The 67,051-nt window shown below is 42.7% G+C and overlaps 1 protein-coding gene across 2 annotated transcripts; it reads right to left on the reverse strand.

The window, feature by feature from the left end:
* Positions 1-1,744: 1,744 nt before the first annotated feature.
* nrip1b (nuclear receptor interacting protein 1b) lies at positions 1,745-40,225 on the reverse strand. Of its 2 annotated transcripts, XM_072374309.1 has the most exons (3): positions 39,905-40,225; positions 26,122-26,244; positions 1,745-8,162 (listed from the first exon to the last, which is right to left on the reverse strand). In XM_072374309.1, exon 3 carries the CDS (start codon positions 7,713-7,715, stop codon positions 4,089-4,091), a length of 3,627 nt encoding a protein of 1,208 aa, XP_072230410.1. In that variant the 5' UTR covers positions 7,716-8,162; positions 26,122-26,244; positions 39,905-40,225; the 3' UTR covers positions 1,745-4,088. The 2 variants fall into 2 exon arrangements, with proteins under 2 accessions (XP_072230410.1, XP_072230409.1); XM_072374308.1 differs by lacking the exon at positions 26,122-26,244.
* Positions 40,226-67,051: the final 26,826 nt, after the last annotated feature.

Below are 67,051 nucleotides of genomic sequence, written 5' to 3' on the forward strand. Positions count from 1 at the left end.
TCACAAAGAGGTACATCTTCAAAAGCACATGCCCCAGTGGGAGGACCGGTATAAGGTTGGGAAAACAAACCGTTCTGACCTCTTTTCACAGAGCAGGAGTTTCCCCAGGTGTTTGCTTCAACCTCTTTATTGTCTGACTTCAGGCTCTGCTCTATTTAACCCTCATCCAGCCTCTGCTGTAGTATTACCCTACTAAATACAGAGGGATTCTTTGTGGTATCTATAAGAGAAGTGTGGCATTTTATTAATATATTCTGACTTTATTACCTTCCAAATGGGATCATGAGACCAATAAAATGCAAATGAAAAGAGGTTTTCTTGAGCTGTTTGCATGACATTTGAGGTCAAATCATGTGCTTAGAGTTCAAACACTTGTATGTGGAGAGGGTGATCAAACATCTGTGAGTTTATTTTTCACACCTATTACCATGACAGCATGTGACAAGTGTAAGCTCTGTATGGCCTCCATGTGAATAAACAAAGCACCTACTGAGAAAGTCTTGCATTAAGAGCTAAATCGACATGCTTAAAAGTAGTTGGTGTTTAAAACAGTTCATGCATTCCCACGTAGATAAACCCCTGGCTGAGCACGTTAAGTGCAGTCATTAAGTTGTTTGTCAGAGAATAAGCAAATGAAATGGCAGGAAATCATTTTTGGAGACCTCACAACTATGAAATGTCTGTTGTGGGACTTCTGTGTCCTTGGCCTACAGTTGAGTCAACGGTGGCCATGTGTGCAGTGCTCACATCCTTCTGGCCTCCCGCTGAGGTCAGGAAATCAAAGAGCGAGCCACAGACAAACAGTCGATTGTCAAGTTTTACACCTTGACCTCTGCTTAAACTTGCACCTCCGTCCTTTATGTTTGCCGGTGCTTCAGCAGTCAGAGGAAATCAAGATTATTGGTGGTTCAGCCTTGATAAGAATCTTGAAATGGAGAAGTTCACGGAGGGGAAAGGTTACTGAGAGTTTAAAGAGAGTGCAGTCAGTCATGGGGAGGATTAAATAAAAGGGAAGTCAAGGCTGAGGAACTGTGCTATAATTTCAAAAGTGCTACACAGACAAAAAGCTATCTGTTTGCTAACTGGACTTAATATACAAACCCAGAGCAAGGGAAGTTTAGCTTGAACTCATCTTGACCTTTTGGAAGTCTCACGCTAAAGGCTGTTTTTCTCATGTCAAGAAAATGATGACTAAATGGACGCAAAAATTCAAGAATTAAGGTTCTGCATTTGCTATACAATGGCATCTATTATGGATTCCAACTAAAAGATATGTTCCATTTGCATGAGGCAAATCCTTGGGCATTTAGTGTACATCTGGTGACCTTCATAAGTACTCCCTCCTTTCAGTGTCTTTCCTGCCTTTGTTAAGACTCAGCATTGTGGTGAACAGCAGCCAAATGAGTAAGTTTTGGGGCAAATACAGGACATCCTCTCACTCCACTATAACAGACCAGTCTTTGATTACAGAAAGTGCTTTTTGGCTTTGATGTCTCTTTAAAATAATAACATTCTTGAATGTGAAGCCAGAGTCTGACTTGGCCCACGGTGGAACATCAAGATTCCCTAAAGGTCGCTTTGGTTTATCAAGATGTTCTTTAAAAGTGGCCACTCGCACGAATTTGGAAACATTTAAACTCACGTAACGCCCCAAGTAACATCTAACAAATCTAATGTTCTTCCACATTCCTTTTGAGAAAATCATTGCAAAGTGGAAAAAGAGGAACACATCCATACTAGGTCATGCATTTTAGTACTTTATTTTTGAGATATCAGTGCAAATGAACACCAAAAATGAAAACATAAAAAAAAAAATGAAATAATGTCTCAGGTCTTCACATGAAAAAAACAAACATATTTTATATATATATATTTATATATATATATATATTTATATATATACATATAAATATATATATATATATATATATTTGCTGCTACAAATGTATTTCTTAGATGCACAATGCAGATCTATGATTGTACGTCAATCCCCCACTAGAGCCCCGTGCTCGTTCACAGAGCTTTGTTAACCAGTAACAGAAAATAAAAAGATAAAAGAAAAAGAAAAAAAAAAATCACAAAAATATTCAATGCACATTTATTTTTCACACATTTTTTAAAATCAACTTGCCCAACAGTCTGTGGCTATTTAGGGACTGCTCATATTCTAAGCCAACCTCTCTCTCCCCTGTGATAAAAAAAGACCTATTTTAAGACTTGACATTTTCCCCCATCACCAGTAGGGATACACAGGTAGTTCCCATGCGTCTGCATGCAACAGGCAGCAGTGAGGAGAGTCAGACATTATTACACAACACAGCGCAGAATTAGATTATCATTTACCACATAGAGACACATGCAAAGAACAAACCAGCCAAAAAAAGAAAAGATGGGCATAGCATCCTCTGCTAGTATGTACACTTGTACGCATATAATTCGTATTTACAAGTCAGGGCATTAAAAACTAGGGTAATATCTTTTTTTTTTTTTTTTAAACATTACAAAATAGTTATCTTTCATACTGAAAGTACTATTTACACAAATATATTCAACCATTGTGAAAATGTTTTAATAATCGAAGAGACGCATGTCATCAGTAAATGTATTAAAAAGATCACAAGACTAAATGGACAAAGCAGAGTGAAATCAACTGAACAGAATACAGTACGATCAAAAATAAGGAGCTAGATACCAGATATCCCTCAAGACACGAAAAAATGTCTTGGTGATTATTCGGGTGGGGGTGGGGCAGGTACACATATCCAGCTGCTTAGAAAACGAAGAAGTACCTGTGGTCGTCTCTTTATTATCATGCAATTCTTTTGACATTTTATGAAGAAGAGATTGCCACAAAAATAAAAGATGTCCAGAAACCACAACAGTTCAGAAATAATGAAAAAAAAAGAAAGAAAATATATCACAAATCGTCAAATTCTCAACAGATAACAATACTGACATTTTTTCATTACATGCCATTAAAGTATTCTGAAAAGGACACCAAGAACTCTGTTTCGATAGTGCAAACTCTAGGTAGTCTGTATTTGACATGAAAAGAAAAGCGCCGTGTGCTTCACACTCTGAGTTTTTGTGTGCATAAAGAAAAGTGGTGTGGGTTTTACCAGGATGGCAAGATAAGTTGCTCAGACAATGCTGCCTTTTAACTGTTGCTCTAGAAACCTGTTTACACACAGTTGCTCAACTGTAATCACCACACACGCTCTGTTGACCCATCTGCTCAGAACTGCACAATCTGCAAACATATTACCCTGAATTTGCACTGTCGAATGTTGGCCTTAAAGGTTCAGCTCAAACAAAAGCAAAACACAACGAGTTGTTACCCTTTAAACCTCCAATGATATATTCTTTCTCCAATGGTAAATATACAGCACCATGAATCTGGAGGAGAAGCAACGCAAAGCATTCATCAAGGCAAGATCCTTGCTGAATATATAGCAGCATGAATTTTGTTTTCAAGGTCCTCCTTTGAATGAATCTATCATGTACATTGTTGTAATAGAGCGCTGCGATTGGTGGAGAACAACTTTATTTGGAATTCTATATAAAATGAGTGTTCGGTCTATCTGAAAATGTTCTGATGGGGAAAATAAATAAATGTCCATTGAACTGAGCACTAACACTTTTTGAATCATCAATAATAAATGTTGCTTGAAATGTTCTCTCTTAATGTTTTATGAGAGGCAACAAAGAGGACATAGGAAAAGAGATATGTATATAATTCAGATAGAAATCCTCAAGTGTAAAAGAAGAGGAAATTGTAAAGGAGGACTCTTCAAAGAAATGAATGCCGTGCATGATACGTACATGGATGGAAAGAGCTAAATTTGCGATGTCTACTTATTTTTGGTTGTATCAATTAGGTGTTTTGCTGAAATAGACCTCTTTTGTACCATTCCATGACCTCACCATTTAAAACGGAAACAGCAGTACAAATATGCTTTTCAATTAGAAAAAAAAAAGAAAAAAGAAACAAAATATTTTATAATCCAACCAATTTGGCAAGTCATTCAAAAAAAAAAAAAAAAAAAAAAAAAAAAGAGTCAATGAATTTGATTCTGTTGATATAACTTCTAGTCAGATGGCTGACTCAGCCTCTGGCTGTCATGGCTGTGCTTGTCATTGTGGGATGGGGATTGAGGGGTGGAGCTCAGACTGCGTTCATAGGCATGCATGTCACTGATTGGCTCTTCTTTAACTCTGACCGCAGACTGGGCTCCCTCTGCCTGATCCCTCACCTCCTTCCTCAGCTGAAGGCTGCCCTTCTGCAACATGTAATAAAGGATGGGATTGGAACGCGAGAGCCGTGGAGAGTCTGGGTTTGAGTCACAACCCTCCTCCTCCTCCTCTTTCTCCTGACTACACCACCGAACAGGGCTCTCGGGTTCTTGTTTGACTAGAGTATGGGGGTCCCGTTTTTGTGTGACAGGCCATGGAGATGGATGGCGGCTCCATGGGGTGCGAACGGGGCTGTCACTTGCAGGAGGGGTGGGCAGTGGTCTTAAATTACTTGGAAGCCCTGAGTTAAGGGAACCATGGGGGTGCCAGCTGGGTAGGTGGAGGAAGTTGAGATTATGGGCAGGCTGGCTGAGAATGTTACCGTTAGCTTTGCCATTGGCCTGCAGGACAGAGGGACTTGGCGCCCCACGTGGCTGCTGGGACAGTTCCTTCAGACAGTTATCAGAGAGCAGCAGCTGTTTGAGCACATTGAAGCCTCGACTCTCTCTGGTGAGGGTTTCACTTGGTGGGCTCCTGTTTAGAACCTCCTCTTCCTTCAGACTCCTCTGCAGGTCAGGCTCGATCTGAACAGCAGAAGAGGTGAAGATGTGTGTGTTACCACTGTCCACTGCTCTTGGAGAGCTGATATTATTCAAACTATCAGTCTGTTCAGAGCAGACACGTCTTCTCTTTGGACTGGGGCTTGGGTACTCCCTCTGTTCCTCTTTAACCTGTCTGGACTGTGACTCAGCCTGCATAGCAGCAGTGGTGTAATAGGTAGCAGTCTGTTGTTTAAGCAGCTGGCTGAGAAGGCCATATTTTGATATGACCTCTGCAGGCCTTGGGTCTGTTTTTAAGTCCTGCTGAGAATCTGAGAGGGGGCTAGTCTTCTCATAGCCACTCAGTCTCTTTTTTCCAGTCAAGTCGTCAGACTTGACAAAAGATGGTCCTACCTCATCTGTGTGCTCTGATTTGACCTTTACCTCCAAACGGGGCCCATTGGAGCTGTCACAGATGATGGAGGCTGCGGGGCTCTTCTCATAGCATCCCGCTGCCACCTCCACACTCCTCCTGCCACTCCCACTGGCCCTATCTTTGCGACCGGCTGTAGCAGTAGCTGAACCGGTTCCGAGAAGGAGCTGCAGCACGGTGCGCCGCTCTAGGAGGTTCTCAATTTGTGAAGAAGAAGGAGGAGAAGACTCCTTGCCACTGAATGGTGTACCACTGCCTGAAGCTCCGTCTGAAAGTGGCGTAGTGGTGGTCCTGTGGAGTGGAGCATTGAGCCTTTCCAAGAGGGCAAGAGGCCTGCTGGCATCTAGCTCCTGGCCCAGAACTTTGCCAGAGGGGATGGGTGGGGAGGAAGAAGTCGTGCCACAGTGAGCCAGATTCTGTAACAGTTTACTGGCACTGAAGGCAGGCTCTGATGCCTTCTCAGCAGGGAAGGTTTTAGACTTACACAAATCAAGTGGGCTGGACTGGACATTGGGGGATGGGTAGGAATATGGGGACAGTGCACCACTTGGCTCACGATTAAGTGAGTAGACAGATTGGGCTGGGGCTGCAGGATTTTCCAGGGGGCTTTCTGTTCTGGTCTCTTCCCAAGGCATGTGCCCCTTTTGCTGGCTTCGAGACATGGTGGCCATAGTTATATCAAGTGGTATATCCTGTTTACTTTTGCCCTTATTAACCATTTCATTATTTCTGCGTTCAAGAAGAAGCTGCATGAGTGTGAGTTTAGGGTGGGGTTTTAGGTCTGGGCTCATCTCAGGCTCCTTGTTCTTGGACACATTTGATCCTGATGGCTCTGGCTTCCACTTGTTTATTAATGATTCTGTTAGTTTATCCAGAGAGGAGGTAGAAATAGAAGAAGAGGAAGATGAAGAAATAGCAGAGGAAACAGAGGAGACTGCAATAGAGGATGGTGTAAAAGGTGTGGTGGAAGGCTGATTAGAAACTTGTGGAGAGAATGTAACCGGGGTGGAAGAAAACACTGTGGTAGAGGAAGAAGAAGAAGAAGAAAAAGTTGAAGTGGAAGAAGGAGGGGGTGTATTTTTGGGCCCGGTGTCTATACTGACACGCCCTCTCATGGAGAGGTCAATGGGAGAACAACTGGAGTAGGAGCTCTCTGCATCACTGCTGTCCTTGGTAAAACTCCTCTCCTGGGTGGAGCATTCACTGTCCGATGTGACTGAAGAGGAGCCGCTCGGTGGCAGAATGCCACCAATGTCCTCCAGGTGCCCATTCTTGGTCAGCTGCTTCTGGTTGTTGTGGTTGTTCAGTAGCAGCAGCAGCAGGCTGCTGCATGTTTGAGGGGGGCGAGCTGGACGTGTGTCAAAACCTCGCTTCTCCCTTGGAGGCTGGCTGTGAACGTGGCTTGGAGCGTGTGGGGGAGTAGGTGGGGAGCTTTGGCTGTGGCCACGCAGCAAAGAGGGGCTCTGTGGGCTGGACAGGGCCGTTCGAGGGAGTGTTGTTGTTACTGTGGTTGTTGTTGTCATTCCATTTTGGTTTGTTAAGGAGTTTAGTGTGTCTGGAGTGCCCCCCACACTTGGTGGCCTTTTGTCTTGACCGTGCTGCTGGTTTGCCATGGCAGCTAGTCTCTCGCTGGCAGATCTTCCTGAGAGCTGGGCTTTGAGTGCATGCTCTCTGGAGTACTGCTGGAGATGGGCTTCACTGGACAGCAGCAGTGCTAGTTGACTGCAGGCCACACTAGGCTTGGGTGAAGGTGCTGGACTAGAACGGATTTTCACCATATTAGCCACTGCCTTCAAACGCTCTGCACAAGACACTGATTCAGTAGCTGTGGGTGCAGCAGGAGGAGTGGCGCTGTGTGCTGACCGGGGTGACTCTGGGGGCCTGTCCTGACTGTGTCCCCGACGACTATAAGGGGTGCTGTTATGGTTTTGAAGTTTGCTCTTTCTCATTAGGCCCTTCAAACGGCTTGAAGCTGTCCCATAAACAGGTTGTGGCTCTTTGTCTGCAGGTGGTGCTTTGGATGGTGAGGAACACTCACTGGGGGACTTATTAGAGTGCTGAGACATTGCCACACTCTGAAGCCGTGAGCTAAATGACTGAAGCAGGGAAGCCAACAGGGTGCTCTCTCCAGCATGAGGAGACCCCTCGAGGGCTCCATTTTGTAGTCCTCCTACTTGGCCATTCAGTTCCATTGGGGGTGAAATCATCCGCTGGTTCCCCGGATCACTCCAAGCTCCAGAGCGCAGCAAGCGGGCCTTCTTCAGGTGTTGTGATGAGCCTAGTGTGGGCCCATTGGTTCCAGTCTTAGGTGCTGTTGGGCCATGGTTTGGTAATTGGAAGGGCCCGCCCACCTTGTCGCCCTGCTCCTGATTGCTGTGGGCAGCCTCAGACCTCCCACCTGCCGTGGCCCCAGGCCCGGCCACCACTGGATGCATCAGTAAACCTTCCAGATAAGTTAGAACAGCTGAATCCTTGTGTGTCTCAGGGCCAGGCTCCTCCCCATGAGTCATGTTCAATACTCAGATCCCCTCGTATAGCTCAGCAATGCTACTGGGAAGTAAATGTCATCTAGGTCATCTGGTTGACAATGGGATGCACTTCTTAAATACCAAAAAGAGGGCAGGCAATTGCACCAGAAGAGGATACAGGATACACTGGCTGGACGGGATCCTTCTCTGTAGAGGGTACAATCAGCAATGTTGCGAAACAGCAACCATGCTTGGAAGCAATCTGGGGCAGGTGGGCCTCCCAGGCATTGTTGTACGCCTTTAATCGCTACAGGATCTCAGAAGGTCCAGCTTCAAGCTTATGTGAGAAGAGTGCAAGGAGTCAGCGGGATTTCACCACAGAGATGTTGATACATTCCGTGGTTGTGGATGTTTGGGATTTCGGTCCTACGGCCCGGCTTTGGTCCTGTCAGCGGCGCCTTTCAGCTCTCCAGATCTCACAGGGGGGACCTATGGGAGTGATTGAGAGAGAAAGGAGGTGGGTGGGGGGGGGATTGTTGGGTAGGAGAAAAAAAGAGAGAAAAAGGAGAAAACGTGTGAGAAGCAGGGATTTGCACAGCACTATATCACATTCATTTCACCACCTTGTCTGCCATCTCTGTTACTTAGCAACATTTCAGATTGACTGCACACGGCTCTTTCTCTGCTCTGCACTCTTCCCTCACAGCCACCCGACAGACGACAAATGTAGATTAGGCTTGATTGGATCCAAATTGAAAATTCAAACCCACTACCTTGAAAACATTCAGGTCTTGAGCAGTAAGCCTCTCACAGCAAAGTCTTTCAAAAGTGAAGGGCCTTGTGAGAGCTGTGCATAATTCTTTCTGCAGCTTGTCATTTCAGTGGATTATCCCCCTCCACCACCTCCTGCTCCTTATGCACTTGAGCTGCATCTCACACGATGCAGCCCACTGTGGAGCAACTTCCACCCACCCACTCACCCACACAAGCAAGTATTTAAGAATTCATGCTTAGATACATGAACGAACCTAAGGATGAGGACATACATAGATGAATGTTCATGCAGAGTCTCACTACTGCTTTGTCCTGGCGAGCTTAGCTCTTTTGACCCAGAGCTGTTTTTAAATCAGAAGACAAAAGCAAAACTCAAACTGACTCGATGTGACGGGAGTGTAGTTCAAAAGTACAGTACAAAAGCAGTGGAGGAACATTGTAAGGACATGGCTAACAGACAAGCCGCACTCAACTGTCAAGTCTTGGTGTGTTTTTAGTGTGTGTATTATGGGTTGCTTAAGGATCAGGTGCACCTGTCACACCCTACCATTGTCAGGAGGGCATGAACAGTGACACCAGGGTGAGCATTGTGCCAGTTGCCATGACAGTGTCAGCAGTGCTGCCCTAAGAGACCTCTGCTCTGAACCCTGTCAGCGTGGTTTCCGTGGATACAGGACACCTCAGACAGTCCTGGCCACATCTCATAAAGGTTAATTAATACAGAGTTTCCACCTCGCCTCAGCTGCCGCCCGTGTCCTTTCCCAAAGCCGTCCTCACCTTTCGCGTCCGCTGAGTGGACTAACATAACAGGTCACATGACAGGACAGCAGCCCTTGATTATGACGAAAGGCCATGGCAAATTGCTCAGCCACCAGCTTAAATACTTCACAGAGAGCTGAGGCAAGGGCTAGAAACAACCAGGCACCGGCCTCCTAATGAGGCTGAAATCCATCTCCAAGGCCAAGGTTCACAGGCTGTGACAGGATCAGGTCATGACAGTCAGGGCAACTGGGTGGCACTTTTAATGCCACCTTGGAAGTAAAAATGGGATTAGATGCTGGATTTAAGTTGATCAGTGTACAATTAAGTCTGAATAGCAGAAGTAAAACCATCAGGCCATTTTAAGACGTCTTCAAACCAAAGGTTCACAAGTTGGCGAGAGTCTTTAGACTGTCTCGCTCAAAATAGAAAAAAATGAGTCAACTGATATTGGCCCATCAGCATCGATTACAGTTTAAGGCCGTCTTTAAACTGCTGACCTTAATCTGAACACAACAAAAGCCAACCTGGTCACACTGGACCATCTGACGTCTGCTGTCATGTTAATCTTAGATGCACAGGATTATGACTATTTTCCTGCCAGTGAGCTTATCGCTGTCATAACGGGACGGCCTGTAACACCATGTTTGATCAGCGCAGTAAACAAGTAAACATGTTTACCTTCAGAATGGCTTGGCAAAGTGACTAATATGCTGTGATAGAGCCCTCTAGTCAGTGAGGGGAAAAATGGAAATGGAAAAGAAACGCTGACACAGTTTCAACATGGGGAATTCTGTTAATCTCTCTGCTGCTGGCAGTGAACCTTTGGAATTACAGTTGACCTTGTCTATGTTTTTGCCCAAAGACACTTCTATAAAGAGCAGGCAAGGCAGTAAAAGGATACTATGACACTGCATTATATCAGTTTAAATATACACAACACTGCTACTGCATTCACCATTTCATACAAAATACTCTTCAAGTAAAGCGAGGACATTGAGTCTGTGTCAAAAGTCCTGCTGAAGCAAAGACAAGAAAGTCTGTTCACCACAGTGACAAAGCACTGCTAAGAAATACATGACCTTAATATAGGGATAGCTGCCCTCTATACTGAGCTCCTAAAGCATGCAGCCTTCCTCCTTTCCTCACTGAGAATGTGTGCATTACTATTACATTATCTCCCCCAGTGTATACATTGAAAATGACCTTACACATCTGTTAACATGTCATCTCATTGGTGGTGGCACCCAAAAAGCCTGACCTCCACCCCTCCCCCACTGCGGGACACCACAGCACCAATGAGCTGCTCCACAGTTTCTGTGGTGATTATCCATTATCCTTGACAATGTCAGCCAATGACAGAGCAGGCACCATTCTAAAGTGATTTTTACCCCTACAGTCAGCCACACGCGGGAGGGAGGGCAAGTGACAGGGGAAGGCTGAGGCTTCATCATCCCCTGACTAGTTGATTCTTCATCTATTTCTCGCTTTCTCACTCCTCTGCTACTTAAAAATGGCACAAGCAACAGGAAAGGTCACCGCCCTCTCAGCCTCCGTCTTGAATGCAAAAGACGCATGGCAGTACCAGAGGGCTGAGGAAGATGTGCCAATGCAGATTAATTCCATCCTAAAATCACAGAGAGCGATTATAATTTTCTTGGCTGATTCAGATTTCTTTCTTTTAAAGGTCTGGCCTCCCGATCTCTAACTGGCAGCATACCAAATCCTTTTTTTTTTTGTTGTAATTATTGTTCTAATTGAAAATCTAATTGTCTGTTTATAATGAAACATTAATTCTCCCTTTGTAACTGGAAATCTAAAAAAAAAAAAAAAAAAGAGCTACAGCCTACTGAACAAAGTTATTTGTCCGAACAAACACAAGTTGGATTGTGTGACATAAAACAAGATAAAACAAATGTAATGGCGTTCCATCCAAGAAATATCTCCTGTAGATTTTGGGCACAGGGGATTTATCCCATTTCTGAAACCTTTATTCCTGACTATAGAAAGTGACTGGTCATCTAGTGCCAGGAATTCATGATACAAATGAAAGATAGCAGAGGGGGCCGGCTGCGTGCTCTCACTAGTTTGAATGTTATCTGCTTTGCCTTTGTCAGCTTTGTCATTGGCACAGCTTGAAGCATTGCATTAAGTTAGTTTGCCCAAACTTTTTGGAGGTAATTCCTTGGCAACTTATTGTACAAACTGCAAGCCTGCAGTCTTTATGACTCACAGTGGAAGACATGCTAGCGTGCCATTGGATTTCTCTGAAACTGATCTGCCAGTCACTTCTCATAGCCAGTAAGGCTGAACATTGGTCAGTTTCCTGCTGAAAATGTGAGTTTCATTCCCTTCTCTGCCCTATAGATTATACCTCCTCCACAAACCATGGGCACAGGGACACGAATACACCAGGTAGCGATGCAGTCGTCTTTCATTTCACAAAAAGTGAGATTCTAAATTACCGTCACCGTCAGGAATGGTAATTCTTTTAAAATGTATGAACAATCAAAAGAATTAAAAAAGGGGGAAGAGCCAAAGGAGCAGCAGATAAAGTCAAGGTCATTCATCCCGCCAAGGCTCTTCCACTTGATGCAACAGCTGGTGTCCATGCAAAGCTCTGGGCGTTAATAAAAAGTGACAATGCTGCCTGAGCGGTGTGTATTACTAATGTCTGACACCAGCCTGGCAGATGTGTTCTCCCTGCATTTAAGGGGAGTCAAGGTTAAAGGAATTTAAAAGGAGAGGCGATGCCTAAACACTATTATATCATGTAATCTGCAGCCTAGTCCTGCTGCACATACTCAACGGGGTAGCTCACTTACACATGCGGCGTGACCGCTATTTGCAAATTCAATATGGTCTGACATGATTAAATAAGACAAAACATAAGCTCCCTGACCAAATGCGCTTCTTCCAAGCCCTCCACAAGTGAGCGTGTGCGCGAGTGGAAAGTAGAATTAAAAGCTCTTGTTCACCTTGAGAGAGGTTCAACAAGCGAGCAACATGCTACTAAACAGCGGGAGAGCTAGAGCAAGTAAATGTTTCTGCAGATAAGTCAGTCGGGACAAAATAATGCTGAAATAGAGTATGCACAAACATGCATGCCCACACAATGAGAACTAGGGCGCTGTGACCCACTTCTTTGGTTGCACTGACCAAACAAGTCATTCACAGTGCACACACTGAAACCCATAGATGTACAGCGCCATAAAGGAAATATGATACATCAGAGCTGAAAAGTTAAGCAATGTGGGCAATCTATTGGGAAAAAGCGCCCTACTCAGAACAGACAAACAACAGTGCATGATGGCCGAATGCTAGCATTTCAGAATTGGACAAAATGGGACCTGACTGCAGTTCTTGGCCTGCATCTGGCCTTGATGAGAAGCATGGGGGCGGATTTTAACTTCATTTGAACTCATCAGTACAAGGAGTTCTCGGGGTAGAGAGAAAGGGAGCGTAGAAGAATTCATGCACGCAGATGAGTCATCTAAGTGTTTCAGAGCCCAGCTGAGTGGCGGAGGACTGAGAGATGATATCACTGCACTGTATCAAGGACCTGGACAGTCTTTCGCCTCATTTTACATGCTTTGACTTTCATGGATGTGCTTACAAAAATGTTTGTGTCCATAGTAAATATTTGTGTGCCATTTGGAAGACCCACCCAAGGGCCATTTCCTGAGTGGCTGAGAATTAGTGCATCAATTAAGCACACACACATTCTTTCTTAATGAGCCGTGGCCGCCATCAGTCTACACCTGATTCATTTCTATTGGGCTCTGAGGTAATCTTCTGCTTACATCGCCTGTCCAAAATGGTGCTCGTTTCCCTCCTAAAACAACACATATTTTCTAATTGTAAACACTGGTGCTGGAAATGGGAACAGCTGATTGCCCCATGGCCAGGATGCTAAGAGGCAGAGCTAGGCCCTTGAAACAGACTGCAGTGGTGATGTCTGAGGGAAATGGGCCACTTTGTAATCTAGATCAAATGTCCCACTGTCAGGCTGCCCTGAAAGCTGGATGAAACCAGCTAAAACCTTGGCCTTTAATGAATCATTTCCATAATATCCTTGGCATCCCTCCTAAGAAGGCTATTGCTGTGAGTCAGCAAGATGGTTGCCTTTATTGGGTTAAAGTGAGTGCTGCTTTTTTCTTTTCACTGAGGATGGTTTGGAGTATTATAGTGTGTGACAGAGGTCTAAGTGACAGAAAGAGAGGAGGATGCATCTCTGCTATCATTTTGCCTTTCATAATGCTCTCATTGACCCACTTTCTAGTTTTTAAATCATTTTAATGCTTGCTCTGAGTGAGGTTGGAGAATGATATTAAAGGGCACAATGAGTTGTGAAGGGACATTCCATTAGATCATCAAAAATATCCCCCCTATTGGATTCGATTCCTCCTTTTACCTCAGAAAGAGCACAGTCCTAATCAAAGTTAAACAATTAAAGGAATCTTTTAAATCAATTAGACACATTTAACCCAATAAAGTATAAAACAATTATGTGTAACCTTTCTCCAAGATTATCTGTCAACCTGCATCACTCCATTTGGCAGGGCAGAGCCGAGTACATGCCAATAAACAGCAGACTCGAATAAGATTAGTCCTACACCTGGTCCTGATGCCTGACCTGGTACTCACACAGATATACTTACTGCTGCCGCAAAAAACACAAAAACATCTACACTCCAAACACTCACAACAGCACCCGAATCTAAATTAGTCACCAAAACGACCTTTAAATGTAAGTTTGAAGCTTGATAGTCAGTTGAGGGAGGTACAAATGTGTTTTTTCACCCGTTAGTTACATTTGCAATTTGCGAAAAATGTTTTAATTTTTTGGCAGGATCTCCAAAGGTCCCTTACAATTTAGGTCTAAGAGCAACAATCCATAGTCTATCTGGTGATAGATGTGAAGACACAGCTATCACAGCTCGAAATGGTCAAGCTGACACTCGCATTGAAGGCTGTGACGATATAACGGACTGAGCCTCTTAACTAATCATTCAATTACACCTAAATAAACAAAGCGCATGATGCAACAGCAACGGAATAGAGACATATAAAGCCTGCTGCTAAAATGTTATTAATGGTAAGAAATAACTGAGTACCTGCTGCTGACTGCGCATGGCAGGTGCTTTAGATAACAGCAATAAAACACTATGCTAGTGTTAGCGTCCGGCCATCTAAAAGGGCCTTGTGTCACTGCACTCTGTTGTTACACAACCCCGAGAGGATCCAGTTGTAGGCTTTAGACAAGCATTCTCAGCCATGCAAGCTAATGTTTCAATCATCATGTGATAAGTCTTCAGTCAAGAGAGGAAAAATGAGAAAAAGTGATTTTAATCAATAATCCTGATCAATTACGGTGAAGATTACAGTGGAATACTTGCAAGTGTTAACCTGCAGGCAAAGACTGTTGATGCAGCATAAAAAGCCTCCTTTTAAAAACGAGGTGTCCTAGATAACGAACAGTTCCACACGACTATAAAAAAGGTTAATTGTTAATTATCAACAAATTCTATTAAATATTGTGCTTGTATGCTCATCCGTTCATTTGACACCTATTTCTCATTGTGCAAAAGAACGAAGAAACCTTGAAGTACACATTTACTACCTTTGTTTGTAAGATTGGACATGAAGATGACAACAGCTGCTTTGGTTTTCCATATAAAGGATTAATCAACACTTGACAAGAGATTACAAACTTTCCCTTTTTTTCGTAGTAATTCTGATCTTGAAAACTGAGGACATCACTTTGACCTCTCGGAAGGTGTGGGGGTTAATTTATATACTTAATGAATTAAGTAACAATCTTTAAAAAATAAAAATCAATGATGGAAAATCATCAGTAGCTGCAGGTGCAATCCTAACTCTGAAACACGTTTTTCTACAATCAAAAAACACAACCGTGAGTCAAGGTGTGAAATGCCCGGCAAAGTCTTTTCTTGATGTGTGCCAAGATATCCACCCTAATGCGGATAAATCCATGTCTTACGGAGACCCATGCAAAACACCCTTTTTTTTTAGGCTTAACCTTCTCCTTATATCTAAGCCTCCAACCTCATCAGCTTGTCTTAACAGCTAACCCACAGTGGGCAGCACTACTTACTAACTACAATGGGGTCACGTCAGTGCTGGAATCAAAAGAAAAAAGAAGAGAGGCTCCGTCTGAGCTGCTCTTTGTCTGTCCAGGATATGTGGATATGAAATAGTGACCTGGCCAGGAAGTCACTATTTCAAAATACATCTTATCTAATAAAACTTAAGAAATATGTTCACTTTATTCTTTACGTAAGTGTCCCAAGCAAGAGTCGACACCTTTTATGTTGATTTTGGTAAAAAACGATGGTAAGATAATTCATTCACACAGAGGTTTAAAGCCCTTTTCACACATGCAAATAGATACAGCTCAGAGATATCGACACATCGCATAATTAAATGAATAAATAACAGTGCTGTTCAAACTTTTTTCCTCCTCTGTTTAACCAAGGATAATTAGCTGCTGCTCAGAGTAATCTTTTCACATCATCTGAGCCAATTTAACAAGAAAAAAAATGTTTTGAGCTCAACTTCTGCTCTCCGTCTGAACATCAGCTGCTCCCATCCACGGAGGTTTTGTTTAACACAATGCAGCGCATTTGTTAGCCTGATATGAATTTTCATGGCAAAACAACACGTTGTTGTGAGAAAACTGTAACTCTAGAAGGCCCTAACAGCTTTGTGAGGCACTGCAGCCTAACAGCAGTGACTGCACAGAGAAGGCGTCCTCAGATGAAGCAACCATCACATTCCTCTCAGCTTTGTTACAACTATTACTGTTACCGTAGTGCAATCATCAAACTCTCACAAGTGCAACACTGACTGCTCAATAAGCTTAAACTTGTAGAACAGCGATATTTCCAGCTACTTCAGTCCGCCACCGCTATGCTTTACATGTTGCTGTGAGAACACAGCGACTCAATGAGGACTTTCTCAGACCTCACTTGATTAACTGTCCAATCTTGCGTAAATGGCAAATACTGTGCGCGTTGTTGCTCTTGCTGTCACTTTCACATCCATGTCTGAATGAAAAATTGACGAAGATTTACAGAGAAGTGACAACACAGATTAATGAAACCATTTATGTTTGGATCTTAAGTCTGAAAAAGGGCTTAATAAACAAGTTAATGGATAACATAAATGGAATTTGGCATCTCTATATAGGTGCGACTGTGGTGTATGGTTCAGGAGAAAATGTATTTAGACCATTAATCATGCCCCTCTGCATTTAGAATGAACCCTTTTAAAAGAGGAACGAACTGTGCTTCGTTAAGTTTAATTGCTCGTATTCTGTTACTGAACGGAGGATTCATGATTTTGGCCAGATGAGTGACACACAGTGAATATGCGATCTCTCTTGCGTTTTGACAACACAGTGCACGCGCTCATTAGTGTGTGACGAACAAACTGAAGTGATTTATTTGCACATACTGTACATATATATATATATATTAAACATTTAAATATATATTTAAATATAATATATATTTAAATATATATCTGCCAACCAGCCAAGTAAGACTTTACATCCATGTTGCCCTCTAATCCGAAATAATGTCTAGATATTAAATGTTATCATATCAGTATTATCCTAATACACATTTGCCTAAGTTTTTGTTACCATTCGTATTTGAATCCTTGAACTATGGCCTCTCACTACCTCGTTATGATTAATGTAACCTTGAGTCCAACTTAATGTTTTTCATATATTAAAGAAATTCCCTCGACAATGAAACGGATGAGAGAACAACAAGATATAATAAGACATGCAGTCACGGCAGGCATGAAAATAATAAAGACAATATCTGAAGAAAAGACTGTCCTCTATTCCTTATTTGCTTTAGTCATCTGTGAGAAAGGTGGTAGGGCTTATGAGCAGAGACATAGTAGTAAGTGGCTCTCACTTCTGGTTGTCATTATTCACCGTACACCTGGTTTTCCATCTACACAGAGGTTAATTGCAATTAACTGCCTTCACCTGGCAGTACAGGTGTAATCAGTCCCCGATTGAGCAGCGAGAATGAAAACTGGCAGCACTCTGGAGCCTGAAGACCAGGACTGAACCTTCAGTCACGGTGACTTAATGGAAACTGTGAACTGAATTTTGCAGGCTTCTTTGTTGCATTGGAAGTGATCAGGTTGTCTTTACTGTAACCAAGATAAACCCACAAATTGTCATCCTAGATGCAGACCAGCACGGGGCCAAGACTTGCAGGAAATTAGTCTGACCTCCCTCAGTCAGTCCCTCATAGCCACTGACTATTAAAATCAAACAAAGACAGATAGACATAGGGCAGCACCCAACTCTGCAACAAGCATTTTGCTGTAATGAAGTAGATCCAGAAAAGGGGGGGAAACACTATCATGGGGGATGACTGTAGTAAAAAGTGCTCAAGAGACTTTAAAAAAAAAAGAAAAAATCCACACTATGCAAAATGCTAACACACCCATTCTGCTGTGGTTGGGAGGTGAATGCGGACACACATCATGCTCCCGTACCTTGTCATCCTTAGCTGTGGAGGCTGATACAGGTAAAATGCAGTAATCAATTTGCTCTACTGGCAGGAGTGCTCCTTTAGAATACTAATGAGGCTTCTGCCCTCCCCTCCCCTCCTCCCCCTCATCATTCTAGCCATCCCTCCTCTGCTGCCACCTCTCTCCCTTCTTCTTTCCTCATTCACCTTTCTCATGACTTGACACCCCCCCCCACCCCACAGTGCCCCAGACCTGACCAAATGCTAAAGGAGGGGCGGAGTGTCTTCTGCACAGATAACTGCTGCCACTAATCAAGCCTACGTGCACCGGGGCGTGGGATTAAAGAGCTTGCACAGCTTGACTCAGGCACCGAATGGTGTTAGCGTTCTCACGCACGCACGCACACACACACACACACACACACAAACACACAGAAGATCAAAATAAAAACCTATGGGGAAGCCAACGGCGTCTTGTCCCAGAAACGCACGCATACACACAAGCCTCAGATGAGCAAACAACACAACAAGGTCAACTTAAAAGCTGATATTAGGTGAACATTCTCGCACTATAAAACAACTCGCACACACACAAGGAGATTAGATCTAAATTTACTCCGCCAGTCAAAACGGGACTCAGTGGCGAGCCACCCATCTCTATCTGGCAGAACACATGTCATGCTGAGAGCTGCAGTGTTGTGCGCAACCAAAATGAAAAAGAGGAACAAACTTGACTGTGAATTGACAGGATCTGAATTCCCGTTTAGGTTTCATGTGGCGCGATGGCTTACAAGGTGTGTGTGTATGGATGTGTGGTTGCTGGGGTCTCTACTACATATCAAGTACATTGATAAGTTGCCCTAAGGCTGTAACAATGCATCCTCAATGTTATTTTTACACACACACACACACCTGCCAAAAACAAAACACCCAATTCTCAGGTTCTCAGTGAAGTTAATGTCTGTTTTGGCCAAATCATGTGTGAAAATAATGTCTCAAGCTTCCCGAACCGCTCTTTCAGAATTTGATCGTGATGAATCCTGACAACATCATCTTGGAATATGCCTTTACCATCAAGGAGAAAAAAAATCTATTGATATATGGTCAGGTGGTCAAATGACTTCCTATTTTGGGGATACAAAGTTGCTGAACCTAAACCTGATCAACTGAAGCAGCCCCAGATCATCATGCTGCCCCCACAGGCTTATACAGTAGACCCAATGCAGCACTTCATAAGCTGATCTTCTTACCATGATGCTTTTTGGAACACGGTAAATCTGGACTCACTGGACTTTTTTCCACTGCTCCAGAGTCAAATCTTTACACTGCCTAACAAATGGTTTCGATTAGCCTCACCAGCAGGGTTTCCACTGCTGCTTTTGATTCGTAATTGGAAGATGTGAGTAAGAAGAGGTGAAATCAAACTGTATGAATTGGAAAAAGAAATGTATACTCTTGCTTTAAGAGTCTTTAGCTGATTTCGAAGAAGACTTGATACGTATTATGAGGCAGGGAAACAACTTTTCAAATCCCGCCTGACCTGGTAAAGATTTAATTACACAACTCACCAGGCAAACAAAAACTTGCATATCTTCCCAGATACTATCGAATATTCACAGATATAATATTGGACATTATGGTAATTAATCAAGAGGAGCTTTATCCATTTTCCACTTGTGGATGTCCACAGTTGTATTGCTTGTATTTTCTTCCCAAAGGGTCCTCACATGGTTTGGACAACTTCCTCTGCTGTGGTAGAGCTTGTACAGCCTGCAAACTACACAACATTTAACAATAACCAGCTGGCTACACAAAGCAGCCTAATTTATTCCTGTTAAACCAGTTCTGGAAATGTGTTTGACTCACTTTTGTTTATTTCCGGCATTTAAAAAAAAAAAAAGAAAGGAAAAAAAAAAAAGCACTTCAGATTTTCTTTGACAGTGAATGGAAGCCAAAGGCTTTTTCCTGCCAATAACATGACTTCTCTTCCAACTGAGGGTGTGGAAATGTTCTTTCTTGTGTTATTTGTTGTGAGTTCGAGTGTTGATTTTTTTTTTCTTACCAAACGTTCAAGTGATAGCTGCTCACAATCATTGAGGATTTTCTTCAGACCATATGAGGAGTTTCAGCAGTTTCAGAATAATACACCTGACCCTTATGCCATAGACAAACATCTTTTCCACGACCGCAGGCTGCATTGTCTAACATGGCAGTTTAAGGAACGAGAAGGTTAAATTCATTTAAACTTAACTGAAAAATTCTCATCACTGCAGCACTTTTACAAAGGGACGCTATTATCTATTAGCTAAGTGAAATCTGGGGTTTTTTGCTTTATTTTTGAGCGGGCAGAATATATGTGTAAGTATATGTGTATATCTCTGTGTGTCAGAGAGAGACAGGGAAACAACGCCACCCTTTGCATCAGCAGGGATATTTCATTATGTACATAACGAGTACCATTAATCGCTCTTAAGAAGAGGACACAACCTCACCTTGGCAGTCTCACACACACAGCGGGATGGTGGGGGGCGTGGGGGGGTGTCGGGGGCGGGGGCATGGAAATATCTATAATGCTGGAAGAAATTAAAATTCACCACACTCAAGGACCTGCCGCCTCCTTTTGACCGAGCATGCTGCGACCCAGGGGTGTGTGGAGACAGGCCAGCAGTCATATAGGAGCTGCTTGTCTGATAGACGCATGAAAGTAGAAGGGAAAAAAAAAAACCACACACACGGAGGCAAAGACGAAGAGGAAGGGAGGAAATAAATATAAAAAGAAAAGTGGGGGAAAATGCCGCAGTGGCGGTAGCCAGCGGGGGATCGTGCCCTTGACATACTGACATGGGTGAAAGAGGGAGGGGTTGGAGAGGGGCACTGTCATGTGACACTCTTGTCAAACGTCAACCGCCTACCCGCTCGACCACCTGGTAGACCCCCCCCCCCCCCCCCCCCCCCCCCCCGCCCTTCATCCCAATATTTCGCCCACCTTTGTGCGACCTCATCCTTTCCTGACCTGACGCTGTCACCCCCCCCCCCCCCCCCCACCTCCACCTCTCTGCAGTCCTACCATCCCATCCGCCCCACCTCTAACACCCCACCCCCCATGCCGACTCCTCTCCCTCCCCCGCGGCTGTGCAGCAAGGTCAGGCGGGTCACCGTGTCCTCATCTGTAATCCGCTGCCATTCGTCAGCAGCCCCGGCTCAGGCTGGAGGAGAGAGAGGAGAGGCAGCCGCTCCGACGAGGGGAGAATGCCCAATTAGGCAGCTGTCACACACACACACACACACACACACACACACACACTGAACGCTGTACAGCAGGGCAGGAGGAGGAAAGAGAGGGAGGGAAGCTGCAGAATCAGCCTACTGTCCACAGACAGAGGGGTGGAGTGGGGGGGGCATACATGAATCTTTTTAGCTGTGAGTGTCTGTGTATTGTTTTGGTGTGTGTGGAGCAGTTGGATGGGGGTCATCTGCAGTTTAGACATATATGTCTGCAATGTGAGGTATTTCAACAGACGGGACGAGTGGGAGGGGGGGGGACTTTGGAGGATACAACAGTTAAATAACATTTCATAAACAGAAGACTATTGTCTCAAAATGAAACAAATGCTGAGCTTTCTGTTGAAGACTCCCCTTATCTGGGACTTCCAGATTGATGAGCTGATCAGAAAAAAGTGGTTGGGTGCAAATGGGGACAGAGAATCGCCACAGGGGAGGCTCTGTCTAATGACCAGCGGACCATTCAAACAAATCTAGAGGCCGAGTCGACACGTACCGAGCCCGAGTGGACTATGGACTGGAGAGGAAGCGCCACACTGTCGGTTTTTTTTTAGACGCACACTAGCAGCAGATATCAAATGGGTGACAAATATCCCATAATTGGATCATTCATCACCAGCAAACACATCTGTTTTGAGTAATGGGAAAACTAATCAGCAAAAATGATACAGAGACGACTCCACGCCGGGCACCAGGAAGATTTATGTCAGAGCAATTCAGGACTCAAGCCTGCACCAATTGATTGTTTCGTCTAAATGCCTTTTCGTTTAATCAAAAGAAAAGAGTCAAAATGGTGCACTGCCAGCTGAGTGATGAACAGGTATGATCGAACACTCTGGGAGCTCGGGCAGAGAGGGATTTTTCAAACAATTTTCAGTTCCACCTTAAATGTTAAAGTTCACCAGGGTTCAGTGGAGCTTCAAATCCAGCTTTGAGTGGTTAGTGTTCAAAAGGATTGCGTCACAAGTGCGAGGGACACTTATCCAGTAAATCCCGTCTGAGCAGAAAGTACAGTTCATGGGGACTTAAGCTAGATGTCATACAGGCTGGATACATATGCTCCTCTACCCGAGGAAGATCTTCACCCAGCTACTGGTGTCTCCCTGCTAGATATTCAACCCACATTCAAAATGGAAGGGCGGGAGGTCTATGCAAGAAGACAAACTTGGGGAAACAATATTGTAATTAATCTGGATAAACACTCAAACACCGATGTGTTTTGTGGCAATGTATAAATTTACTCATTAAACGCTGTGTTACTGAAATATCCATTTTTCAGTTGCAGATTAAAGTGACACGATGACATTTTCTCAGTGACAAATAGTGTAACAGAAAACAAAATGAAATTCACTCAGTAAGTGACGGCCATCACACCCAGGAAAGCGCTGTTAGAAGATGGTTAAACATCAGTTTGATGTCAAGACACCAAGACACCAAGACTGTTTTATAGTTTTGACAATATAGATAGATTAGATGTATAGATAGATAAGATAGATACTTTCTTCATCCCAAAGGGAAAATAAGGCATTCAGCAGCTTGTTCAACAATAAAATTACACATAAAAATAAAACTCACAAGGACAGTTGTGAGTAAATCACTGAGTCCAGTTAAAATGCGTAGTTTAAGTAGTACAGTGGTATTCTATGGTAGATTGAGTGTCAGTGCAAAAGTGACCATTACCTGTACAAATATATAAGATATAGATACACATAAACAATAGACTGTAAAAAAAAAGAAAAAAAAGAAAAGGATATAATTACAATTGAATATCAGTAAAAACAGTAAACTCGTGTTAATCTCTTTTGATTAAAAAAAAAAAAACAGCACCCAGATATGGCTGTATTTCAAAGCCACAAAATGAAACGTACATACTATTTGATTTCTCCTTTTACAACATACCACAATTGGTTTTGACATGCTGCAGGGCACTTCAGCATCCACTGCATTTTGTAACAATATAAATGGTATGCACTCCTAAACTTTGGATTCGTGTAACATGAGAAACAAACCTGTGATACCATATGAGACAAAAGATGCTATTAAGTCCATTATTAACCTCACAGCAAAAACCCTATTAAGCCACACAGCCTCACTACAAGTCCCCACGGGCCTACTTAAGTAATTTCTGTCAGCCTGTATCACTGCACAGCTCCACCCATCTCTGCAATTGTTATTATAATGACTCAGTGTTTTGTCGGCCAGTTCTCGCTCCGTTCTTCCAGCACTGAAAGTACCTAAAGTGCTCCCAAAGTCTAAAGATTGTAATCTGTGATGTCATATTGATTCATAGCCTGAAGCAGCTCCATTAGTGGCCCAGGAGACTGACTTTTTGGACTCATACATTGTCTGCCTGTACTTTTACATCTACATGGAAATTTAGATGATAGTGGGGCTATTAGGTCTGTTCTAGAAAATACAGGCTTATCTATGTCAAAAACAATTACCTTTCATTACCCTTACCTTGTACATCTTTTGCGCTGATTTTATATTAATACGAAATAATAGATGAAGAGTTATTTCCAATTCATGCTGTCAAAAACTGAACTACCAAAAGGAAATAACTCTTATACTCTTTTGATGCTATTAATAATAGACAATGTGATACAGGACAAAGAGAAAGCCCCCCTCTTATTTTTCCTGCAGCAGCAAGGTCAGTTGTTGGATAAATTCACCAACATCTGGACAGTTCAGATTACAGCATACTGTCAAAAACAAGGACTGGAACTCAGATGTTGTTCAGCCCCGGTGTCAACATGCATTCAGGCTGATCCAATCAAAAGTGAACAGCGTGTGAAGGCACTCAAGATGCATTCAACTCTGGTCAACCAGACCCCAGTCTGAGGCCGGCTAGGACACTAATGCCACGATTCTCACAACAGTTTTGATGCAAATGTGTCCTAGGCTGCAGTGAAGGACCACCTACTCCTCTGACATGACTTCACACAAGCAGCAGAGACTCCACTGGGATTCAGGCTTCGTGATATTAAGAAACGTGAGATATGCAACACCACTGTTAAATAATGCAGAGATTAAATTACTTGAGATACATTAGGAAAAACAAAATAGTTGAGTTTACTCTGTGTATTATTCACAGAAAACCTCTTGCTTTATGTTAATTTCAGCAGCGACAGTGGACAAAGCAGCTGTGAGCGCAGCACCAAAGCTCTAATCTATCCTGTTGGTCCAAATAGTCTCTTTTTAAATGGACCTTGCTCATAAAGTTTACCAAGCTGCAAATATGTCTGCACCTCTTAGCTTGTGTTTTAATGTAAAATAGCAGAACATTGGATCACAAGTTGCGCACAGCCTATGACTGTATCACAGGGAGTAAAGTGACATCACAGGGAGTAAAGTGACTGTCTATTGTGAGCACACATCTTTCTTCTTGCTTTTAGTCAGATATGGGTTCAGAATAAAAACTGCAAAGTTAAAAAAAAAAGTTTCAGTCTCTGTCTTCAGCAAGTTGAAGTAAAGTGACACTGATCTCTTCAACATCTCATATCAATAGCTCCCTTTACTTCTGTCTTATTATCTCTGTTGCATAACTAAGCTTACAGAAATGTTTGTCAAATATTTCATAAAAACGCAACTTGCGCAAATCTGTAACATGTTAATGTCTTAGAAACAAATATAGTTGAAGTCAACAAATGTATTTGGGATTTGTTTGTTTTTCGACTTACAGCCGATTGTGATGCAAGCCACACGTCGGTTTACATATAGAGCGGGAAACCGGGATATAATCACAAGTGGTCACTCAGGATTCATGTGGGGATGCACTGTAATGTCGGGTGTGAACACGCGTACTTAGAGCTGTCCACTTGTGATCAAATCACCCAGGACGCATGATAATCTCAGATCTGAACAGCCCCTCAGGTCCTCAGGATGAAGGCCAATCCTGATGTGTACAGCTGTGTGTCGTTTGTGAACAAGACATCGTTCTTACACGGTGTTAGAAGCACTGCAAGCCGATACCCGACTGATGAGTGGACACATGACAAAAGTGTAAACAAAAAAGGAGGAGCTACACAAGTCTGCCCATGGTTAGCACAGTATATCCAACACTCTACTGGCTGTATTATGAATCGGCACATCAAACAAAAGGGAGCAGCTTTCAATAATAATTAAAAAAAAAAGGCTTTCTCCTAACTCTTGCACTTTGACAATGATGACAACGTGCATTATACATGACAAATAAAGGAAGACAAGAACGAATGTTCTGATGAAATGAAACTGAAGCAACCCGATGGAATTCAGCCACTGTCAAGATCTTTGGCTGTACTTCTACAATATGTCAACAAGTTGTTGCCTCCCGTCACTGGCCTGCATCCCTCCACAGCTCACCCCAGTTACATGTCTGACTCGTGGGAAAACTCGATGTTACGGCTCTTTAGGGTCCCACTGGGTGTATAACAAAGCAGTGTTGTGAAGGTTAAATGCTGTCAAGACACTGAGGAACTCTACAAAACACGCTTGTACTAAAGTTACAGGTGCTGAGCTGCAACTGGAAAACAGTGTGACTTATACTAAGAGCAACAGTTAAAAACATTAAACACCTGGTTCTGTAACCACAGCTCTACTTCCCATCTGAAACCACCTGCTGATGCACTATATTTGGCCTGTGCAGCAGTGTGTGCTCTCTGCAGCGGAGGCTGATTGGTCAAAAAGGCTGAAATTCACTAAAGCTTAAACTCCCTTCAGCTCCAACCCACAACTGGAGAAGACTTGCCATTGGATCACTGTCCCTTTAAATAACTTTAAGATCTTTTTTCTCTTCTTCACCTCCCTCCCCTGAGGTTTATCACAGTGACTCTTCTCTCTTCCATCTTTTCCTCGTCTCTCTCTTTCACACAAGCACAAGCATTGCCTGTGTGTGTGGCTGGCAACTACAAAGCAGTTAGCCAAGCATCTCTTGGCTCTGTGCAGAGAGAATAAGACACTCTCATTACTGCCCTTAAAAAGCTCTTGCCCTCACAAAATCCACTGTAGACCCAGACTCGGGTGCAAGAATGTCACAGGAAAGACTTGAGGAGTTAATGGCTACTTTTCTGCTTACAACTCAATTGGCATGTGAGTGTGCATGTCTGCGGTTGATGGTTTCTGTCCTCTCCTACCCTGCCTGTTCCCCTTTCCTGTTCCTCTTTAATGTCACAGGGCTGGCTCACATGACCTTGAGCAGCAGCGTTGGCACGGCAAGAGCGAGAGCTGCCTCGCCTGCGGGCGCCCTTGAACTGGATCTGCAAGACAAAAAAAAAAAAAAGAAAAAACCCTTCACGCAGCCTGATAGACATCTCCTCCTACCCCAATCCCCTCATCCCCTCATGCACCTATCCTCCCCCTTTCTCCTCAGCTCTTTTATTCAATCTACGCCACTCCTTATCTGTTCCCCCTGGTGGGAAGAGATTTATCGGGATGCTGTATCTTTAACCTCTCTATCAGACTGAGATAGAAACAGAATTTCAAAATGTCTGACTGGCCTGCGTGGACTTATTTTTAAACCGCCTCCTCCCTCATGTAGCAGCCCAGTGCCATTTCGGGAGAGGGGATTTTAGGGGAGGTGAGGGGATGGGGAGGAGGACGCTTTATGGAATACACCTGTGTGATGAGATGGGCAGAGGTGCTGTTTACGTACAGGGAAATTCCAGGCTGTTTTCCTCCTCGCTGTGCTTCAAGCCACTGGCACACAATGACCTGCTGCAGCTTCAAAACAAATATCCCAGCCTCTGCTCTAAGGATGAGTATCTGCTTTTAAATACCCAATCATGGCTCTCTGACTTAGAGAGTGGGCGGTGACTCAGAGCTAGTGTTTTGACAGGTTGATGATGACCTGCTGGGTCCCACTGGAGACCTTTGATTTCCTAAAGTAAACACTATGGTCCATAGTCCAAAGTCTGACTCTGTGGTGTCAGACTGTGCTCTTGCCTGAGAGCAAAGCATGGACCAGTTTAAAAACACAAGGAAGGGTTTTATCGGCAGGCAAATATTGTGGCACCCTCCCTGCAACCGGGACTCAGGCCACCAAAGTTCAAGTAAGACAGTCAATATTTGCATTGCCCTGTTCGGAGCAATATGTTCAATACTTTGCGTTTGAAGCTATATAAAAGGCCCTTTCTTTCGAAAATAATACACCCACTGCAGTATAGTGTGTGTGCAGAGGACTGTAAAGGAGATCTGTACACATGGAAGCTGGCCCTCCTCCTCGCTCTCCTACTGGCTCTCTTCAAGTCTGACCTTTCAAAACTGTAGTGTTATCACATGTCATACACAAGCCTGCTGAAAACCATCTGCTAAAGGCACTGTGGTGGCTCCCTATCACAAAAAAAAGAAAAACACACACACACACACACACACAGGCTGAAGCAGCCAAGTACTGGTTCTGACTGGTTTGCTGTTCAAAATGTCTCACCTTCATGCACACAAATATGACCGACAGAGACAGACAGTGACCTGCATACACCCCCTAGGAGGCTGTTGTTGATCGACATGAGCAATGAGCAGCCTCCTCAATTAGCATTAAGGGGCTTTCTTACGGAGACATGAAGTTCTGGGGCTAAGAATAACATTAGACAGGCCTGCTGCCCGCCAGCGCTGTGGCACTGACGAGAGCAGGGTGTGCGGACTAACACGGACTCTTTCCGCTAATCCGATCCCCCGCCATGTTTAGCCCCACCTCAGGATATTATGTTGTGTTTGTTAGTGTGACACCTTGGCTAATAAGGCTGTTTTAAAACAGAGCGAAACCAATATGATTAGCATTAGCTGAGACTAATACAGGAAAACAGAAACGACAGAAACACTAATTGGTGCCAGCATGTTTACTCCCATCAAAAGCCAGATATCTAGTTTTCATATCAGGGAGATGTTGAAATATTCAAAAGGCCCACAGTAGATTTCCCCTGCAGAAGAGTCAAAAAAAAAAAAAAAAAAAGAGTCGTTTGTGGAGGCACCACAGTGTCCTGAGAGATTCATTACAGGCAGATTTGTTCCACATAGTGAAATATGAGTGAGCTCTACTGCCTGAAAATTGCACTGCTCCATAAGCGGACCCCAATGCCAGAATAAGCCCTGATTTTTAGTTCTGAAAGGCTCAATATAACAGCTATAGCAATTATTTTTGAGGAGGAGATCAAACCTAGTGTTTATCCTGCTTTGTCTGTCTGAAACACAGAGGGAAAACACAAAGGGTATGAGATGATGAGCAGCAGAATGGGCGCGTCTGCAATCCGGCAAACGACCATGGACTATTCCTTCCCTGCGGCTGCAGGGCAAATTCCCAAAAATCAACATGAGCAAAATTTGTAAAGCTTGTTCCAACATAAGATCAGTTATGAGTCGGTTTTTTCCCCCAGATTGTGCTGATACACAGATTCAAGTATTCCTAAATTAAAGCTTAATTTAAACAACATGAAGCTGGAAGAAAAAGCACAAATTTATGTAAATTACCACCTTGGATGCCTATCTTTGACATAGATAATATGAAAAGGGGTCAGTACAGTTGAATAAGCAAACGTGTGCCTCATTTTTAAACCACAGTTGAACTCTGTACAGTAAATAACCTGACCTGAATAAAGTCAAGCAAATCTGGGAGAGAGCTAGATATATTTAGCAAACACCCCCCTGTATGTCAGAGAAAGAGAAATGTGAAAAGATTCTTTACTTAAAAGCATGTGTGGCTGGGGGTTTGAGCTTGTCAGGTCTGACTGCAGTAATCAAACGCTATTACTGGAGACCGAAAGGGGTGGAGAGAGGACCTTATAGGAGGTGGCAGTGCTTTAGAAAGCCCTGTTCTACTGTAAAAGCTTATAATATGAGCGTGTGTTTTTGAAGTGCGGAGCTGTGGAGAGAGGAGAGACCTCAGTGCTCAGCTTGGGGCGTATAATCTATGGTTCATTTGCAGCTTTTCTCCCCAGTATGACAAGCCGTTTACAAGATGTAGCCTCTGCTGCTGACCCAGTTCTGAGTGGCTGCGTCTCGCGACAAGGCCCTGCCTCCCCATCAGGCCCTGCTCCTCGTCTAACTGACGATAACACCGCCACCCTCTGCCTTCGTGAACTGTTGGAAAAAAAAAAATAGGTCGCCCTGACCCACTTTTCTTCTTTTTTTTCCTTCCTCCCCTCCTTAAGATCGTGAGAGGAGTTCTGCAGAGCATGATCGAGGGAGACAGTAAAAGGGAGAAAGAAAAGGGGAACAAAGAAAAAAAAAGACAGGACTGATAGGTCTCCTCATTCTGATGATGCACTCCTGTGGCATTTGGATTAGAGGCAACCCTCATCAGATGGCCTGGTGTATATTTGGCAAATACCCGCCCACGCCTTGATACAACCGCTCCTAAGGTTTAACATCCTCTCAATTCCCCTTCCTAATTTCGACATCTCCCCTTTTAAAATGACCACTTTCCAATGTCTTACTCAGAGGACAAAATGGGACCCTCTGCCTTTTTAAAGCAGACATGTACACACACGTCATTTAACACCGATGAAGTTATGACATTTCTTCCAGCTTGAGGGATGAGTCTTTCCTGGCCCGAGGAGGTGTTACAGGGCTAACTGAGCCATGAGCTGCCCTAATGCCTGGGAGCATGACACTGGGCCCCTTTGAATTCTTCTGAGTTGGTCAGGACAGCACATGATATATCCGAGATCACACATGTTGCTCTCCTGCAACCCCTTCCCTCATTAGGCTGCACTCACTCATGCATTGCTTTCGTAATCCCTCCATACATGAAACACGGCTCTCCTCAACGGGCACGTTCCTATGACAACAGCTGAGAGTTTCATTCATTTTGAAAACAGACAGTTTGTTCTGCTGCGCCCTTTGTGTCCGTGTTGGATTCCAGCTTCAAGACAGTGTGAAATACCTTATCAACGCACACCTTTGACTGCTAATTTGAATATTAATGCTCCTGCCAAAAATCATCACTCAATAGTGCCTTGGTGTTGCTTAGCAACCTTTGTTTAGTTCTGCTGAAGAGCTACACTTGGAGGAATCAGACTGACATTTAATTATTACCTTTTAAAAACCTTTTTACCTTTAAGAAGACTTACTGAACTGAACAGTTCTACTTTAGTTATGTGCACTACCTCTTTTTTTGCACTACGCCACTTGTTACTCTGCATTATTGATATTCAACCCATCTTAGCGCTTAAAAAACCACAACCTGACTTTTTTAAGCAATGTTTCAAAAATTTGTCACACAAATCTTGAAAGACAGTCAAATTCTTCTCTGAGCTTTAGCTTGCCATATGCTAGCACCCCAGTGTCAAACAGCTTGCCTGTGCATGAATATTACCCCCCCCCCCTCCAGATGCTAGCAACTTCATGTTTTTGCATGTGTACTCATTTGCATCAGCCACAGTTTGACACTTTAAAAAGCAGAGAAGGGTTGACCTGCCACTAAACTCTCACCAGCTCGGTGCTAAGCCCCTGCGTGCTAATGGTGACCGAGAGCACACAGCCATGTTGGTGCCTCAGAGACGGCCCGTGAAGTCCGCTGCTCCACTTTCTCGTGCTGCCAGACACGCTTTAAAAGCAGCAGAACTACAGCCTAGAAACCGCTGTATGTATAAAGTGCACCAAACATGACCAGAGAAAAAAAAAGAAAATGGCCGCTGAAAGAAACAGAACAGGGTGTCAGGTCTCTTTTACTCAGCGGGGGTTGGTAGAGGTTCTAGTTCCAGTTATAGGGGTGGATGTAGGTCAAGCCCTGCCTCTTTGTAAGCACCAAGGTCAACACTGAATGGAAGGGAAGGTGGCTTAGACAGAGAGAGGCCCTGGATAAACCACATTCGTCTGGCTCTTGTGCCAGCACTAGACGAGTAAACACAGTTACACAAGCACACAACACTTCTATGATAACCCTCGATGTTTGTGCGTGTGTGCACACAAAAAGAGATCACGCATTACACAAACTTTATTTAGCTTCAGTTACCTTTTAAAACCTAAAAATGGCTTTACTTAAAATGACATATAACTCAGTAACATGTGTTGTGCTGCTCTCGTTGAATATTACAAAAGAAGCACCTCTGACTGGTTGTGGCTGAAAATCAACCATTTTATACAAGCTGCAGGTTCCTTTTATGTGTGCGTAAGCTAAAAGGTATATTGGGCAGGCAGCAGTTGGTGCCTGATCTTAAATGTCACATCCTAGCAGGGGCTCACCCTTGTTTAAGCTGTGCCAAACAAGAAAACAATGCTACATCAAGAAAGCTCATGATGTATTCAGACCTCAAGGTAGAGCACTGCGGTACCAAGATTTAAGCTCTGAGATTATCTGTGATTCATAAAAGGTCGAAATAAACAAGTATTGAATTGAAGTTTCAAAACGTGGCCAAAAAATTTAAAATAAACTGAAATGTATGGACAGTGTTAAAGCTGTACAGCATGAAATTTCCTCCATCGCTTTTAAAATATTCTACGTGCTTAAGGGAATTAGATTATACATAAATCTTTCAAATCATTTAGATTATTAAACTCTGAATGCAGTCCGCAGCAGGTTAAAACCCCAAATGTCCGGCCAAGAGTTATAATTGGCTACCATCAACAAGAAGAAGAGATTCCAGTAGCAGATGGATGTGGCTGAAGAACGGAGAACTTCAGCAAGTGTTTTACATGCAAAAGCTACTTTAACCACACATCTATCAACTAAACATGACTTTATTTCTGCAGGCATCATTTTTTTTTTTTTACTTTTCCCTAAAAGATTTGTAAGGCGCTATATGCAATAAAGCAGTTTGTGTGCTCATCGGGATGTTAAAATGAAATGAGAGGTATGACGTTTGAAAATTAGCAACATCTGGCTAAAATTAAAGCAAAGAAATAGAACTATTCTAAGTAGAAAAACAAAATGGGAAATTAGTAGTTAGTCCTTCATATAGCTGCCTCAGATCCCATGGTGAGCGTTAAAATCTCTCACATCGGACAGAGTTTATCACTTCTAAGTTGGGAGCTCAGTGTTGGGATGCTGGGAGCTTCAGTGTTTTTTGGCCGGTCATACATCTCAATTTTCGTAACTTTTTGTGTGTTGCGCAATAGGAGCATTTTGAAAGACTGGAAGAGCTGCAGGGAAGATTGTGCGAGCGGGTCAGTCTGAATAGGCAACTGTACGACCCATTAAACCCCAATAGGTTAAACAGATAAGTTAAAATTGTGTATTTACATTGTGCATACATGACATGCTGCCTGTCAGGTTTTTCTATTGGTATCCCTGCAGTCCAGTAGTCAGAATCGTTATGCTGATGTGTTCTTATGTTCTTATGTGTTGACGTCATAATTTGCAAGTGCAAAGACCAATGATAATAAATAGGGCTTTAAAGTGTAAAACCCCTGACTGTTAGGTACTGGCTTCAAAAGACCCAGTCAAAAAGTCTCAACTTCTGCCATAAGTAAAAAAAATTGTCATTATAAATCACTATGGTGTCATTTGCTTAATTTTGTCCCTCAGAAAGAAGAAGAAATGCACTGTGGTCACTTTTGATCCAAAAATTACCAATGTTGTGACACCTAAATGCTGAGCTCAACACTTCAAAACAGCAGTGTACAAGCCAATGGGTAATATAATGGAGGCTTCATTCGGCGTGTCTTTATAGTCTAAGGTAAAACCACATTCTCACTGTTTGCATCCACATGCAACATTCCATCATGTTAGACTGCAATTAACCAGAAATAAACTGAATTAAACAGTGCCTCTCTCTGACAGTCTGATCCCACAACTGTAAAGAAAGAGCATATTCCGAAAAATAAGTTGTATGTCGGAATGCTGATATTTAGCTGAGGTTTGTTAGTCCGGTTTCAATAAAGTGGGCTTGGATCTGGATTCACCATATGCCATATGTTTAAGATGGCAGAAATGTTAACATGGTAGCATAAAAATACTCTGAGGCACAGACAGAAGTGAGCTCTAAAGTGAGACAATGAGCCAGCATGGTTGAAACAGCAGGGCAGCTGTATTGAGTGAGTGAAGGCAACTGCAAAAACAGAATTCCGAGCAGCCAGCTCACTCTGGATATGAATCACTGTGCAGAAGAAGTGACCTTTTCCTGAGATATGCTGGTATCAGTGATTGACAATTGAGAAGATGACTCAACCTGCTCAGTTTGTCACCGCAGTCAAACTGGGTGGAAACTTTCATTCTGAAATTCCAAAGGGGTCGGTCAGAACCGAACTGCTGCATCTGACACGACCTCAACCCCATTTGACCCAGAAGTGATTACCAATTGAATGACAGCCCCTGCAGCAACACGTAGGCCTGTGGCGAGCGCCTCCACCCCCTTGTCCTTGTAAACATGTAAGGACAGGAGTGAGGACAGGGGGTAAGGCAGGATGAAAGGTGTCACATGATTGGATCTCCTTCTGGAGAGTTACTTAAAAAGCCTCAGCAATCAGGTCAAGGTCAGGCCTTAACGCCCAAGGAAAAGAAGTCTGTAAATGTGTGTGTGTGTGCGTGTGTGTGTGTGTGTGTGTGTGTTTGTGTGTGTGTGGGTGTGTGTGGATGAATGCACAAATAGAGATCAGGGAGGAGGAGCGGTGACTACGTTACTCTACATGTTCAGCAGTCCTGGGTCCTTGACAACTTGAAAACACAAGTTATGATTCTATTAGCCATATTAATCTTCCTGCTTAGTGGACACTTTTATTCAAAGTCACTTACACGATTATCACTCTTCCACATCTCTTTCCATTTCTACAGCTGGATATTTACTGGAGGAATCCAGGTTAATTGCCTTTGCTCAAGGGCAGAGGGTGAGCAGAGTATGAGCCAGCAATCTTCTGGTCACCAGTCCATTTTCTCTAAGTAATAGGTCATGTGGCTGCCTCAAGTCATCAGCCCTGCGCTCTCCATCTCTTTTCAAATGGCCTCTCTGCAACTGGGAGCACTCTAACACAGTCATGGGAAAGCTGTACTTCTCAACCACAGTCTCTCGGTCTGTTTACTCGCCTGTAGTGAATAACACCACCTCACTAATGGATTTACAAGTCAGCTGGAGGTTCACAAAAAGACACCATATTTCAGAAATTCAAGAGACCACTCTTAGTAAAAGAGGAAGACTGGGGTTATGCCAAATGTCCTCGGTCCTGCCTTTGTGGTACAGGAGCACATTTATTTTTCATTTAGTCATGTGCCCCATATTCAACCATCTTCAGTCAAAAGATATGTATTAAAAGTGCAATGATTCATTTATGTATTCACTGACGATTTAAAACGGAATGAAGAGAATCTGCAATTTGAGAGCCGTCACAAGGCTTGTAGTTATGCCTCTGTGATGGAAAATCCTTTTGGATGAATGACAAATATCTACCTTGGAATAACACACAAAAAACAAGGTATTTCAAGGGAGATTCTCTGGCATTCCTCTATGAGTAACCTGGATACCATGCTGCAGATCCATCTGTACTCGGAGAGCTTCGACTCCTCACGGCCACCCGCTCAGGTCCCCTGTTGCCCAGCAACAATTCAGCACATCACTAGAAGCCAAAAAGTTACACAATACTACTGGAAGCCAAAAGAGGATTGAGTGTATGAACGTAACATAACTAATATATCACTATAAGATGTATCAATCTTCTATGATGTTTGGATGGATTATTAAGTGGGGAAACCCCAGCTTACTGCATGCTGCATCAATCATACGAGGCCAAGAAATATGAACGTGTGTGTGTTCACTGATCAAATACCTTTTATGAGCTAGCAGCAGACCTTAACAGCTCACAGATACAAAGCTTCAGAACGGATGAATTTGAACTTCACTCTTTTTTACCATGAGAATAAATCCCAGAAACACAACCTCAAAGCACACAGTACACATGCGTTCCTCTCCTCCACCTCCTTGCTTTCCTCCGCTGTCGGCCTGCGCAATATATCCATCATTCATTCATAAATTCTGAAAACTCCTCTTTAGTTAATTGCCTGGGAAAATTTAATTTCAAACGAAAGCTTTTAAAAGAGAAAGATATAATTAAGTTGCAGGGATCTCTCTCTCTCTGCCCCCTCCTTGTTCAGGGGGGCCGAGGGGGACATGTGCTGTGAGCTGTGCTGCTCTGCACCGCACTGCTCCGTGTCAGAGAAGTCATACACCCATGTTTAAAGCACAACGTTACGTAAAGCCTCCCCCTCTGCACAGGCTTACTGCACCAGACGCTGTGTCCTTGCCTGGGCTGCTCAAGGTTCCCAAAAGGACAGGCTGCTAAGAAGTTAGGAAGGACAGGGCCCTGCGATAGCCTGCTAAAAGAGAGGGTGGGTGGGTGGGGGGGTGGTGGGAGCCGCTGCCTGTGACAGCCTTGGACTTTGAATTCAGCGCCAGACAGGCTCATGCATCAATCCCTCAACTTACAAAGACAAACCACTAACCTTGACGAGGCCAGGGACACTTCAGGAATGAGTGGCATTTTCACTTAGCCCCAGCACAGTTGCCACATAACCTGGTTAAAATAAGACAAAGTTGAATAACAGTCGACCTCAGCCTCTGAGCTTTGTGAACCTTTGTCCCAGCCTTCAGCCTTTAGGCTTCTTAGGTCACCCCAGGGACCTTTGCTATAATGCATTAGGAGTTAGCATAAATAGAATTTTGTACACAAGTTGCAGTAGCCTTGTCTGATGCCTGTCAGAAGCCGTTTTGTTTGACTGAGACACGACGCGAGCTCATGTGAATCTACATTTACGACAATGCTACAAAGCTACATACATGCATCCTTTCTGTAAGAAAATAAGGCAACCGTTTTCTGTCACATGCACACACAGGCTGGGCAGGCCTCCCATCTACCAGCGTCTGTCCTCGTTCCCATTGCAGCCCGCCCACTCTTTCACGCCTGTGACATTGGCCAGCTTGTGGCAAACAAGAGACGCTTCTGACTGCAGTATCCTGGCTGCATGTGTACCACAATGGTGGAGAAACCTTCCTACTGCACCTCCACAGCCCTGGGGCAGCAGCACTGCTATAGGAGCAAGAGAGTCAGAAAGAGTCCGAGAGGGAGGGAGAGAGGGGGAGTCAGTTCCACTCAACTCCTCTGCTGTGACCACACCAACCAGACCAGGAAAAGAGTCAGCTCCTCTCACATCACCCACAAGGTCTGCTGCGTGGCGCAACATCTCCTCGGCGTTACACGAGAAGAGCAGCAGAGATTTGGTGTGGAGGTGGTTATCTCTCTTGCCACACTACAAGCTAGCTGCTGCAGCTTTTCTTCATTGATCAGCACAGTTAGGGTTCCACAGCTGTTGTTCTAGAAATGAGTCGCTGCTTCACATGGGTCACGTGCAATTGGTTTCGACCTGCAATATCTTGCTGTTCTGGCTCTCTCCCCTTTTAAGCAAGCGATTTCAGCAAAGTCTAAATAATTCAAAGCAATTGTAATCAGCGGAGATCAATCGGTGGGTATAATTGAAGGGCCTGCAATAGCCGAGGCCAAGGTGAAGTGTGAAGGCAGAGGGGCAGTGAGTTGGAGGTGAGGGTGAAGGAGGGGGAAGCTCCTGGCTGGTATGACTCTCACGGGCTGCAGAGGAGGAGTCCATCTTTCCTCCACATATTTCGCCATGCCACAGTCTATCCAGGGGCACTGGTTGTGAAGCGGTCTTCAGCAGTTCCTGCCTTGTCATCAAAATGAGCTCCATTGACTTTGGTTGCCTTCTGTTCGTAGCAGAAACACCAACAGGAGCCAGAGTGATTGTCTCTGAATGAGCTAGTGCTGTTATAACTAAGAGCCCCCACTTAAACCCCATCATCTAAGCAGCTCACAGTGGGAAGACACTAAAACTGTCCAGAGAATGATCTCATTTCAGAGAGCAACATCAGCCTCTGTGGTTTAGCACCTTGTTTTCTGATGTGGTTTCATTCTTTAGGTACTGTGAGCATAACATTGAAAGGAAATCTAGTAAAATTTCCCCATTCATTTCTGGGCATCTGCCTGGCTCGTTTAAGCTTGGCTTAGAATACTGGTGCTTAAGAGGTGCTATGTAATGTCTTTAGTAATTTTTTTCATCATATTTAGCTTTTTTTATGTCCTCTATTGCTCCTTTAGTGTCAGTAAGTGAAAGTGAAGCATGTTTATGTGAAATTCACTAAAGATAAGACATATAAAGGAAGAAGCACAAAGAACACCTAATGATAACACAACGGAAGCATCTAATTCCAAACCCTTTGATCAATGCTGACTTTTGTCTTGTTAATTTGAGATAAACATTTCAATTCAACAATGAAATTGGCAGGATAATTGCTGTGGTGTAAATCTCTGTCTTATAACAACAGTGGCACTGTCTATTGTTATTAGTGGAGTGTTTACTAAACAAATAGACAATAAAATTATTTGGCTGAATGCTTGCTCTACAGCAATATTATAGAGCCCAAACAATTAGAGAAATGAGCTTGTGGCCTGAAGGTCTCTGGTCTGTATCGTCAACAGGCTGACAAAGTACTGGCCGATAAGTAGTTCCTCAACATCTACTGTCAAAGTGCCCTTGAACAATGTTCAGTGGCCAACAACACTAGTGCTGGGCATCTCCCCGGTCTATAATAAATCAAGAACTCTGCAGCAAATGCATGACACTTGCACTGGTAGATTGTACATTAAACCAGTGCCATCCCTCTATCCATTTAAAAAGCGAGATGCCACCTTCAATCTTGTCTGCCCAGATTCTCATGCTGTTCTAAGAGGTTTGAGCTGGCACAGTGCTAGTGATCAAAGAGACAAAAACTCCAGAATCTGTGGCATCATCCTGTACACTATGGTACATTGAATCACTTCAAGGAAACCAGTCACAAAACAGCAACAAGCCATATGACTCTGAAATAACTGCTTGTGTTTCATCATCTTACAAAACGAGCACACCTGCACGACCACAATCGCACACACACACACACACACACACACACACACGTCAAAACATGCAGCTTTAAAACAGCAGCAGCAGTGCTGGTTTTGTTTTGATGGCAGATAAGATTCACTGTAATGAGAGGCAGCCGGTGGACAAGAGTGAAGAGTGCAGAGTCCAGTCTTGTGACTGTTCAGCAGCCTTGACATCATTTGCATTCAGCCATTTGAATGTTCTCTGGTTCTGTTGCAGGATATTATACGTCACTCTAATAGCAGACGGCTCAGTCAAATCTAGTCTATCCAATACAGATGATTCCTTTGAGCTACAGCACACAGACCGAATCACTCAAACCAAAGTAGTTTTAAAAAGCGCACCTTTTGAAATTCAGGCTGAAAGTGTGGAGGTTGTAGTAATCTGAGGCAACAGAGGACAGGCTGAACTACCTTGAACATCTTGTGCAAGTTCAGGTCAAATAATTAAGCGGCTTAAATGTTCGACAAAAGAAAGGCTAAAAGGCAGTCCTCCAGGCACAGACGGTATTTAGAGGGCTTTAAAAAGTTTGACTTTTCTCCACATTACTTTAGATCGGGTATTCTGAGAAGAACAGAAATTCTGGGTGAGGCAGAACATAAACTGAACCTTTTCTTAACCCTCGTGTTACAAACAGGTTAATAAACAGGCCTCCAACAGGTTGCGAGGCTTTATAAACTGCCCTTTTAGAACCAGAGAAGAAGATGTACTCTGCCCTCTTTCCTGTAACTCGCAGAAAAGTTTTGCCCCCAACCTTTGGCCTTCACGCTGGCCCAAAGTCCAATGAGGCAACAGGACACTTTAATAAAAGGAACACCAAAGCAGAGATCGTTCAATAATCCTGTGTATCATTCACTGAATAGAAATCTTTAAAATCCTTCAGAATACATGTGTCATGATCTATGACAAACTGCAACAGATGAACTTAAATCAGCTGTGTTTTGGTCTGCATACTGAACTAACACCCATCCAAGCCTCTGAGGGGGCTGGCCAGCGGTTTCACACAGGTACTGTAACAAGAAGGATCATTAGCTAAGCCATGAATCCAGATTATGGCTGTTTATACTGCATTAAAGTGAGGAATGTTACCTTAACAACACTATATACTTGTCGCAACAATCCATTCTAACATTTTTTAACAACCTTTGCCACAGTGTTTCCTGCACATGCTCAGGGGTTACAGTAGCACCGTCTATGCCTCCATCTCAATGCCATGACAGTGAAAAGCGCACAGACCGAGACAGCTTGAAAACTCCTTTATTTGCGATTCAAGCCAAAAATTCAGAGTGCAGACATTACTGTATGCACCGTCACATACTTAACCCAGGACAACAACTGAACGACTTATGCATCCTCAGTCAGGCCCTGATGGTCATTGGAAACATTTTAAAGGAGCAAGACAAAGGCAAACTGTAATTTACAGACTAATGCAACTCTGATGCGTTTCCCATTGGTGGTGCTAAAACTACTCCAAGACAATACAAGAGGCTGAGCGGTCTACTGTTTTGAACCAATGTGGTGAGCTGCACTAACTGTACTGGCGTTACATTACACCTCCAATGGCATGACAAGCCATGACACTAGTCATTCCGTGTTTTTGCACCGGTAATACGAAAGGGGCGTTATGAAACAACCCCCCAAACTCTCTTAACAGGAGGGTTTCGTGGTACTCGGTTGTGGTAACATGCGAAATTAACGTTAGATATCAACATTTGCACACATACGCGTCTTTATGAGGTTCATTTACTGCGCTCATTAGGTGGCCCAAGAGGACAGGCAGTGACGGCTGCGGGTTAAATGAGAGAGGAGTACACCCGCACATAGGCAGGTTTATTCCCCCACTTCTTTTTTTAATGCAGCGTTGTCAGCGCTATATCCATATGCGCCCCTGGTCGCTTTACGACACACAAACAGCCTTTCCCCATTCTCGACATAACACCACATCATCTGGCACAACACTCGACATATGCCCACCCGAGTGTTTAATTTCCACCACCAGACGTGAGAAATGACAATTCTCCCGATATGACAAGCGCGTTCATCTACGGCTCGTATGTTTCCCCTACCTGCGTCGTCCACCGCACTGTCAGCCGGAGAGGCGCATCGTTATTATTCGACCGGAGGAGGCAAATCCACAGAAAACGGCCGCGACACTCTTGGCAGGAAGCAGAAATGGCGAGGCAGGCTTTTAAAAAAAAAAAAAAAAAAAAATCAAAAATTTTAGTCCGACAGAAAAAGCCTCGATTTTATATATGTATATATGTATATAAATTTCAACTGCGACTGTGCGCGCTGGCTTAGGTGTGGAGCGTGTAGACTGTGGGAATTGTTTATTCTCGGAGTCCCCTCGCTGTGGAGAAGTGAGCGGAGACTGCCACACTCCTCCTCCTCCTCCTCCTCCTCATCAGCCTGCCGCTGACACCACCCTTAAAGGAACAAGCCTTTGCTCTGCTGCTGCCCACACACTCCCACTGCCGAAAGGAAGAAGAATTAGATGGATATTTTAATATCGTGCCCACGGGCAGAGTTTACAGCGGTTTATATTAGTGCTTATTTAGCAAAACATGAATCATAAGCACAGCTGCGTTTTTTCCCCTCGTTGCTCGGAGAGTCATAATGGTATTATTCATCCACTTCATTTAATGGACCAAAGTAGCCTACTTCTGTTGACTTGGCAGGTTTTTAAACTTTTTCGGACATCATGTCTGTTGGACGGCCTTCTGTTTGTGTTTCAGATGCATATCATCGATGTACCGCATGGTGTCAGGTCCGGTTATCAGGATTTGCATTGATAACAGTGGTAGATTGTGCAGGAGATGGCAAAGGGTCTGATTTTGAAGCCAGAGTTGCCCTATATTCATCATTCAGAGTACTTCTGTAAACTTTATATTGCATGTTTTGAAACATAATTCATTTAAATGAATAATCAATCGTTGATAAATTAATTGTAAACGTTGTTCTTGTAGCAGAAAGTAAGCTCCAGCTGTAATGTCTGAAAAACAACCATTATGATGGCATCAGGGTGAAAAATATGGGTTTTCAACTGAATACTTGAGGCCTGGAGCCTGGAAAATTGATCTGGCTGGAAAAGATGATGAAAATACAGCGAGAGTTGCATTATGGGAAATCTATCCACTATTTTGAAATGGTTTATCCATCTTTTAATATGTCTTTACAGTGTCTCCTACCTTTTTACAGGTGACATCATACAACACTATGCAACAGTCTCTGGCTGCACCTTATTTCTTTGCCGCTGAGAAAACAGGAAACGGGGGTGGCGATCTATTAAACATGCAGACGTAAATGTAAATACAGTACATATGGCAAAAATAGAGCTTGAAAGTCATTTTTTGGCTTGTCACTTCTTATTTAGTCCTCACCTTGTCCAGTTATTTCAAATTCATGAAGATCACACTGCCCACCATTCTGAAATATGGCAAGTTTTTAGGTGATAACTTTTTAAGAATCACCTTGTTCATACATAAAGGATAGTGCTGCCCAACTTTGTTATCTTTGCCATTTTTTGTAGATGCAACCAAAGAAATGGGAACAAACAGAACAGTTCCTCAAGACCATTTTAAAAGGTTACAAAAAAGTTGGCTTCTCCTAAGCAACATGTAGAAAATGAAGTGGCTGCTGTACATCATCTGCTACAACAAGTTCAAGTTAAAAATACACCATCTATTACATCACAGTTAGCAATTCATCCTGTTGTCTCTATCTGATATTCATCTAAATAATCAGGCATTTGCAAGTAAAACTGCCCAATTATTCCTTCATCCATCACCTTTCATACAAAAGAGACTCTTTTAAGTTGATGAAGAGTAAAGTAGGAAGAACCCCAAAGAACCTTTCTGCCATCATCTCTAAACAAATCCTTAAGCCGCTGCTTGGATGAGCTCCAGAATATGAGATTTAAAAGAATATATCTGCCACAGTACTGGAGATTTATTACGTGCCTTAGCACACACTGACCAAGTGGAGAAAATGAACAACATAAACAGCATCGAGGTGCCCTTGAACAAGGCACCGAGGCAGCCCCCAGGTGTGAGTGTGTGTCACTTCAGTGTGAAGCGAGGTGTCATTCACAAGCAGCAGATGTGCTCTCAGAAACTCTTAAATCACTTGAAATGTTCCGCTCTTCGGTCAGCGGCACTCTTGGCGGTGTAAACCCGAATCTTTGTCTGCACACTAAATGTTTCCAAATATTATTTTTTTTGTGTCCTTTTGTCATCGTGTGCTAATCTGTTCTATCACTTCCACTGGCCTGTAGTCTGACATCTTTGCATAGCCTTGAACAAAATGTCCCTCAGGACTTGAGGAACATCAGTGTTCTTGTGAATAAGAACACAACAATATAACCTACTTCCACCCATCCCTGTCTCTATTTCCCTTTTCAAATCCAGGATAGGGGGTAGCTAATGTGCGAGTGTCTGTGAGGGTTTGCAAGTGTGCATAAGTGTGTGTTTGTGTTCAGGGAGGGGAGGTAGCTCCTCCTCCTCCTCCCACTTCTGTGTTATCACATCACGCTGTGTTATGGGCCACTTGTATTCAGCCAGTTGGATACTGTGCCTTCTAACCTGCTGTAACCCCACTGTGGTGTTTAAACAGTAATTCAGTTCATTGCCAGTAATATAAACAGAGGCAGCACTCAACATGTCAGTAAGGTAAATTGGATAGTTTTCTTTTTACAAGGCTGTTGCTCACGGTAGGTGTTACCTGCAATTTGCATTTTGAGCACGACAGCAGTTGTCTAATCAAAGTCCTCGCCAAAGTGCTATTCATAAAGAAAATAAAATGGATGTTGCCGTGTTTATTGTCGTTTTCTGATTGCACCGCGACTGCAGATCAGAGCATTATTTTTATGTTAAGTTGTTAACTTGAAGCTTAAAGTTAGATGAGCTGACTTTGGTAAGCGATTTGAATGGCATCTCACCTTGTAACCTATGAACTGGAGGGACCTTTCATCTTTGAACTTTGACCTCAAATGCCACATAAATGGAGATACAATATCCTCCCTGTCGTTCACCCCCCCCGACCAGAAAAGACTGAACTTTGCCCCCGAAGCTTTTCGCCGAAATGTGGTTCAGGAAAGTCTGTCCTTTGACCTGCTGTGTGGGGACAGATTGCAACTGACAAAAAAGAAAAGAAAAATGTCTGAGTCGCTCTAAAAACATTTTGTCATGTCGTTATTTATGTATGGGACTAAACTCATGGTGCGCAGAAGGTCGGCTACAGATGTTCACCAGCTGTGGCCAGTGACAATAGAAGTAAAGAGAATGGAAAAAGTGTGGCGCTTTAAAAGGGAGAGAGAGTTAACATTTGTGCTAACAAGTGTTTAAGAGACTTTGGGAATGGGACTTTACTGCTTTACAAGACAGACTTTTTAACGGCCTTGTTAACCTGAGGTCCCGTTCAATGAAAGACACTTAACATGAGAGCAGTTTCTCAAAATAATAATCAGCTTTGGAAAAAATTAAATGAGAGTTTCATTTTGTTTTGTCAGAGGACAAAGAAGGAAAATAAGAAGAAATATGCCCACAGACAAATTCAAAAGCTTTGACGCATTTTTTCTGTCTTTATGATACTGTTTGAGTGATAGCCGGTGCATCTGTGAGTCACCTGTGTTGGTTCACTAGGCGGTCACTGGGGCAGATTATCATTCGAATTGTTGGATGGGATATGTGGATTTGATTAGTTCCATTCAGTAAAGAAGTTATCTGACCCCAGCTCTCACTCAAACACCCTACTGTAACCCACTGAATATTTTAGGGTAAAGAAAAAAGAAATGAAAGAAATTCAAAACAAATGAATGAGTGGGCAAATGTCAGCTCTGCAGTGGTGCTCTCTTATTCCAGAAGTGCAAACAGAAGAGAGTTTAGATTTAGACGCCTGATTGTCTCAGAAGGAAGGAGTCGGAGTGTCAGCAGACATTAACCCTCAACCTTTGACCTCTATGCCCCAATTTCAGCCACGGTATCTCCTGAGGTCTGGAGTGAAGTCAGGCCCTCGAAGGGAGGAGGCAGGTGCAAGCTGCAGTGGGAGGGCCTGCTGGAAGTCACACCATACTGTGACCTTTGAACTGCAGTGCGTATGAGACGGTTGTGACATTCCCCACTTTTACAGCTGCAGGGAAAGTTTGAACCACAACCATATGACGCAGCAAAAGCTGCATACACAGAGACAGCTGGGGAGCAGCTCTTCTGCTTGAATGAATGAAATCAACAAAGTATTCAAAGCAAATAATAAAAGAATGCTTATTTTGCTGTATAAATATGATACTGGTAAAATACTAACTGGTACTGATTAGAATTTTTCCTTATGGTGCAACCAAAGAGAAAAGGAAAGTACAGCTACACATTCAGCTCACATGCTTTTTTATTACTGTTTATTGTAAAATTCACCTTGAAGTAATTAACAATGTAAAATAAGGAAGTAGGCACCAGTTATAGTCAGGCTCACTGGATTCATTATTATTTTTCATGCTTCATCATATCTTTTGGAACAAGTGCTAGGGGTGTAAAAACCCTTAATTCAGCATGCATATTGTTGAGTGAATCAAAAAGCATGTATACCATTGCAACTGTAAAATGCAAAGTGATATGGAGGTAAGGAAGTCAAACATGATGTATACTGATGGAAAAAGTGACTATTTTTTAAGTAATATGCCTTTACTTGGAGAGATAAGGGATTATTTGAAAGGAAGTTGGGAGTTCAAGAGCAGACTGACCTGCAGTAAATGACCTGGGGTAAGAAATGAACCCTGGCCCGCTGTGGCAAGGACTGAGGCTCTGTACACATAGCGCATGCTTTGCCAGGCAGTACTCATAAGGTGCGTATTCTAAAGTCAAAGTCAAAGTCAGATTTATTTGTATGGCACATTTCATGTACAAAACAATTCAAAGTGCTTTACATAAAATAAAAGCATTGCAGCAGGGAGCAGAAACATTCTATGATGTTATTTGTGGCCATTCTCCCCACTTTACTCTTGTAAAGCAGAAATAGTGTGTCAGGTGATAAAATCCTGTGTTTTTAACTACTTAGATAAACATGGATTATTAGATTATTCACAAAGGATATGAACTTCGGTTTAAAAACGGTAAGAAAACATGCAGTGCTCTCTGCTCTGAAATACTGAGAATGCTGAATGACAGATTTCAGATCAGCTCAAATGAACTGCACTGACTCGGAAAACAGAGCAGAGTTCATTCTAACTAAACCAAATTGCTTAGAATTGAAATGACAAATGCATGCAACAGATTGAAAATATTTCTGTCACATTCCACCTGTCTTTGAAGGTACCAGCATTGTTAAACTGTGTAACTCCCACCTACATAGTAAGCATGTCCCGAAGAAGAAATAAAGTTGGACTATGAAAAACTAGTAGTGGCACATCCGTTAATCCCAAATTTCTGTGGAGAACGTTTGTAAAACTACCAGGTGAACAATTAGGCAAATATTCACACTAATCCTTAACTCTTTATAACTATGAGTCAGCACTAAATCTGCCCACTCATCTAAGCCGAACGTAGATTGTCCTCGAACTTTTGATTCTCTGAGTTGTTGCCACCCTTTAATCTCCATAGTGCGGTATATTGGCCTTTAACAAAACCAGTCCACAGTGTGTAAAATATGGTATATACTGTGCAAACTGCGGGGTAATTTTTTTAGTGTCTCCACCTAAAACTTACTCAAGGTTAATAGGATGCTTAGAGTCTGTGTTGCTCTTCAGAGTCGTTGCCTGCAACAATACAGAAGAAAAAGTTATTGTATAGTCTACATATACTATAGATGATGTCGTAGCCAAGCCTATAGACACCTGTCACACAGTGTGGCTTACAGTAGACTTATACGATGAATGTTTCCTTACACAGTCCACAGCGTCGTGTTGCTGGACATACTTTGTTTAATAACTCAAATCTGCTCATGCATGTGTACTGAGACAAAGAGCCCTGTCGAACTATAACCTTAGGTGTAACTGAACTGTAACTCAATAGTGCATGTAACCTCGCTAAGTATTTGTTGAAGAGTCGGCTTTTGGTTACCTTTAATACTCCTCCGTATCACGGAGCTCTGATTTCAGACTATCCCCAATAAGTCCTGAACAGTCTCAGTACAACGAAGTTCTGAGTTTTTTTTTTTAACATGTTTTTAAAAATGATGTAAAGCACATATAATATGTTTCCATGCAGAGCTCTAAATTTCTTTTCATTGTCAACACCATTTCCCCAAACAGTATTGTTTACAATAGTATTTGAAATGCCCACTCGTTAGTCCTTTGGTTGCCATGGTGTGGTTTTCTTCCTCTGTGCCAACATATTAGTACTCGTTAGAACTTGTTACAGTACCCGATTCATGCATTAAAATGACTCATTTGAACTGAACTTGGTTCAGTATTATACACAGAGTCCAAATATCCATTCAGTTAAAGTAGCTTTGACATGATCTGCACCTGCGCAACAGTGTGATACTGACATCCCTTTATAATTCTGGCCTTGCGATAAGTGGATTATTCATTAACAAGTGAAGCTGTATTTATTGGTGCAACCATCAATGGATGGAGAATAAAATGCATGACCTCTGTTCAAAATAAACAGTCGAGTGATTATGAGTGGATTATGGCAGACATGCTAAACAGCCATCTCAGCCGTCTCAGTAAATATTCTACTTTTGTCCTTGAAGTGTGTCAGGGAGATGAAACTGTGTCTGATAGACAGGGCAGATAATTCCAACACAATGTAGCACTGTGCTGTGAGGAGATGCCTGAAAGTCACAGCTGCCACTGTCAGAGTAGGTGCACCAGGCAACTGATTCAATATGATGACCTCCATTTCTCCCAATACACGTTAATTTCCTCATCAGACTCACAATAAGTACGCTCTGTGAGTTATCTGAATTAGAGCTGCCAGGAAGAGTCTTTCAGGAAAGCAACATTAGCTTCAACTGAGGTCACTACAGGATATAGAGAAATGTCTTTAGGGGCGCTGACGCTCAAGACAGTTGATACTATGCTCACCATTAAGGTATGTCAGTGTTATTTAGTGCAGCAGCTCCGGGTTGAGTTTCTCTGGAGAGCCTGTGAGTTGCCTGAAAGGATCCACACTCACCTAAGCTCTCTGTGAAGGGCTATCATGGCATTGGCTTCACAATAGGGATGGTGTCATCTTTCCCATTCAACAGTTTCCTTAGTCTGCTACCAGCACAGAGAAGAATAGGCTTCATAAACATCTATGGTTTAATAAAAAAAAAACCCTATGGCCATCCTGCCGGGAGCTATTTTGTTAAAGTGAGACTGCAAAACCGACGTGCAAAGCCTATGGGCAAAGCAACTAGTTTGCTCCAAAAGGACATCTTCTCTGTTTAAACCAGTTTCATGGCAAAGCAAATGTTCTGCCAGGGAATCAATTGTAAGGCTGCTGACAGCAGTGGGACTGTTTACATCTCCCCACGCCTGGCCTCATATCTAACGCATAACCCATACCCAGTTACTCTGAAAAAAAAAAAAAAAAAAAAAAAAAAAAAAAATCAAGAGGAATTTTGGAGTTGTTTCTGGATAACTGTCAAAGTACAGGAAAACAGGTCACCGCGTAAGCTTAGCTGCCTCTGTAAGGGAGCACGGTGTTTTTGAGTGCGCGTGTGAGAGAAAGAGGAACGCTGGCAAGACGAGGCTGACTCCTGTGTGGGTGAGTTGCTTCACGTCCCCCCTGAACAGGCACTGGCCCTGCATCTTGTTGACCTAGTTGGTGCTCTTTGACTAATCCCTGACGATACTGCGGGTGGTCTGGGAGGAGCTCTTCTCCAGTTTCCTCTGCATTTGAATATCAGATGGCAAAGGCGGGGCTTTGTTGAAAAAAAAAAAAAATCTCCAAACTGCCAAGGGATTTGACTGGAGAGCCTGCCAACAAAACATGCAATGTTTTTTTTTTCCTTGTTGTTGTTTTTTTAGTCCTCCCTGCGCCTCCTCTCTCGTTCCCCCTCTCTGCTGTGTGTCTTCTTCCCTCAACCACTTGTCTGACATGAAAGGCACCCATATTTTTTGCTCATATTGACCCACTGGCTCAAAGCGACACTGATACTTTCATTGTGTTTGTGTGTCAAAGAGTGTGCAGCAATTAGAGGCCCGGTTGTAGTCCTGATCATGTTAGCCATCCACACTATTCAGCTATCAGTGCTGGTTTCTCAGCTTACACATGTAACAGGAGTTTTTCCCACTGACACACAGCTGACGTGCTGTATTCTTGTATGGGGTTTTATTGCTATGTTTGGGTGATCCAATTACTCTTTCACCTTGTGGTTAATGGCTCTTTTAACCCACTCATTCACTCAGTATGGACCATTTGGAAGCATAATGAGTCCCATGTATGGTGGTAATACTCACTCCTTCAGAATCACGTTGAACAGGAGTGAAAGGTATTTCACTTTGAAAGCAGTTTAAAGTTTCTGTCATAGTTTTTTCTTCAGTTTTTTCCCCGAGATTTGTGAATGACTAATGTAGATACAGAGTAAATGCAAAGTCGAAGCTGCCTGTTGATGCAGGTTTTACACTGGATGAGCTGTGTTTTATTTGACTGAGGCTTTAGTGGGAGGACAAAATGGAGACAGATCGGGGACATAGGTACCTTACTGTCCCTGTGCACACACATGCAGATGGTGGTGAGTGAGGACAGTGAAAACACAGCTCTGTGTCCCTGGGCCCTCGTCCTTGCTCCACCCATCTACCACCAGCCAGCCGTTCCCACGGGGCTGTTAACATCCTATTGACCCTGCTCACTCATTATCAGATCAGTATGGAACACACTGGGCACTTTAACCCATCCTGGACACACACACGTACACGCACACCAGCTGCAGATCACACAGGAACAGTGTTTTGGCCTGCTGCTTTATAGCAACACTACCCTAAAACCCCACAGTGGGACTTTAAGCTAGTTTCAGTGATCGCTCCTCAATGTTGTTGCGATTTTGACAGAGTACTCCATCAGGAGCTCAACGCCCACCGGTAAGTCTCCTCCACAGACGCCGGCAGGCCCCATGGGACTGCCACGGCTTCCCAGCAAACCCCCCCCCCCCCCACACACACACACATGCACACTCTCACTGTCAGTAAACGTGTTGACATAAATATATATGGCTACTAATGAGCTGCCAACTAACAGCCACTGTCGGCTCCTGAAGACCTGTCAATATGAACAGAGGCTGATTTTAGCTCATTAGAAGACGACGTCTAACAATAGATTAAAGCATAGAGCTCACAGTTTTTTACTCATTTTAAGACCGCGTCATTAGCCACAAGACCATCTTAGCGGCATTAGAATGCAGTGTGAACATGTGTAGTCTGCGGTGGCCCCTTTCCAGCAATTGAAATTCATGACAGGTCCAAGGTAGTGTGGTACTCATGTAGGCACAAAGCCTGCACCTCTAATGTTTATTGATAGCAAAGCCTACATTGGCTGTAATTATTTCAAGGCAGCACGGGAAGGCTTATTTTCAGTGTCTGCGTGTGTGTGTGTGTGTGTGTGCTATCTGTGTGCACGTGTACTCAGTGTTTGTTTGTGTCACACAAAAAACAGATTAGTGAAAACACTGAGGTAAAATAAGCAGCCTGACCTTGCTCTGAAACTGAAAGGCAATCCTCTGAATGATCCGCGGGTCAGTAGCTTTGTCCTTCAGACAGTTAAAGTCTATCCTTCTCATCCCCTCCCTCCCTCTCCCCTGCCTGTCTCACTGTTTCCACCTATATCCCTCCTTCTCTTTGTCTTTCTTCCACAGTAGTAGTTTTTACATTAAATCCCTCATTTCCTGCCTTGTGCATAAAACCTATTCTCCTACATTTTCTGTCCCCGCACAGCTCAGTCACCACGTGTTTCACACGCAAAAATACATTCAGAACTCTTGATACGCATGTCATCTTTTCATGTCTGGTCTTTGAAAACGGCTGTTTGTGTTATTTCAAGACGTGATTGTTCCTCATGACAAGCCGTGGTGGTACAGATGTGTCTGATCTGCTGCTACACCTCAAAGGAAAGAAGCGATACGCAAAAGCGGCAGCGGATACCACCAGACATATTAAAGACATTCCCCCGCAAACTCTTTGAGCTGTGAAATGTTTGACGCTTTAAGATCATCACCAAAATGAGCTGCTAGGTGAGTGCCAGCAACCTCTCCACCTTGTCCATCCCCTCATATGGGCTGCCTCAAGAGCTGCTGCATTCACTGGAGATTGCAAGTGTGTCAGCAAGTTCCAGATGTCAGTTGCGCAATGTCTAATTACAGCAGGAAGCAGGGCTTGTTGTACTTAGAAATCTGTGTTTAGTTTGACCTCATTGTAGTTTTAAGGGCATGACAAGTACCATTGGTTGAATTTTGTATTCTGAGTTTGCTGTAAACTGGAGTCAAACAACTGCTGCACCTCACTTTTGGTATGTTTGGATTTGTTTGGATGTGCTGGTTTGTCTCGCCGTCTCACAGCTGGGTAAAGATGGTATTTTACAACATGTAATTGCAGATACATGTCCTTAAGGTCCTTGAGTTTGCACTAACACATTTAACCTGCTGTGGCAGTGCTGAGAAAGTGAAAGGAAAGCTGCAAACAAATTGACTAAAGTATGTGTTTTATCAATTTATTCATCTTTTTTTTGAGCTGCTGAAAAACTAGATTAAAGTCAAACCAACAGGATGTATACTATAAGAAGACTTACCACAACATCTGGGTTAACCAGGATGAATAAATGACTGAGAGGGTAATCCCCTGATCATGAAGAAACATTAACATACCTTTCTTCAGCTTAACTGTATCTTGTGATATAACCTGTTTGAGACAGACAGATACTACGAATATCAATATCTCTTTGCATTAAGCCCTTTACTCAGATTAACATAATCTTACATGCTGTATATATACTGCAAGTATGTAAGATTATCAAACAGTTGCTCCTATGCAAACACCAAATGTATCTCATATACTGTTATATTTAGAAATTCTACTGGTTAATGTAGGTAAAGTTTAACTGAACTGAGTAATCTCAAAAACTGCATCAGGTCAATCCAGGTCACACAGTTTCTTGGTTGATATGAGGCTTGTCATAGCTTTAGTTTCTTTTTTCTTTTGTTTTTCCCAGTGACTGAGGCATTGAGTTTCTTTTTAAAATAAGATTAGAGTGACCCTATTAAGAATGTGACATATCAGTTTGTTTAGATGCCATACTGTATTCTTGCTTGCTTTGAGGGTGTCATTTGGGTGTCAACTTTAAGGTAGGTTTTCAACACTCAAACTGTGGGATCAGCTTCAAAAAACAAATCTCAGTCCATTTCTACTTCTTATAACCAAACGTTAAGCATGTCTGTCCACTGAGTTTCTCGATTAAAACACATTAATGAATGTAGTGACTCACAAACCTCAATGCATATCATCCCATGAAATAAAAACACCACTTATTGTATATAATTTGTTCATTTTAATAATTTTGCCAAAAAAACGGGGGAGGGGGGGGGGGGGGGGGGGGGGCAACAGGTGATCCGATTTTAACGCCAAGACCAGCTTGTTGATGAGAAAATCCTGAGATCATATGAGCATTTCCAAACTGAAGGGCCACTCTTGAGTGTTTAATTTAAAAAGCCACAAATTCCTCTTAAGGAAGAAAGAGTAGCCATGGATGGTACAATTTGTGCAGCACTTTCAACCATAGAACACATGTTTGACATCTAAATAACAGCTTGTTTTTACTTTTGAGTTACAACGTTTGGACAAGAGTTTCTGATTTCTGATTTGGGTTAGGAAATAGTGTTAGTTGGTAAGGGTTAGAAATAAGAAATTTTTGGTTAGGAACACAGCACAATCATGGTTAAGGAAAAAATACATTCTTTTTACCCTGCTGTGTCAACACAACATGTTATGATAACACTGTTACTTCCCCTTAGATTTAGGCAGTAATATTACTTTAGCAATCAAAACTACTCAGTTAGGGTTATAAAACTTGCCAGGACTAAAATACATTCTTTGTACTTTAACACACTTACCTGAATTTACTCCATTTTGAAACTTTACACACAGTAAAGTCATAATCTTTTAACATAATTGTAGGTTGATGTTAACTGCTTGAACAAACAACTGATGCGCTCAATTTTACAGACATTCATCATTTCTGTATGATGCTTTCCTGATCCTCTGAATTTGCTTTTAGTGAAATGTCTTAAAAGGTTCTGAGTGAATTGCTTGAAAGTTTATTTGAGATCCCTGTACTTGTTGGGATACATTGCCATAACTGTGGTAGTCCACAGACTTAGAATCTATCCCCAGTATCAGGTAAAACTTTAATTTGTCCAATATTTTGGAAAAATCTAAAAAGATTTAAAAAAAACAACAAAAAAGCATTTTAAAAACCCGGCTATATCAAAGGTTCAGTGCTAATTTGCTAGCATGCTGATATGCTAAAGTTGGTTAAAATAGTCCAAATTATACTTGCTAAACATGGGTGTGCCTAGTCATTGTGAACACTGCGCTGCATCAGCCCTGAACTAATACAGCCACTCGAGCTACTGCACACTTTCACTGTTGTTTTAAGCACTAAAGTTACCTGGTTAACACTTGCTAAGATACAGTTTTTTAATTGAATACATTCACTTGTTTCCAGTGTACTTGTCCTTGCTCACTCATTGGCAGTTGATACAAGAACACAATATCTGTGTTCTTTTTTAAGGAAAAAAGAAGGATTTTTAGAGAAAACATATTACCTTTTAAAACAGACTTGCAGTGACTTGGAGCTGACTCAGAATCACAGATAAAATTAGTGACCCCCCCTCCCTCTTGTCCGAGGCTGGCATTGATGAAGAGGCAGACATTACTTTTTCCAACCTTGACCTTTAGAAGTGTTTGGGCTGCTTCCAGCCCACAAGAATAGACTTGCATGAACTGTTACAAATAGAAGACATGTATAACTTTGAAATATGTGAAACAAAAGAATGCCATAGTGTAGAGAAGGCATTATCAACAAGATGAGGTATTTTCTGAGCAAGAAACAATCTTCATAATAGATACAAAAAAAAGGGTCCCATACAAAAAAGGTGGATCAACAAGAGACTTTCGGAGAAGTTATAAAGAGAACTGTGGATCCTGTTTTGTTAAAAAAAAAAAAAAAGGTTGGCATATTAGAGTGCACTGACCCCACCCTACTCCCCCTTCCTCCCTGGCCCACCTCACAACCTCCACCACTGCCACAGAATGACGGATCGATTGAAGAGTGACAGCGGTGAGGAAATAGAGAGAGATTCAGGATTTACATCGTCCTCTGACACGCTCATATAAACGCCCCCCAATGATAAAGAGACTACACTCTGACAAGGACACCAGTTCTCATTTAGCTTCACACAAGTTAAAAGATTTGCCATCTTCCCTCCCTGTTTCACTCGTTTCCCTGCTATCTCCCTCTCTTTTAGCAGATTTTAGAGCAAAGCATAGAACCTTTGTGAATTATTTAGTTTATTGACCTCTGCAGGGATTTAATATGAAGGTCGTTTCCTGCTGGCAGAGTGAGAGCCGGCGGGGTCCTCAGGTGACACGGCCAAGGTCGCCCGTGTCCCTCCAGTTAATAATATATTTGTCACACGCTGAGTGTTAGCCCCCGACACAGCGCTACTGCCTTCCACTTGATTAGTGCAACCAATAAGGACTGCCAAAGATAATAAAGTAGACATTGGCTTAAGGAGATGTGTCAAATGTCCACAGCATCTCTCCCCAACACCCCCCCCCCCCCCACCACGCACACTCTGAGCAAGAACACACATACAAATCCACACCCTCTCTGTCTCTCCTCCCCCTCTCTGTTCTTGTTTTATTGTTTCCTAGATGAAGGTTAAAGGGAGATGCTGAACAGACAGAACAGCCTGAGGGGCATGGAGGGCCTGGCTGCTGCAACCGGTGCAGTGGGCACCAGCAGTAGCCAATCTCTTTGCCCCCACCCATCTCCTCAAGTCTATATGCATTGCACTGGAGTGTCAGAGGGGCAAGAGGGTGAGTCGACTACAGCCACGGGGGCAAGTGGCTCTCAGCATCTGATGTACTTGGGGGGCAGTAGAGAGCTGCTGGTCCCTGACCATGCCTGTCACTGATAATAATCACAGAGAGCTATGGAGCCTTATTAGTGCTCCGTTTGGCTGAGACAAAATGGCGCCCCAAAGGTGAAACCCAGGTGAATTACAGCGAGGGAAGGGAAAGCATTATAGCAGAGATGGCAAATATATTCTGGCAAAGGGCAGTAATGAAGTTGGTAGAGGAGTGAGGATGAAAAGCAAGGTTTTAAATCTGAAAGGACTGAACAAGCCTTGAGTGCAACATTATTGATTTGTTTGTATGAGTGTTGGTGATAATGGAGCATGCAGGAGGCCCAGGAATGACAGGCAGATGATGGTGGTAGAAAAGGTGCTACAATCAAGGGTGAGCCACAGTCTGTCCCCTGTTTGTCCTTTTCCTGGAATAGTTAGCATCAGGGGGTCACAACAAGACGTGTCTGCCAACCCTTGTGAGATACTGGAGAGAGCTGCTGACAATGCTATCAATCAGGTATTACCGTATGTAGACATACAGATACATTAGCATGAAAGAGTTATAAGATAAAAACAATCAGCTTTAAAAGTACTGCAAACTATCGTCTTAAAGACAAACCACGAGAAACGCCAATAATACAGTATATGTGATAAAAACAGAACACTTTATTTCCAATGAAAAGACAAAAACAATGGCCCTGCAGCCTGTGGCCTGTAAGAATGCCACACTGGGTGCTGATGAAGCTGATATCATCCCAAATTAAACATTGGAGTGCAGATCAAGATGGGAGGTGAAATCTGCCAGAGCATTAGCATGATCTATGATTCGACTGGTGAAGGGGTGCAGTACATTTTCTGTGAACGAGCAGATTTGTCGAGTCTATTAATGACCCACCATTCGAGACCTTTTTCTCTCTAATCTGAACAGTCCAGCGTCATCCATAACTTGGACTTCCCATCTTATAAATGATTGTTCATCTCCTGGTTTTTGCTCTATCATAACAATTAGGTTTATTGTGAAGGTCCAGATTTACTCACCCCACCTGTGCACCTACAGAATGTATGAGGAGGATTAATGAACACAAGGCACACAAGGTATTTACTTTTATCAGTCCAGTAAGTCCTTTTTATGAACTCTGACATGTTGAAATGTATGTTTCTATTTAATGTAATACATAATCTGTGCCCTATAGTTATCATTTAATGAAAGAAATTGAGCATGATGCACAGATTTGACTCTGTGTCTTTATGTAAAGATAATGAGAGCCTACTTTGGGGATATAGCCAGCAGGGATTTCCCAGGCGCATGTGACTGGAGAGGTCACTCATGCAGATACTTATTGGCCTATTCATTAAGGAGTACTGGGGCAGAAGTCTAGGGTAAGGTCTTCAGGGTGAGGTCTTCACTTCCAAAGTAACTCTGTGGCTCAGACCTCATTTGCAACCAGACAAACCTATTGTAACAGCAAATAAAACAATATTGATTTTGCAAGTGGCTACGGGGCTGTGCATCTTATTGATCAGGATCAAGCACTTATCACTCTCCAGACCCGGAGTGTGCCAATGTTAAGCGCAGGTCTCAGGTCTTAATTAGACGGTGGCCTTTACATGGTTCCTCTCCTAATGATGCTCCAATAGCACTGCTGTGTTTGACCTTCTCTGTGGTTGGGCAGGCAAAGTGTTCTCCCTCTTATATGGAAACATTTTATAGGAACACAACTTAACTGTGTTTGCCTCATGTTGTTGCATCTAGTTGCTGTTTAAATCATTACTGCAGCCAATAAACTTAGCCGCACATCTGTGAGCAGCTAAGGAATCACGAGTCAAAGTCTTTGCACACAGAAGCACTGCAGTTCAGATGTTATGTCTTTTCACTCCCACTGTGTGGGCATCTTCTTCTAAAGGACCTTCAAATACATATATCACTTAGTCAATACAAGAAACTGTACTCAGTTTGATAACATCACCATCACAAAGTCAAAAGTCAAAGCAAACTTTATTGTCAATCAAGCATTACAACATTACATTGCAAGCAGACTGAAATTGCGTTTATCCAACAAACATACAGGAGTTGGAACGGAGCCACCGGAGGCTGGGGGGGGACAAGAGGAGAGGAGAGGGGAACCACCAGTCATATATTGTATTTAAGGGTGTGAATACACATTCTCATAGTCGTTTTGATTGGAAAACTTATTGCAGAGTAGGCAAGCTTTTGAAAAAATAAATCTCTTCAGAAAACACCATATATACGCCTGACATGCTAAGACATCTAACCTACGCTTACTTACACTTTTGACTGACTCTGTGTGCCTGTACCTTCTCTTTTTGTGAAAGTGACGCTCTTCCTTCCATGTAAGTGGATCTGGCTGATAGCGTCTGCAAAGCGACCTAATGAAAATGTAAATGTAACGCATACATCTTGTTTTTTTCAGAAACAAAACTGCGGTTGTGGGCTCGACCCAGAAGCCACTCTGGAGTATTTCTTGCTGTAGCAACACTTCTGCAGTGCACAAAGCGTTTGCTTTCATGTGTGAACAGCAACTGCAGAGAAGGTCCAGATCTAATCTCTCACCGTTCTCCAGAAACTATCCAGAAATAGGGAGAAAGATCTCTGAGAGTAAACATAATACTTTCTAGAAGCTTACAGATAAAAATAGTAGATTTGGACTATTTTGTGAAAATGCTATTGGCATTACAGTAACGAAATTGCAGAATATTACCAGACAAGCCCACTTCCAATCATTTGAAATGTTTAGATGACAGTCATAGGTTGATAATGTAAGATAAGTGTTTGAACAGATACGCAGATACTCTTTCCGATTATGTTTTCCCTCCACAGAGGGACAAAAAGTGCTGCTTATATCAAATTAGCAAAGAGTGTTGATGTACCTCTGAGACAAATCAAGTTGTTTGCATGCTGTGCTTAAGAACTTTTCAGGCTTTGTTTAGTGTAAATTATGACAGACGTTGACAGATGTTTTTTTACAAATTAAACTACATCTTTGTGAATGTCTCCACTTGCTTGGATAGAGATGATTTGGCCTCTGTCTTTAAGGATTTATAAAACAGTGCTCCCCGAATGTACTATGGATCTGAGCCATAGATTAGCGGGCTAAGAGGGTGCATTGCCACTCAAGGTTTTGTCAATCGTTGAATCTTGGTACTAGGTCAATCAATGGTTCCTCTCCCCTCTCTCCCAACTTGTTTTCCTCTTTCTCTCTCTGTTTCCAGTGATCTTCTCAGATCAGTGGAGGAGGGAGAAAAATCAATGGAGTAAAGTAATCACTTGGCGGAAGATACAGCGAAGGCCTGAGGCCCGCCCAGCTACCTGAGTTCCATTTCACGCATCAGCAGCTGCAACACAAACACACAGTGCTAGCCTGTACTCCCATCTTAAACAACACGGGCAGCCTGGCGCTCTGTACCCCTTGTGACCTATTCCTCCCCAGAGGAAGCTTCCTGATTGCACTGCAGCACAGCGCTACTGTCTACCAAATAGCTGGCTATCGATCTGCAGTCCTACACACTCAGGCTGTGACAGCGACAGTCATCCCATATTTCCAAAATGTAGTGGCAAAAATATTCTTCCTTGCCTCTGACATCATCTGCTAATGTGCACAGGGGCAGTGCCATGTCATGCCCGGGGGGCCCCATTTCGATAAAATAACTGTCTTACAGCTCCATGTTAACGTGCAATGATCTATTTAATAAATTAAACAAGATGGCTCCGTTTCACTTAAGTCATCCATAGTCAGGTTGAAGACTCTGGCATGTTGATGATGCCGGATTACACTTTTATCCCTTTTGTTGAGTATTTCTTCCTCTCACTCATACGAATTATTCAACCTTTGACCCTGCTCTTTCTGGCTAACCTTTGGAGGGGTCCTCCCTCCTCTCACAGCGCAGTATGACGGCTATTAACTCTGACTGGCTTCAGAGGCGAGTGGGCGGAGGGTCACAGTGGGTGACAGGCAGAAGGAGCCATGGGTGGTTATTTGTTTAAGATTTCTCGAATGCAAATGACTGTATACACAGAAGAGCTGCTGTACTAACAAAGGGCCTACGAGATAGGTCAGCAATGTTTCTGAAGAGTCAGTCAAAGGAGGGATGGCTGCAGCATTAAATAACTAGACAGATTTCAGCATGTTCCCAGGTCTCAGCACCCATGTTGTTTGTGTATGGGGTCAGTACGGGCCAATCATTTCTGGTGGGGTTATCCATTTTAAGCTGCCCTTGCTTGGCTTTAGTAGCTTTATTAGTTTGCATAGGAGCTGAGAGAAGAGTGCTGCTGAGGAGAACTATGAAGTATATGAGATTATGTTTTGGAAGGCTGTCAGCTTTTAATGCACTTATCAGAAATGGTAGCATTGCTTTGAGGAGGAGAGTACATATAGAGTATGCAAAAGCTAGTCTTAGAAGTGGGACAAAAAAGGCCATTTAAAATGATCAAATGCAAATTGACGCACTGAATTTAAATTACATGTTTAAAAACATGGAGATAAGAATAAAGGTTGTAGAAATGACGTCGCAGGAAAAGAGTAAAGGTTTTTTAGACTAGAATTACTACCTCACAGTTGTGTGCCAAAGCCAACAAATCAAGTCGACATCAGTGCTGTTCCTAATCTAAGTCAAGAGTCTAAAGTAGAATATAATTGTTTGTTGTGTAGATTGTGAGGCATATTTTTCCCTTGTGGAATATAAATAAAACTGATTTGGCTTGATTTTGGATGCTGTGTTTACTCTGTTGTATGTCTCTTGTAGTAGTGCGAAAGGTTACAGAGAAAAACAAAAACACTGTCAAATTCTTATTTTGCCAATTTTGTTAGCACACAAAGTTGTAGGCATGGCAGAAATGTTTCACATATAGATGCTACAGCAAAGAAGCTACAAATTCTAAAACATGAGTACGCCACATATCCTTTTCAGACCTTTTGAACAGTTTTGAGCGGGGCAACCAAGATCAGAGTCACAGTTTTGTACGCTAAACTGTCTTTATTGATACTGAAATAGTCTATCATTGTAAATGTACTGTCCAAAAATGATCAAAGATACATCAGTGAGCCACAATGCTGCAGAGGCTCACCCATTAAGATGAAAGTGGTAAAAAGTAAATGCTTAGATCAACATGCGGTTTCTCTCCTTTATGGCACAGACTAATGCATATCTTACTCATCATTCTTCATGCAAATATTTGTTTAAGTTTTCAAACTTTTTTATCAAAGTGTCTTGAGCAGGTTTGTATCTATTATTTGCTTTTAACTTGCATAAATTGCACTCCAGATGCCTTCGTGCAGAATTTTGAGAGGAGACAGCCCTTTGCTGCTGGGACGCGGTCACTGTCAAGGCCGAGTCTACGGGAATTTGACAGCAGAGAGATTACTCAGTGGCAAACTTTAGGTCTCTCCTTTAGCTTATAGGCAGAACATGTTCCTGAGTGGCGCAGGGTCACCCTGATCTCTGATGACTCTCCTCCTCCTCCCCTTGCGCTCCCCCTCGTCCTCCCGCTTCTTGTCTGTGTTTTTTTGGTGATGTTATCTTTTCACTCTCCTCCCACTCACTGCTGTTCCCTGAAGCTGTCTCGGGGATGAACGCCTCATTGTTTTTGTCCTTGCTCTGCTCTCCAAAAGTACGTTCCTGGATGTGGATGTTAAGTAGCTTTGCACTCTGCTTGACCTTTTTGTTTTCAAAGGAGGGAGGTCAGGTCTAGGCTGATTGCACTTTATGTAATTATACATTCCCTCAATGAAGAATAAATTCCCTCCTATGATGTTCATCATGTTTATTATTGGAAACAGAATTGCATGGCTGCCTCTTCCATACTCATGATTATGATGGCTTGTGAGAACTGAAGCACCTACATGGTATTTGTTTGTACTGCCAGCCTTATAAGTGGAAGCATGAACCTAATTTTACTAAAACTCAAGTTGTTATAGTGTGACATAGTTTAGCCTAAAGCTGTGCAGTTGTTGACTGTTTTTCCTGAGGTCTTACTGTAGCTATATGAGCTCACTGCACATGCCTCAAGTGTCTACAAACGCAACTAACACCCATATCAGATCTCATTTAGAATATTCAGGATGCACTCGCAGAACTGCTGTCCACGCACCGAAACAGAGCTGCTTCTTTTCCACCCTGTAATTTCTTCCTCTGCCAATGTCATAATACAGTTAACATACAGTCACAGCGGTTGACGGAATTTTGTTCATTTAAGACAAAATGACACACTTAGAACTGATAAGGGAAAAAAAGTCTTATCAGCTGGACAAATATGTGTAAACCATTACCCAATATAATCAGCATAAATGATAAATAAGAAGTGTTAGAAAACATTGGATAAAAGTCAAATTCATGTCATCAAATTTGAGCAAAAAGTGTGACACGTAAACTGGGATAACTAGATCAAATTTGCTGCTAATTTACATACAGTTTTGCATGGTTTGACTCCACCTCTGCTCAGTGAGCCTTTGCACTCTGGTCATTGTAAAAAGAAGAGCACCTCTGAGAGGTCAGCCTTCTCTTTTTGAGCATACGCAGAGCCCTGTACTCACAGAACTGTAGAAATCTGCATCTTGTAACTCTTTCACTAAATCTATAAAACACTGGAGGTTAATTTATTAAACATACTGTCATTTTTATTTTAGAGTCGTGGCTTGTCAGTGCTTAAGTGCCTTTTTGTGCTTTCTTTTATAGCTTGATAGGTCACATGATTATGTCACCATATGTTACTGTTTGGCTATGCTTTGTGCTTCTGTATCTTTTTTTTTTATTTTTATTGAGGCTGCACAGTAGTAAAGAGTAAAAGTAAGAGCTCACCTTCTTATCAAGTGCAAAGGTAGATGTAGAAGCTTGACTTTGGTTTCATGACCTGAGACAAGAACAACTGAACCACTGGGTGTTGCAGTAGAGCAACAGAGAACCAAGAAAAACAAACTGAGCTAAAACCAAATATGTGGATCTTGGAAATCTTGGAAAATAGCTCAAATATCCCTGTATTTCAGGAAGAAACAAACTATGTATATGGATTCTGTTTGAGTCTTTTTAACCAAGGAAGGTGTTTTACTCAACAGAGGACAAAATGCTTTTGCACCTTTGTTGATCAAAACTTAAGAGTGACTGACTGAGAAAAGTCTCAGCTACAATCTGCACTGCCTGTATTCTGGAAATGCACTGTGAGTGTGACTTACAGAACACCATATTGTTTTTGACAACTGCCAAGTAACTAATCGGTTACCTCCCAGTTGTTACATGTTCTCTGAAGCTGTCTATCTCCGCATGTTGAAGTGGAACCCATCTGTTTATCCAGGCTGTGCCTGTTTGTTTCTTATTCCAATCATGCACTGTACCGATTCCACACAAATCAAGTGCACCTTCAGATGTCGTTTCTCCACAGGGGGTTGAGTGATCGAGGAGGAGAAGCAGTGCCTCCTCATGAGGGCTCTAAAATTGATGCGCCCTTTTGGCTCTAGTGAGGGTGACCTTAAAAAACTGAAACACTCAGTGAGCGGCACAGCCACTGTCTCGCTGCTGATCAATCTCAGTCCTCCAGTCAATTCTCCTCCACACTACTCAAACTCCAAGTGCTCATGTGCTTAAATTCTTATTATGTTATGTGCGGGCAGGTTTGGAGAATGCTGCACGGCAGTGCAGTCAGATAGCGTACGCTTTGTTGAATATTGAGTGAGTGTCTTGTGCAAAAATACATTATGTCAGATAGCGAGACAGCTCAGATGGGGGAAAAAAAAAGCTATTAGTGAGGATGTATGATGGAGCAGATGGTCCCAGAATTCAAATGTGACAGGCCTAACTGCAGCTGACAAGCTACGAGTTTCTGACACCCACTCAGACTTAGTGAGTTAGAATATTAGGGGAAAAGTCTCCTTTAAGCCAGCACGAAGGATGCAATCCAACCTTTCATCAAGGGTAAACTCAGGAATAATTATCACACTTTGATTGGCTTTACTTTACTGGTTATTTGATAATTACTCTTGTCCCTGGAGATTTCTCATTAGGCTGTTGACCTTGGGGAGGTGCATGCACCATTGACATCTCAACTAAAGAGCGGAACATGCGTGCACAATGCACAAGCAGGAACACTCTGATCGCATTGTCAGCTGAGAGCCAACTGGAGCGGAAAACGGCAGTGGAAGTTCAGAAAGAGGAGATAAAAAACTGAATGTGATGAAGTGCTGTAAGGGCAAGACATCTTCAATGACCCCCCCCCTTCCCGCCAAACCTCCAACCAGAGCTCATACACACCGGGACACACACATACATACCCTCTATAGCCCATTACCTCAACCTGTCTCTCTATCTCCCTCTGACCCTGTCATCTCCCTCAACTCATTACTCCCTCACCCCCTATCTGCCACCGCTCTCCAGCCCTCCACCTGTTCTCTTCCCTTGTCTTATTTTTCGTTTGCTCCCCGCAGGTCGGCTCTCTGTCGATGTCAAGGTAGGTAGCGTGGTGAGTAATTCTCCCAGTGATACCGGACTCCTGACCTTTCGTTGCACCGAAAGGAAAGAGGGATTTTTCTCCCTCCTCACCAGCGTCAGTCCACATCAGTCGTGACGGCTCCCGGTGCATTCTGGGGCTCCAGTTTAGCCTTGGACTGTGAGGATGAGAGGCGGGGGTTGGGGTGGCAGAGGAGGGCGCTTGTGCTGTCATGGTTCGGAGTGTCAGGCCTGACCTCCCAGGTGGCCTACAGGCTGACAGCAGACAGACCTACTATTTGTTGGCTGAAACACCTCTAAGGAAGATGTCAGGCAGCATCACAGTGCACATCACCTTCCCCCGAGGCCTCGCAATACACTCCACTTTGCTTTTATGAACAACCTGCATTCAAATACTGTTTAAGTGACAGACATCACATACGCTGTGTCCATACTGTTGTCACCAGCCTTTGTAGAGTGCCCCTGTTTGGCATGTGATTGAAAATTATCTTTAATCGATTCTTCATCACCTTAAAGCTGAAGTCAGTTGAAAACTTCTTCCCAGAGAACAAAATGATGAAAACACTGAGCACGCCACCTCAGTACAGTCATAATCCCACGTGTTTTCTGAGCTCTCTTGACAGTAAGCTTTGCAGTTCAGAAATAGGGGGTGGGGGGTTTTGTATTCTGTGGTTTGCACTGAAAGAGAGTTGTTTGATTTCCCCCCTGCCAGCAGCATAACCGATTTAGAAAACACAAAGCCAGCGAGCACATTTGATAACACACAATCACATAAAATGAGGATATGACTCAAAACCCAAATCATGGAGGTGTGCAGAGAGCATCAGCGGCTGCAGTGCAGTTCACACAGGGGTTAGGAGGACAGAGCTGAAGTGTAAGCCTCAGTAATAAAAAATGAAGCAGGACTTAACTTGAGATCATGTCTTTGTCCCTCCCTCTTTCTTGTGGCCTTAAAAGCCTCTTTTCTGCAGCTTTTCCTAATTTACATAAAGCCAGATGAATGGCCAATTTGTGACCAGAAAACAGGTTTAAATTGCTATCCTATTAAAAACACACATGTTGACAAGGTCCGTCCTATGCTGCCGTGCGATCAGAGAAGCAGCACTAATGCTCTCAACTTAGCACACTTGGATGCACTTGCGTAGGGGTAGAAATCTCAAAATTAGATGTGGGATAACACTGCTGGTATACAAGTGACAGTTATTCTTTTTTGTCTCTCTTTTTAAGAAGGGTGTTGGTTGTTGTACAAGTCCCTCGCTCAGGAGTCCTAATTTCTTCATGCTCCCTCAGTGACAAACCCTTTGTCAGTGCCAAGGGCTTTGTAGATATTTAGGAGCCTGGGGGGAGAATTTTTAGAAAATTGTTATTATTCCACACAATGGAGAGCACACTGGGACAGAAATAGGTCACAAATGGATTATCTATTTCATGTTTGTTTGTTTTTTGACATCACTTTCATTGCGCTCCATATTTAGATCCTATAAGGAAGGATTTCATTGTGTCTTTGATAGTGCTGGCTGAGTTGCACAGCTAGGCCACTTTAACTCAGAATTGCTCCAGATGTGCAGCTGATTTAAACAGAAAACAGTAAACTCCCTCAAAGTACGCCAGCCTGGTTGGAGACATTGACTTAAGAACACACACACACATGTTAAGAAATCATTGAATACCTACCATTTTGTCATAATAAACACCAATGCACACCCATAGGCTCTGTGTTCATGATTAAAAAATTGCGCCTTTGCAATTCACAAATATAAGTAATCAAGATCATGTTTTTACAGTTAAACCATTGCTCTATATTCTACCGTTCAACATCATATCAGAAACTAATCAGCCGTTTCTACATTTCATCATAGGTAAAGTCAGGGTAAAGTCACAGTAACTACAATATTAGAATGTATGAGTTTTTTAAAAATGATTTTCTTATCTGTAGGCTGATAGTTTTTGTATTTTTACCTTGACATGTTTTGACTGCAGACCAAAACCAAAATAATTCCAAGGATCAGGCAAATGAATTTCTTCAGATCAATATATGAGAAAAAACCTGCTGGAAGTGACTTAAATGCCAATTTGGGGGAAGGAAACAAGCTGTGAATGCAAAATTGTCACATGCAAGTTTTATGGCTTAAAGCATATGTTAGCATACGGTTGCCTTTTTACTCATCAGGCAGATATGGATCACAATTAGCATTCATTTGAAGATTTAATTCCCAGCACCCCTTGAATCTAATTCCAACCTACATTCTCTTTATTCTGCATTGTCTTTAGTTTTTACAGACTAAGAGAAAATATTTGACTCTCTATGTGGTACGTTTTTTTCTACATTACCCTGCTGTTCGCTAACATAGCCATCCTGCTGCTAGGTGATGGGCATTAAGGGGTTCTTTTTTGAAAACGACTGCCTGCTGTAGCTGAGATTACATAGCAGGGACAAAATTACTCAACAATAGATTTAGAAAACCAAAAGCTAAGAACAGAAGAGCAAGTTGCTAACTCTCTGTGGCCATCTGGGTGGCTGGCCAGGTTTCATTCTTTTCTGTGACTAACTGCTAACTGTTTGTTAGTGGCGAACAAGTTACATGCAGTGATGCAGCCAGTAAAAATTTGTCTTTGCAAATCACAGAATCTTATAACAATAGGCAGTATGTAACGACGAATGAAAGTGGAATACTTAAGGTATAATTCATACTATAATTTCATCATTTGCATAGGAAAAAAAACGGATATTAGTAATTAAAAAAACCTGCAAATAGTTGAAGTCCCTGGATCTGTCTGAGCTAAAATAACCTTTTACTAAAGGACATCAAATGGAATGATTTAATATTTGATCAAAAATGTTTTTAAGAAATTGATGCAATGTGAGTTAAAGAGAGATGTCGTAAGAACATAAAATACTGCAATACCAATTCAGCATTCATATATACACACCAACATCTGAACTTTGTGTTGGTATATATACCCCCATCTTCATCTTAAACTGTTATGGCCTGTGATGAACACACATCTGAAACTGAGAGGTCGATGTGGAGCAATTTGATCAAATAAAATGGAAACTTAGAGTCCTACCCTCAGATCTAAAAGTTCACGATTATGACACTGTGCTGTGGATACATTAGTGTAAGAATCCTTACTTGTTCTTTTGTCAGAATTTTTGTCAGAATTTTGTACTTATGTTTTAAATCTTGAATATTATTTGGATGTGGTTTTCTATAAGCACATAAAGGTTTCTACCACATCCATGTATGTAAATTAAATAAGTACATAGAGAAACTAACATACCAACAAATAGATAAAATTCTCTTTTTGTTTTCCAGAAACATCATAAAACACAAACTACTGTCTTTTCTAAGTAAGTTACTCTTAACTATTCCAGCACAAAAGTCTGCCTTACAAATTCGTTTTCACTAATAATAACTATGGAAGAACAACAGGTCTATTATCATGATAAGTTGGTACACTTTCACACCTGACTCGATGACGAATACAGAAGACAACAGCAATAATGCTTTAGTAAATGAACACCAGCTTTATGGTGCTTTGTCATCCGGCAATTCATTTTATGACTCTCACAGACACGACTTGTGTAATTAGGCTGGCTGTCACCGCACCACTGTGAATGAAAGGCTGTGTTATGACACCTGGGTCACACTGGACCAAAGTTCAGTTTAGGGCCAATGGTAAGAATGAGCAAACATCCTCTTTCACGTAAGCTTGCGCACAACAGCTCTCATTATATTTTTTACAGTATCTCTCAGTTTAATGTCCTGCAGTGACACAGTAGATTATGTAAAAGAGAAGTGAACAGCGGCCTTAAAGAGCTGAAGACGAGCTCTGGTTGCCCTTCCCTCTTTACTACACTACTGTAAGGTTGAAGGGTGAATGTTGCCCGGGGGATATGAGCCAGTAGATGTTGATAGGCTTACTGAGAGTGACATTTAAGATAGAAATGACATCAAGCATGGCACCGCTGTGCCCTGTGGCAAGCCACCACATCGAGGCAATGTCAGCATGATCTGACTTAGCCCCAAAATGCTACGAACCCCCACCCCTCCAACGTCCTGAACACATACACACATATTTGTTACACGTGTCCACTGTTCCTCATGTCAAGTGACACTTAACAAGATCTGCCACCTTCCAGATGTGGATGTACTGTTTGCGCCTTGAGGCAGATTTAGCAATTTGCATGAAATACACACAAAAAATGTTCTTTGAGTTCTTTTGAAATTCTGCTTTTTATCACCAGAAGAGCTGAACCCAAATCTTCAATGTTGCATTCAAAGCCATGTCATCATGGATTTGGTATGCAGCTACATCTATGCTTGACTTGTTTAGGGTGACTAGGAGTGTCTTTCCGTTGAAAGCAGTGTTCAGGAAAATAGATTTCGTAACAAATCGTAACAAAATGGGGGGAAATGAATTTCCGTTGTTGGGGTGAATAACTGCATCACCTGGTAGGCACTCAAGTGTCAGCAAACAAAAATCCAATTTTCTTATTCACACATGACACATTGACCTTTAACTTAACTTTCAAATAGTCAATTTCAGTAGAAATTACAGCCACAGGAAGAATGAGAAATTGTTCTACGTTCTACTGAAGGCTTATCTCGAACAGGAGCTGTATTTCGTAAAAGATCTATTTTGTTTCCTACATAAGTCATCAGAACTACAACTCCCAAGGAGAATGGAGATCAGATAGGGATGCCCAGCATCAAGGACAG

This window comes from Leuresthes tenuis, unplaced genomic scaffold (genome assembly GCF_036924035.1).
Source record: "Leuresthes tenuis unplaced genomic scaffold, fLeuTen1.0.hap1 SCAF_21, whole genome shotgun sequence".
Lineage (NCBI taxonomy): Eukaryota > Metazoa > Chordata > Actinopteri > Atheriniformes > Atherinopsidae > Leuresthes > Leuresthes tenuis.

What these genes read in the sequence shown, in the direction of transcription:
- nrip1b (XM_072374308.1), bottom strand. Translation starts at nt 7,715, where the DNA reads ATGACTCATGGGGAGGAGCCTGGCCCTGAGACACACAAGGATTCAGCT.